The sequence below is a fragment of the Cinclus cinclus genome, chromosome 6 (genome assembly GCF_963662255.1).
Source record: "Cinclus cinclus chromosome 6, bCinCin1.1, whole genome shotgun sequence".
Taxonomy (NCBI): Eukaryota; Metazoa; Chordata; class Aves; order Passeriformes; family Cinclidae; genus Cinclus; species Cinclus cinclus.
The window spans coordinates 49,028,925-49,101,013 of NC_085051.1; the positions used below are offsets into that span (position 1 = coordinate 49,028,925).

The window sequence follows — 72,089 nt, forward strand, 5'->3', positions numbered from 1 at the left end:
TCTCTCTTTCCTCAGCTGGAAAAATCTTAGTTACTAAAGTAGTGGAGATCTTTGCAAGAGTCCTGTTTTCTTTTTCTTACTCCTGCCTCTGCTTGTCCTTTGCTTTACAATCTGTGCTGATTGGAAAAGGTTTTCCAGTTGGCCATGTCTTTTCTCCAGTAACTCCAGTTTTGTTCACTTTGCCCTCTTCTGTCTGGACTCTCTGCCCCCTTTGTGCTTTATCTATTTCCCAACAACTTTTGTGCCCAGAACACCAGGTGCAATTCTTTTCTCCTTGCCACCAGACCAAACCCCTCAGCTGCCCACTCCTACCTGCTGTCATCTCTGTCACTCATCTGTTAAATCCCCAGGCTTCTTTTATTCCTAGGCAAATGTCCCTTCTGGTTCTTTCTTGGAACATCTCCTATGGGTTTTCTGAATATTTCTGTGTGTATATTTGTCATGACAGTTCTCATATTTTTGGTGTTATTTTCTCTATTAGTATACAGTAGGGCACAAGACTATTTTAATGTTCTATTTTGTTTATTAGTACCCTGAAAGGTTTTGCATCTCATTATTGATGTGAAATATAAATACAAAATGCATCAAAAGTGAATAAAACACTATTAGATCACACCTTTAATGATTTAATGTTCAATCCAGGATCATATTACCCTGGTAAAAATGACCATGTAAGGGCAGGTAGGCTGATTTGCTGATTACGCTATGCTGTTAATTTGAAAAAAGCCCTTCATCTAAAAATGGTGTTTTACAAGGAACTTTTCAGCTGCTTTATAATAATCTGCATTCCTTACCTTATGCTTAGCTTTCCATTGGGGGAAAAATAAACCAACAACCTTGAGGCTGAGTTAAATTTGTCATTCTATGAAGAAAATTATCCATATGTCCTTTCAGTCTCTTATGCTTTCCATCTTTTGAGTGTTTAGTAACTAAAGATTATTATACATAATAAATTAGAATCTTAATCAGTAATAAAACTTCAAATACTTCTACTCAGTATATTATATCTTTAATGTGAATTAATTGCTAACAACTGGCTTGTTCTCAACACCAGCGAAAGTTTTCAGGATATCCCTACGAAGATACATACCTACACATGCATATCTCTTCCTTCCATTCACCTTTGTGGTTCTAGGATGATATAATGGTTTTATTATTTCCACCAGATGCTCTGGCAAATCAGAGATGTGACAAACAACATTTGCAGAAAAAGGTTATGTATCCTACCTGACCAATTGCATACAGAAATGACAAATTTCCATGTACATGATTTCCCCATTCAATTTTCTTATACGAGAAAATTTTTCTTGCATCTCATTCTAAACATCCCCAAATACAGCCTTTCTCTCTTTCACATGACACAAAAATTGATCATTAAACAATTAAATTTTGAGCTTAATCTAAACAACAGAACAAAGATATCAGTGCTGAAGTGGCAGCAAGTGTATCTTTAGCTAGTCATATAGGACTATATTGTTTCTGGTTATATAGGTTATATATTTTTTTTTATTATTTTTCTAAATTTCTGGAACAGTTGTGTTTGTTTTTTGATGCCTGAGGTGTGAGTGCTGAGTGCCATATCATGGGGTCTGGATTAAGAGTGAGAGGCAATGCAGCATCTATGTTGAATAGGTACTCCATGAGAGCTGACTACAGGAAGGGAGCTTTTCATCCCCAAACAAGTGCTTGAATAACATGCTACACGAGCAGGAGAGAGACAGCATGTGCACATTGTGATAATTCAGCTCTGCATGTAGGGTCGAGCAAACAGCACCAATAATTTCATGCCTGAACCAGGGCAGAACTGTCCCTCTGCTTAGAAGGATGTCTCATGCACAAACAATATAAAACCAAATAAACAGCAAGCGCTCAGGAAACATTCTCAACTTTAAATAAATAACTTAATAAAAAGGGTAAAACACCTCATCAGGCAATCTACTCCTTTTAAAAGTAGTTGTGCCCTCTCAAGTTGTTACAACTTAAAATGCAGGCGAAGCAGGCTCTATTTTGGGGCTCTGCAGATAAATTATGTATTAAAAATATGCTCCTACTTTAATGATCATTCTCAAAAGGCTCTTTGAAAATGAAGGAAAAGCAAAGTTTACTTTGGTCAAGGAGACGGGACACAATTCTAAGAAATATTCAAGAATAAGTTATATAAAATTCATGAAGCTGGAATATTTACTCTTTTACCCATCAATTTTGACACAGCTAAGTTACTTTCATCAGGAGAGATGGAATGCTTTATACTTATAGCCTTTCTAGGAGTCAATATAGTATTGACTGTATTGCAGCCAATGTAGCCAGTGTGGTGATGAGATACTCTAGTTTTCACAAACTTTCATTAGGTTTGCTGTGAAATGCCATGCTCTCATATTAGTCATCCTCTCTGCTTTATATCTCAGAAGATGCACTTCAAACTGTTTTTAAAGTACATTATTATTCAGCTGTTCACCAAAATAGACCAATATACATTATAATATATTTACGAGGTGGCAGTCTTACAATTCAACAATTTAAAACTTACATTCCCTCTGACATGGCTACAAAATTGTTTCAAATGGCTGTGCTTACTTTTTGGAGCAAGTAGTACTAAATGAAAAGGTCGATGGCTTCAATTTGATTATTAGCAAGTAAAAGAACACTGATAGAAATATTGCAGTTGGTATTTTGATATTCCAGGGAGAATGAAAAATGTTTAGTGGACAGTTTAGAATACTGTCAGTATACAGTGTCATAAAAACTGCTGAACTTGCTTCTTTATTTATATCATTGATGTAGGTTTAATACCATTTAAATATCTTCAAAGCCACGTCATTACTGAAAAAATTAGCTGTTTCAACAATAGATGGTAAACATTTTCTCCCTAGTATGCTGCAACCAAATATGAACTATTGGCACCTGAAGAGGGACAAAGCTTAGCATCTCCTGTCAAAAAGCAGCCAGTCTACAGGGAATGTGGAACTCCTCACCTTCACTATGAGATATGCTAGATCATCTTTTGTATGTGTGGAAGGGGTCAGGTTCAAGTGTGTGATGGGAAAGGAGGTGGAGGAATGGAAGGAAAAGGCAGAAATTTAACCTATTGTCCCAATAACAAATCATAAAACAGAGAGCCCATCAAATTCTACACAATTCTTCTCTGCCCTGGTAATTTCACTGTTGCAAAGGACGAAACTGATTATCATGTTTTCCTAGTTGTTACTACTATATTAATTAATTCAATGCTTTCAGCAGATGTCTGCATGAAAATACTGCAGCTCAACTTGAAGAAACAGATCTTAAAAACAGAGGTCTTAGGAGGTGAGATAATACTCAAGTAAAACAGTAGTTCTCTGAATAACAGGGCCAGTGCCTGCAATACGGAAAATAAGCAAATGAGACCCTGAGGACAGAAAGAAGATGGAGAGAAGGAGCAGAGTTACAGTGTCTCCTGAAGTTGAGGATGGAAAAGTGCTGAGATTGTGTGTGAAGCTACACGTGTGTTTCTGCAGCTTCTTAAAAGCTTTGCATAACTCCTCAGCAAAAAATGTGTTTGTAATTTCCCCCACCTACCATTGGAAAGAAAGCAATTATTAATTTATTATAAGACAAGAGGTTGTCCTAGGTTATCCAAGCACATTTGCATTAAGTTCTTCCACTGGAATACCTGTCTACAAATATCCGAACAAGTGGCCTTTAAAGCAAAGAGCACTGATCTCACAGAAGACAGCACTGTCGGTGGGATTGCAAACATCCACCAGCCTCACCTGCCTCCGTGTAGCCAAAGGATACTCTCCTTCCTCCCTTCCATTCATCCCGAGCCTGTGCTGCTGCCAGTATGTGTGACAACCATTGCCAATTGTGACAGTTGTATTTGTGAAGGGGGACATCTGTCTACATGAAATCAGGCTGGGGTCTGCAAACTCATTCACAGAGGACATGAAATAGTCATCAGATGGTGAAAATTACCTTTTTGGTTAAAATACGAACTGCTGTCCCAAAAGTGAGAGAAACACTATCTGACTAATGCTCACCTGAGCCAGGCTGAAGTTTACAACATATGTGTTTGGGGGAACCCTTGTAATTGCTGACAGATGGATCTCCATCTGAAGAGCCTTCCACCTCTACTTGCATCTCTCATGTTTTCAAGTGTTAACAATAAAAATTACTTTCTCCACCATACAGCAAAAAACATGAACATGAAACATGAACATCTTGGAAAAGATACCAATATATACTATAGATGTCTTACCAATGAGCTGTTTACAAATGCCAATGAAACAGCCCATTGGCTTTGTGACTTTTCATAGATGCGGCTGTCTCAGAAGAATATCAACATCAGCCCAAGTCCCTCCTTGGCATCCTCTTTCTTCTCTGATTGTTTCTCTAAATCTTTGCTGTAAGCCTAAAAGCAAAAAAGTTCTCCACACAGTTGGTTCCAATTAAGAAAATTAAAGTAATATATTTTTAAGCAAAAATAAAAATGACACAGACGACATTTAAACATTTAAAGCACAAGAACAGTGAATGGGCAGGCACTTATGTTAACTCCTGACAATCTACCTTATGCAACACATTTCCAGGGTAAATGCATTAGCAGTTCAGTGTTTCTTTAATTTTTGCACAGAAGCACAATTTTTTTTTGTCAGACCACATTTTGTAACACAATATCAATCTTGCCATACCCATGTCCTAGACGGGCTGTAGGGATTCTGCTGTAATTATGTAAAAAATTGAAATATTTCAAAATCTGATTGACAGCTTGATTACAATAATGCATGTGATTAAATTCAGGGTGTGCTGGAGTAATGAAGGAGGGACTGTCACTGGTAATTAACTGTATTTTTGTTAAATTTTGTCGAGCATGTCTTGCTCTTAGGTTGTAGTACATTGAAACCAATGAGACACCTAGTGGTAGCATTTTTTTAGAGTTTCTTAGTGCCATTAGAGATTGGGGAAAACCAGTTCTTACATAAATCATATATTTTGTTCCATGTCATGTAAATTTTATGTAGATTAGCATGGTCATGAACACCAACACTATGCAATACAGTGGCATGACAGGAAAGATTCCATGCTATACTCAAGCACAGAATAGCAGTTCTGTAAGGACTTTTTCTTCTCCAGACAGCTACTTCTGTATAATAAAGCTGGCCAGAAGACAGACAAGTATGAATTATAATAAATTGCAGTGGTTTATTTTAAATTTTCATTGTATTACATCTCCTTCCAAGGAAACAGTCAATGATTTCTGCCCTTTTTACTTCCTCAAAGAAAGTTTGCACGAGACAATTAATTCACCAAAAAACCTATTTATATGAATATGGATTAACTTTTGATATTATAAAAGGATGAAATGTGCTAATTTTCATTAGTTTTCTGCTGTTTTTTTTTTCCTGTCTGAAAAACATGGTCCTCAGACAAAAACTGCTGTTTCCAGTCTTTTATAAGATCTTAGATGTTTTAGCATGTGGTTTAGAAGTAAAAATATTACCTAAATGATAAATTTTTAGTGCTCTCTTTCTCATGAAACTGATGGATAAATGCAGAGATCAGAAATTATTATTTCCTAGATTTAAATAATTTAAGGTGCCACACAGTATAATAGACTCAAAACTGTGCTCCTTCATAGGTCTCGTGATATCTCCTAACCTTGATATTTTGCCTGCACATCTTTTCCCCAAGTTTCACTGTCCTTTCAAATGTGTCCCTTACAACTGCAAAATCCATTCCAACCCAATATTCTTCCCTTGACCCAGATTTTTTTCCCTTTTAACAGTCTGCAACCACTGACTTGTCAGAAACCAGGTTACCTGTATTTGTTCTATTTTGGGGAGCGAGGAGACAGGGTAGAACAACTAACAAGGCTTTTGAATTTCTTTGGAATTTACTGACTGCACTGTCTTTGAACAAATGCTATGTTTTCCTCTGTATCTGGGTAAAATTCAATAAAGTTTGGTCTTGGAAAGGTATAGATGATAAAAATATACAAATAAGAAGCAATCTAATATAATGAAGTAAAAGATAAAAAATATATAAAGCTGGCATACTAATTTATTTTCTGTGAAAATAATTGAAGAGATTGCTAGAAGAAGTTAACAAGTACATGGTGATTCTTTATTTTTCCCAATACACAAATACTTTGTCAAAAAGTGTGCAGAAAGATGCTATTTTTTCTGTTTTCAAGCAAAAGAGTTAATACTGCATTGTTAAAAATTCTACTGTAGAAAACATATGACAGCTTGGTGACCTTGGAAGTGATAGTGATGTCTTTAAGCAGTGGAAAATATGGAACTGTAGATAGGAAGTACAAGGTAGAGAGCTCTCCCTGTTTGCTTCAATAGAGGGTTTTAAAAAACATAACCTCATTCTTTTATGCCTTTTACTAGAGCCTAATTACCTTAAGAAATCACTGTTTGATCAGTTAGTCCACAGCTAAGTATAAGCTCACTTCATTCAAGAGATCTATATCCTCTGAGCTGCAAAGAAAAGCAAATTATAAGTTTATAGAATTCTGGTTTCTTATTTAAATAGCGTATAGTGACAACACTACTATTTAGCAGAGAAGTGTTTGGAGGTATGCTAATGACCACAAGAAAATTTCAAACCTCCATAATGTGCTTTAATCACCAGCTAGAGATCAAAAGCCACCATGTGATTTTATACAGCATGGGCAGCTTCCAGAACTGCCTTACATGGAAAGAGATCAATGGTAAAATTGGTAGATCCAGCAAAGCTTTGCAATAAAAGCGTTTTATGTATCTTGTTCAAAGTATTTAAGTGCCTTTTAGATCACAGATTGAACCATAGACATTACAAAGTGGAACCTTTTAATACCAAAATAAATTTGCAGAGTAAAATTCCATTACAGGAAAAAGCATTGCACTGCAACAGGACAGATAATAATTCTTTCACATGTAATGGGATATATGAAATGCTTGATGATAAACAGAAGTTCTTTGCATCGTTACAGTTGGATCCTATGCATTGCTGTTTGTGTGCATGTGAGGGAATCTACAGTGTAGGATATACAGTGCCCCCAGACAAAATGCATTTGTACCTATAAATATCACTCTAACTGGGATGTGGAGAGACACTTCACAGTCAAGACAATTCAGTCATTTAAGTAGAGAAAAACTGCCCATGCATATGAGTTTGGACCTTGACCAAAGAAAACATAGAAATGCTTTAGAAACTCATGAAAGTCCTTTAATTTGGATTAATTTAATGCACTTCAAACAAGCTCTAGTCTTAGAAGCTTCAACTTACTTAAAATTATTTCCTTTAACAGCTTCAAATCATGCGTCTGTTAGTATCACAAAACTGCCAGAAAAAAAGTGAAACTTCCAATACATCTCACTGTGTAGCTTCTCTTCCACAGCGTTTTCATAATTTCTTCTAATACTGCATCCCCTTTCCTTTGAATTATTGGGCACTCTGTAGAGACTGGATCTCTTCTACCCCATATTCCATTCCTCTCTTTAACAAATTAACTACTCGGGGAATGAATACAGATGATATTTTTAAAAAGCTGCAAGATTTAAAAAGATTTTTCCTGCCTTGGCATTTTAATTTTTAATTTTTTAAAATGTTTTGAAAAGTACAATTAATAATGTCTTTTTAATTCATAATCTAGAATGAAGAGTCAAGTAGAACAGGTTTTACTCTGAGATCTGTTACAAATTGCCTTTATCACTTCAAGCTAAACAAACTTTACTCATCATCTCTGTGTCTGATTCTTCATTTGTAATAAGAGGTAAATATTTATTTGCTGAAGTGACTCTTTATTAAGGTCTTTAGGAAGCTGACCCTAACAAAAACCAATATTGTACCTTCCTTTGGTGAGGAAAACTTAGATGATGGCCTTATCTCACGGGGAGCTCTTTAGATGGATGTATAGTAACTAAACTGAGTAAATAAAGAGTCTCATCAAATGATGAAGTATTAAAAACAACAGTTTCTTATTCATTGAATTCTGAAGGAATCAATAAACAAAAATTTAAGTTCCTTCCTAAAAATGCAAAAATTAGTCTAACATGGCTAGTCCATAAATTAGCTTAATTTGGCTACTTAGTCTAATCTTTCCAGACACCTGGAAAGATTGGCAAAACCAGTTTTCTTCCTATCTACCTTTTAACAGCACTCAGACACAATGAGATGTTGTACTGGTCTCCGAAAATACACACAAGCTCTGAGGTTACTGGGTAGATCACTTTAAATTCTCTTGAAATGTATATTAATGGAAAAATGAGACAACTCTGGAGTGCCATACTGATATTCTCAGAGAACAGTGATTACTCTTTTAAAGTTTAATAAATGCACATTAGATGAAAAAAGTCACCGCCTTAATTTAACTTATATAGCGTGTTTCCTCTGAGGAAAATAGTGTGAAATGTGAATGGGAGGACAAAAAGTAAGTTTACAGTGAACACGTTTTTTCCCTTAGTGTCAGTATATTCCCACTGCAGGACAACAAGTGGATATGATGGGAAATATAATTCCTTGTACACCAGAGTAGGTGCACGGGTGCATGGCAACAAAAGGTACTAAATCAAAAGCTTTCTCCTTGGAGAGTGATCATTCACTTTCAGACAGTTTATGGACTCTGACCACGAGGTTTCTAGCAAACCCTTTCATGGTTTAACCATTCATGAGGTCTGCAATTTGAACAAAATACCGTGATGATTTTTTTTGTACAGTAGCCTTAATCTCTACTCCCATCTGTGGTCCTCAACCCCCAGTTAGGACAGCTGAATGCATGTGTACTCTTTCATCAAGTATCTGTGGTAGCACATTCTCCCCATTCATTTTGGACTTGTCTGCTAATTTTTTAAAATTAATTTTTTCTGGTTTTAACGCATTGTGTGTAGTATGACATGGTTTTTGAGCAGTGCATATGCATTTTTCTTATCATTTTGCAAAGCAGAAAAATAAAGAAGATTGCAGAAAGCAAACATACTGGAATCATAAGACATTTAATTCTAGAATTTTTGGAAGAACAGAAATGTAAAGAACATAAGTTACTTTAGAACTTGAGTACTCTATTCTATTCTATTCTATTCTATTCAAAATTAAAATGTGATTAATATATAGAAGTGGAATATTTATTAAATTTCTCAATTAATTTTCTCGATCAGCACCTTAAAACAGTTTCATTATCCCAGTAGTTCAACACTAAAGAGGATGGTATTGCAAGTGAAATGCTATCATGCCTGATAAATTTCTTCACTTAGTTCAAACAAACTTTTAGTCTTTCCTATGAACTGTAATACCCTGTAATTCAGAATGGTTCAGATTCTTGAACATCTCTAGTAGTACCTAGTATTTTAAATATATGTTTCTATTATTCCCAATGTAGCACAGGTCATCAAGAAAAATCTATATAAGTATGGTCATGATGAACATATTACAGAATGACAGTTCTTTGTCTGAAGCTATTTAGTACCTCTAAAACTGCAGCATGTGAAGACAGTGGCCATGAAATCATAATGCCTTTTTAAAGGTTTGAAACACCCAGTAAATTAACAAAACAAAATCAATGACCTTTTATTTTTCTGCCTCATCCCTTAAATTCCCTCTCTCACTGCACAGCTTGGCAGAATCAGGTGCAGCTGTGTGGACATTTGTACCTGACAATGAAAAGAAGAGGAATCACTGCTCCTTGAGGTGTTTGGGAAAGGCGGGACGCGGCACTTAGGGCTCTGGTCTAGTTCACCTGGTGGTGCTCGGTCACAGGCTGGATTCTATTGAATCCTAACAGATTCTGTGGGATCAGTTTGACAAAGGCCTTCCCAAATTTACTATAGCGTAAGAAACCAAAGTTTTTTGTAACTCTCAAAATGTCTTCACTGAAAAGAGCTGTGAAGCACTAGAGCAGACTGCTCAGGGCAGTGGTGAAGCCACCACCCCTGGAAACGTTCCAGAATGTCTGGATGCGGCACTTAGGCACGGTTTTGCGTTAAACACGGGCCCTAAATATCTGCTCCAACCCAACCGACTCCGGCACTCTAAAAGACTTCAGCTCTTGGCTCTGCCAGGGCCGCGGGACCTGTTGGGAAGTGTAGTCCGCATCGGCTCCTCCTGCGGCCACTTGCTGCTGCCGCGAACTAAACCTCCCAGCAGGCACCGCGACAAGGGCGGGACGGAGGCGGAGGGCCGCGCTCGGGGGACCAATGAGCGCGGGCGATGCTGGGAGGTGGCGCCGGGGCGGGCGGGCCGCCTGGGGCCGCGGGCAGTGCGGGAATTTCGGACCGGGAGGAAGGAGCGGCGCTGGGCCCGCTCGCGTAGGAGGTACTTGGAGCCAGCGGCTGCCTCTGGGGTGCAGTTGTTTGGGATTTTATTTTTAGGAGGAGAGTTTCGGGGCACTGTTTCTCATCTGCTTCGCTGCGTCCCCGGGCCTTCTGGCGCATTGCGGGTGGTTTTCCCCGCTTCCCTCGCGGAGGTGGCCGGTGGTAGCGCCGGGGCCTGCCCGAGCCTTGTTTCTCCCCAGGGGCAGGGAAGGCGCCTTCCCTTCCCTCTCCCGGCCCAACCCGTGACGCCGGAGGCATTTCCCTGGGCCGGCAGGGAGGACGAGGGCAGGTGGGACAGAGCTCCCCTCCGTTTCACCTTTGAGGTCTGGGGCCCTCCTTCCCTGCCTTCCCAGGCTGTGAACTCTAAAGCTGCCGTCGGTGGCAGCGGCCTAAGTTTTCCTTCCTGTTTTTTTAAGCACTAAGGCTAGGTGGAGGACGCTGAGTAAAAGCTATGCTCTGTGCAACTTCTGAGGTTTGTCGCTTTCAGGATTTCGGTGTGGCATCGCCTTGGTTAGGAGACGTTTCTGAGTTTTGCTTCAAAGTAAACTTTTTTTTTTTAATATGTAGGCCTGCAAAGCATAAAAATCTGCGATTTTAGGATCAGGAAAGGCCTGGTGTGTAAGAATTTGGCTAATATCGTTTCTGTCATCCGTTGTGGTTTTTCGTCCTGTTTCTTGCTAGTTGACATCCTTGTTTAAGACAGGATGAGCTCTGTTGTACTCTTTGGTTTTCAATTTGTGCTTAAGCACTCTAAGAACTATAGACTTTTATTAATTTATAGGGAATCCATGGGCTCTTTTATGGCTAAAAAAATACAGAAGCTGTTGCAAAGCTTTCTGTAACTATTACTGTGTCAAAGAGCTTGTCCCTTCATCGGTAGGAATAAGCTGCCCACTAAATTCTTGGGGATAATCCCCAAGTGAGGCAGGATTCCTGGTGAACTTCAGAGCTGATGATTTTTATACAGTGTACTAAATTATTGAAAAGCCTTGAAGTGTCTCACTTACATGTATTGGGTGTTTGCAGTTGGTATAGAGGTGAGGTGATTTGGAGTGACATGATTTGGTACCTTACAATGCTCACTGTTTTGTATTGCAATAATTGAGTGATAGTTAATATATTCAGGAGAACCTTAAAAGAAACTTAAAAGAAGGTAACATATTATTGAAAAAGCTATTAAAAATTAGTAACACAGTAATTCCTCTTGTAAATGGATGTTTCCTACTTCTGAACAAGCTGCATTCTGAAATATTAAGTCATCTGGGTTTGTTTAGCCAAAAGAGGCAAAAAGGCATTTCCTTGGTCCACTATAGTGCTGTTGTGATTACATATTTCTCAGTAATTATGGTCCACCAATGGCATTTATTAATTTTGTCTGAAAAGAATTTTTTTTTTTTTAATTTTATTTCTTGGGAGAGAACCTTAGTGCCTGTTTTTCCATAAGTGCCATTAACTGTCCAGTATCTTAATCAGGAGCTTAGATTGGAGATGCTTTCATGGACAATGATCAACCAGTCACAGAATGTCTGGTTTATGAAAGAAAGTCTTTGTTGACTGTCTACCTTACTTGGTGTGACAAGTCACTGACAAATCAGTTATTTTTTGTGTGTTCCCTCCCATGAAACAGCTCTACAGTTTACAGGAATCTTTTAGTGTTGTGTTCTTTCTTCTCCACTCCTTGAGCAAAAATATAGTTTTGTTTTCTCCTTGTTTTTTTTTTTTTTTTTTTCAGGCAGACAAGGATTTCTTGCTTTGACTAATGAACAGTTTTAATGATACATAGATTTCAGGTCTTGCTGGAACTACCTACTCGTGTAGGAGCACAGGTCACCAGCTTGCCTTCTCTGGGTTGACAATGAAAATATGTACTACTAAGATAAACAACTGTAAAAATTACAATTTCCAGAGAATAAAAGAGGAAGATCAGGAGGCAACCAGTTTGACTTGACACGCAGCAGAAATTCCTTCAAAATAAATTTGTTTTGTATTCATTTCAGAATTTTGTTGATAATGAATGGCAACAAGAATTGAGAAGTGGCTATTCATATTTATTCTAAGAGTTCAAGTATCGCTTAAGTAGCAACCATAGCAGACAACATTTGTAAACATAACACCACTGATATGCAGACAATTTTGCATCAACAGTGCTATCTCAAGTACAGTGTATTCTGTTTCTTCCAAGATGTTTTATTAGGTAGAAGCCTTTGTAGTACTAAGAGGCTTCTGGAGAGTTTAGACAAATAGACTTCTGTTATTCATACTTCTTACTCGGAAAATCTTTGTCTTGAGCATATTGTAGTGACATAAAATGCTGCTGTTTACAATCATGCGCCTTGAAAATTGTTCTTGTCAGGCACCTTAGCTAAGTAGGGTCAGGTCTGACACTTAAATGATAGTACAGTACTTGACATCCATGGCAGTGTTTCCAAGGACTTTAGCATGATTGCAGGTACTAACGAATTAAACTTCACAATACCTGTGGTTAGAAAATATTTCCTGTTGTTGATGGGAGGGAGTATTGAGAGGAAAGTTTAAGATTTTTTTTTTTTTCTTTTTGGAGGGGTGGTGGTGAATTTTTAAAGGTAATTTTAGGGAGAAGTAGATGGCTTTATTCCAGTCGTGCAATGTACAGTAGACAGCTCTATATCATGTTTGTTGGTGCATAAGTTTCCTGACAAATCCCTTGTGTTTACTGTATTATGAGTTGAAAAGCATACAGAATGATAGAATTTGCACTAAATTTTAACTGTTTTCTTTCATTTTTAATAATGTTTTTTTTTCCTAGTTCTATTTTTTCATGTAGAAAATTTCTGCTGTGTCCAGGTGTCTTTGGTTTCAATCAAAAGAAGATATTTGAATGGATTTATCCATGTAAATGTGAAAGCATGTGCAGCCATTGCTTAAGTATTTCCTTGGGTAACAGCTTTTTTGCAAGAGAGTGAGTGCTTAGTGAGTGCATGCTGCCCATTGCAAGCGATCAGTGTTTGGCACCTATGGCCTACTGATAGTTTGACCAACTTGTAAGTAGGCACAGTGCCATGTTAACAGATGGGTATGAATACAGACAGCCAAGAAACCATGTATGTGTATCTAGTGTATTTGGTAAGGGCAGGGTTCCCAGCTGGGGACGTTCAAACTTATGTCCATTTTGAATTTTTGCTTTTATGGATAACGGGAAGTTGTCATTAACAAATTTTTTTTTTTTTAATAAATACCTTCAGGCATACAATTACTGACCATGTTACACAAAATAAGTGGGGGGTGTGGAAGAAGAGGGAAGCACCAGCTCTTCCTTTGATACTCTTGAGGAGCTATTTTAAGTAAATTTAATTCCTTTTTAAGCAAGGCTGCTATCAAGACTCTTCACTGTGAATGTCAAAGATGTGGAGTGTATCAATAGGTTTATTTCACAGGCTCGCTGGCCTTATTGTAAGAGAGGCTACAAATTTTTCTTTTATGGGCAACACTCTGTCCAGCACTCAAGCACCTAAGTGTATCTGTCCTAGTCTTGCCCGAATATTTGTAATAACTCAGAGATCCAGGGGGTGCAGTCCTTCAAGCCCTCTGCATGGTTCTTATATTGACAATAAGTTGTTTCTTAGCTTGAGCACAAGTATGCTCATTTTGGATGCATTTTAGTGTCCTTTAGATGACAGTGTGTATGATCTTGTCCCACATCTGAATCACTGGGAAATGCTGCTGATTTTTGCACATTCTTGCCTTATGAGTCAGCTTTGGGGTTCCAAACTTCTGGTTTATTTCATTAGCACTTCTAATAATTTCAGTCTGCCCTTTGTTTTAATCCATGTCCTGATTTAGGTGTCCTGTGAAGCTGCTTAAAGGTCTGCAGTGATCTTTCTGGCCTTCTCTTGTAAGTGATAGCAACGTGTAGCCTTTTCTACCGCTCTGTTCCTTCTGACACTTTGACACCATTGCTTTCTCATTGGTATGGTCTTATCTGAGCTGGTTGGAATTCTCTTTGGTGCTTGGAAGTCTCATTTTTCTCCTGTAGAAAATCTGGAGGAAGGATCTTCCTCCAAGACAGTTAAACTATGTATCACCTTGAAGAAAAAAACAAAAACAACAAAAAAAAAGGGATGCAGGAAGGAGTTTCTTGAAGCTGCTGTGGATAATGATGTGGGCAAAGCTAGTTTTAAAATTTATGTGTAAGATATGTCTTGATAGTAGGGAAGTATGTTACTATATAGAAGTGGAAATACGGAAAAGTAATGCAGAACTAAAACATCCTGTCTTGTGATAATGAGGAAGCTTGTACAGTGCAGTTATTAGTTAGATAAATACCAATATCTTCCTGTGATGTGAGTATTTCATAAAAGTGTTTTGTTGAAGTTACTCGTTTAGATATAAGTAATAAATTCAGTATGTATTCAGATGTGGTCCTATGACACAAATATACTTCTCAAATTAATAAGGACCCTAAGAATGAAGAGCATTGCCTGGAATGATGCACCTTCTTTTCTGTATTTCTGCATGTATTGAGTGACTGTGGTGTCTGGAGACTGTTTGCTGCCAGAGTCCATTACTCTTTGAGTAGGTTCTTTTAGATGCTCCGTGTCTAAGGGATGTAGTATTTAATACCAAATTTATTTCTTTGAAGATAGTTGATGCTATGTGAGATTTCTGATTTAGGAGAGTGATATAAAATATACTGAAAACAACACAATTGTAAGTTACACTTGGCAAAATACAGCAATTGCAATGCACAGTTTGGTCATGGTGCTGATTGATTCTTATTACTGGTCTCTGCATTATGTTCACTGTCACAATGCTGGTGTCCCCAGCCACTGGGAAGGAATATCTGGATTGCAACCACCCCAAGCCCGTTGTTCTCTTCAAAGTTATTTTGCTAGTTATTTAGTTTTTGCATGCTTGTGTTGTACTTAGCCTCCTATTCACTGCTTCCAAGCTGGCCTGGCTAAACTGGGGAGACATTTACACCTCTGTTTGATCCAGTTAGCAATTCTGAGCTCCACTCAGCTGTCATTTAGCTGTTTTCCTAAAACAAAGGCCACCCACTGGCACCCTTTTTTTGAGCTTCTTGTGAGTTCCTTTGCATTATTGCCAGAGCTCCTTGGGCACATCACCATTCTCCATCTCCACAGAGCTTTTTATCCACTGTTGCCTTTATGGGACCACATTCCACTTCGAGGGGTTTGGTCAATTGCAGCTATATGCTTGAGCATTAGTGGACAGAACATTTTCAGGTAACTTGAAAATTGCCTTGAGTAAGTAGAGAAGTGGTTTCTCTCTTCAGATGCTAGTTGGCTGACATGCATCATTTGGGGAAGAAAATTTACTGCAGATAGCCAGTCAGAAAAATTTTGTAGGATGGGGAGTGCTTTTGGAACAATTGTCACAGTTATGCAGTTTTCTATTTGAGAAATTAAATCCTAGAGGAACATTAGAAATTAAAGAGGAAAACTGATGTTAAATAACTGAGTTTGGAGTAGCTAGACAAATAGGAAAAAGTTATTTTGCTATCCAGAAACTTCCAAAATTGTGTATTAATATTGCTTCCTGCTTCCAGCAAAATAATAGAATCCCACCAGTGAGAATGGTAGATTTTAGGAAATAAATGTGACTTGTTTGTATGACATTTATATTCATAAGGTAGAGGGAAAGAAAGCCTTTCATGTAAAGAGACCTGGTGCACTCTTCACTGTGTCATGGCTGCATATTCAGTAATTTCTTCTAGAGCAGCAAAATCTGACTCTACTGAAACCTCAAAAGATATACTTGCTCAAAACAAGGCCTTTTGCCAAGAAGGACTTGGAGGTGATGGTGGATGAGAAGCTGTTGATGAGCCATCAAGCAGCTCAGAAAACCTGTTGTGTCCTGGGATGCATCCAAAGGCAGCGTTGGACAGCAGGGCCAGGGAGGGGATTGTGCCTGTCCATTCTGCTCTGGTGAGACCCACCTGGAGCACTGCATCCAGTTCTGGGGTCCCAGCACAGTAAGGACAGGGACCTGCTGGAGCAAGTCCACAGGAAGAACACTAAGATGGTTTGAAGGATTGAACACTTCTGTTATGAGAGTCTGAGGGAGCTGGCATTATTCACCCAGAGAAGAGAAGTCTCCAGGAAGATATTTTTGCAGCCTTTCAGGACTTGAAGGGGGCCTGTAAGAAAGATGGGGACAAACATTTTAGCAGGGCTTGTTGTGATGGGGCAAGGGATAATTGTTCTCAGCTGAAAAGGGTAGGTTTAGAACAGACAGAAGTTAGAAGTTTTTACAATGAGACTGGTGTAACAGTAGAACAGATTGCCCAGGGAGGTGGTGGATGCCCCATAGCTGGAAACATTCAAATTCATATTGGTTGGGGCTCTAAGCAACTTGATCTGATTGAAGATGCCCCTGCTCATTGCAGAAGGACTAGCTGACATTGAAAAGGTCCTTTGCTGTTTACGCTCTGCAGAAAGAGACATATTCCAGTGGGCTGTTACGTTATTTCTGGAAATACTGCATAGCTGAAGCCTGGGGTTGTGAGAAGGCAACAGTAATAGTTTCACACTTGGGATTTCATGGTAGGTAGTTGTGTACTAGTTTTTGTCATGACCTACTCAATGCTACCCTGTAAACAATAACAAGACTTTGATGTTTTTTGGTTGCAGTTATATAGGAGAAAAAAAAATTAACTGTTTGACTTTTTTTTTTTTTTTACACAGCTAAGAGGAATTCCTCATATTCCTACTTGTAGCTTGAAGACTTGCAGTTTTTCAATATGGAAGTTTAACTCTTGGAAGACTGATGAGCTTTAGTTCATCAATTTACTTTTTTCTAAATTTAGACCTGTGATTGGTTGTGATTGATTGAACGTGATAGATTCTGAGATTTTCTTAGCAGGTATTATACAAAGTCTTGTAATAGGTTTCTCATGTGAAGATTTTTGCTGTCAAATATTTTTGTCATGCCTGGAAAAATTAGCTCTTCCTCACTTTTAATTCATGCCAGTGAAACTCCTTACTGCATTTCTTTCAAAGTGTCTTTGTAGCAACAAATTATGACTTAAACAATGCATTCTTTTTTTGTGTTTCTAACAGCATTCTGTGTAAAATAAGTTGGATCAACAGGTAACCTTTTTTTTATTTATTTTTTCCTCCGCTTTCTCTAGGGAAAATGCCAAATAAGAAAACGGCTGGAAAAAGAGCTCCTGCAAAAAGGAAACTTGCTGAAGTCTTTGGTCTGGGGGAGGTTCTAGCAGATACATCAAGAAAAGAATGGAAATTAGGTGTCCCTATAGGGCAGGGAGGCTTTGGACGCCTATACCTTGGTAAGTGTAGCTATCTTTGATAATTCTTTAAAATGGAGAGTGGATGTTTATCCCTATTCAGAACAATGAAAAGTTGACCCTAAGTTAGAAATACTAAGTGTCTTCACATGTGATCTTTTCTACTAGAATCTTAGCTTGGGTCATGGTGTTGGCAAAAAATGATGAAATAGACAAAAGGTCATCTTAAGCACTAATTTTATGGGTTTCCAGTGGTAGTTCATTATTTTTAAAAATAAAAATCTTTATTACTTTTTAGCCATTGAAAGGATAGTTTAGTGTTTATTTAAATTTGAATTTTGGTCTGGCTAAAAGACTGGATTTTTGCATGAGTGTTTTTATAATGATGAATTTGGAATTGAAACTCAGTGCATAGTATCTGGAGGCTGCTGGTCAGCAAGTATTTGGACTGGTTTTGACTTTGGTATTGTTTTTATTTTTTTCATTGCCTTGTGAACTTTTAGCATGCCATATACTTTTTTTTCTAATGTAACCAATGATAAAAACAAATCAGTGTATTGAACTCTACAGTTTAAAGTCTCAGTTGAGGTCTTGGTTTGCAATTCTGCTACAAGGAAAACTTCTTAAAGTGAATTAGTGTTCTATACTTAGTGTCTCTTTCACTTGGACAGATGGACAGATAAAAGAAGTGTTGAGACTTTTCTGCTTCGTTGCCCCTAGTCATTTTTCAAACAATTCTGAAGGGGTGAAAGTTAATGTGATCATTATAATATAGTCTTCCTCATCTTGGGGAAAAGGTTGTGCTGGATTCATACTGAGTTGGAAAACAGGAAAAAAAAATCTGTCCTGCTTTTGGAATGAACAGACTGCAGCATAAGTGGGTTAAGGAGAAAAACAGGACCAGTGGGTGGCTTTTTGCCAAAGAAGCTTTCGACTTCTTACTCAGCCTCACTCAGTGAGCTACTAAATTTACTGGAGTTCCAACTCACTCAAATTCCTGCTTTGTTCAAGCCAAAGCTTGCCCTCTGCTTCCCCATCATTTGCACAAAGCTGTGACCCTGACTGTTCCTGTACTTTGTACTTGCCTAACTTGATGTTCTTCATATCTGTGTCTTCTGTCACAAATACCAGCAACTTAGTAGTAACAGAAGGTCACTTTTGGATACGTGACATGGCAACATGGAATTTATTTTTTTTTCTTTGTGTCCACAAATGTGTATTTTTATAATAGTCCTAGAAAGCAAAAGAAACACTTTTGAATAGGAAAGAGTTACTGGATAAAAAAAGAGAAGGCCTTCATTTAGTAAACGGCCTGTACTCCTCAAACAGAAGGGAGTATGCAAGAATGCAATATCAATATACAGTAGCCTTCACATATAGCATGATTCTCTTACCAATGGCTAAGATACTGGTCGGTGTTCATGTCAGCACCTGGTTCTTTTGTTGTATGTTTGTCCATCCTGCATAACAAGTGAGTGTATGCTATGTGACAGTTTCCTCTCCTACTACTAATAAAAGCTTCCTTTTTAACAGCTGATGTTAATTCTTCAAAGTCGGTTGGCAGTGATGCCCCTTATGTTGCAAAAGTGGTAAGAGAGCATTTGAATCTTTACTTCACAACTTGAAAATATTTGTTCTAGAATAGAATGTGTAATTTAAAACATCTTTTGAAAAGAATGCAATTGCAAAGTGCTGTTTAAAATAAAAGTGTGGGGATACAGAGAAATGCTGCTGAGAATTGGGACTTCTGTGTATGAGGAGCATCATAATGGAATATCAGTGGAGTTGGAAAAGATCCATGAAATGGATCAGATTCTCTTTCATTTGCTTCCTATAAACAGCACAGATATCACCAAATGAATGAAATCTGTCTAGCTTTTGGAGAATTTCTGTGATTCAGCAGTAAGTCTCTGTGAACTGTTGCTTACCACTGGATGTTGATAAACTGACAGATGGCTCGTGACTAGAAACAGCAAAACTTTAAGTCCTGAGATCTTCACAAAGTTCTTTAAATGTTTTTTTTTTTTTTTTTTGTAAACCACATACATGTTCTGATTTCTATTGAACTAACATAACGTTGACATAATTTTTTAATCCTAGTGATCGGAGAGAACAAGCATTGTTGATAGCTCATTTTTAGCCCATTGTAGCAAATCAGAAAATTCTTATTACTTGAAATTTTTTATGGTTTTAGTCTAAAAAAATAGCTATTTACTTGGATTTGGCTATTTCTCTTCCTAAGGTATCAAGTATTTTTCCTTAAATTTTGCCAGAGTATTTAGTATAGATCTGGTAAGATCTTACAAAGTCTTAGTAAAAAAAACCAGAAAATATGGGAGTAGTCACTGTAGATCCAGACTCTTAATTTTCTTGGTTGCCCTTCTGTTCCTGCAATAAAAGTAAATACCAGAAAACTGTACAAGAACTTCACAGTGTGAAAGATTAGTTTTTCAGTGCCGTTTAGAACTGCACTGTTTTTACATTTTTTTTATTAAACTATATGTTGATACTGAAATTCCTTGCTGCAGTAGCCAATCACTTTGTGTATATGTTAGCGCTTTTAACATTTGTTCCTGAAACTATAAGGTTAGGTTAAATTAGAGTAAAATACGTTTTGGTTAGTATGTGCCTTTAATCTTGGTATTTGCATCTGCTGGCTAAAGGGAAATTCTAGAATACTGGTTTTGTTACTGTTCAGATACCCTAAGGTACAGTTTGTGGTGACCCTCCCTCTGAAATGTTGTCCCTTGCTGAAAAAAGCAGTGTTGACAAATGTCAGACTGCCACACTTTCAACATCAACATGCTGCTGCTGCCTTAGGTTTGTGGACAGGAATTCCAGACAGACCAGGAGCCCCAGCCTGCAGTTGTGTGGTGGCAACCTGTGTTATTGTGTTCAGCCTGTCCTCTTGAGGGTGGGGGTGTCCATTGTGCATCTGTTTCAGAGGCAGATAACAGCAGTGGCTTGTCTGGGAGAGGCAGTGGCTTCTAATTACTGGTCCCTGCTGAGTTCAGACTGATCAGGGAACAGAGCACCGTTTAACTTCCATGGAAGAATCTGGTTTGACTTGCTGGGAAAGCCATCAGATATGCATTACTTTCTGCTGTGTGTAATTGCTATCACCCTCTTTAGCTGAGCCTGAAACCTGTTCATCTTCTTCTCTCCACTTTGGGCTCCTAACATAAGAGCAGCCCAAATTTTTACATTGCTCCTATGCTAGATTCACTTTGCTCAGCATTTTGTAAATACCTCCATTGCTAATATCCCAGATGACTACTCACTTTTAATTTGACATTCATAATTTTGTCTTTATGGCAATAAAGAGTAGCCCCAGTCTTTGTGTTAGCCTCACAAATGACCCATAACGTATTATTTCTCCACAGTCTGGTATAACACAACTAAGGATAAGAGCCCATTTTCTGATGCCTGGGTGGATTCTAGTTTTTTCCATCAGCTGAAGCAAAGTGGTTAACAGCTTTGAACAATTATTAGTGTTTAACAAAATATGTGCTTCTATAGTAGTGTTCTTCAAATTAAGCTATTAAAGCAGGATGGAAATTGGCTTAGTCTTTGACATATCCTCATAGTATTGATGTCTGAGCAGTATGAAATGAATCACAGTTTTTATGAAGAAAAGAAATGCTTTTTAACATGTGGACCTTTCAGATGTCATTGTTCAGGAGTGGATGCAGGGTTTAATTACACTTCATTACATTGCTGACTGAAAAAGATCATTAAAATACTACTTGAAGTTTGTTGGGTTTTGACATGTACTCAATAATCTTTCATTATGTTATCTTTTTAAATAAGACTTTAATTTCAGTTTTATAAGTCATGTGTTTAGAATGACCCTGGGCATAAAACTGTAGAAATTTGTTTGCTCTCCTTCTCCGCTATTATGGCAAATATTGGACACTGTGTAAGCTTTTTTAGCATCATATATGCATTTATTAGTCTGTAGGTAGAATTAATGGTGTTGTGGGAAAACACCTTCATAGTCAACATAAGGATCTGGTTTATGGTTAAATCATTAATCCATTCTCCAAGATGAAAATATAGCAGAATTTTTCTTTCTGATCAGAGAAAGATACTCATTTTCAGCACCAAGACAAATGTTTGTGGGATAATTTATTTATGGATAAATACTGTAAGAATTTTTAGCACCTACTTTATTTTTGCTGTATTTTAGTAGGAAAACAACATTGTTCAAATCTATGTAAACTAAGTGAAAATTATGGCAATTTATATTCTAATAAGTGAGGGCATTAATAGATAATGCTGCACAGGATCAAGTGAATAGGTCAAGTAATGTGTGTTTGAGGTAACTGCAATAGAAGAATTAAGCTATTTAACCCTTCTCCTTTGCATATATAACCTCTGTATTGCTAATTTGTTGTCCCTTGTGGCTGAATAAACTAACTGTGAAAGTAAATGTGCAGGTACCCAAGTCTGTGTGCGTTGATCAGTTGGTCTGTCTTCGGTTTTGGTTTTTTTCTGGTTCCTCCTCACAGGGAGAGGCCAGAAAGCTGAATCGGCTCCATTGTTTATCCGAGCAGCGCTGCTGGAGAAAGTGAGGTGGAGACAGGCAGTAGCTTTGTAATCAAGTGCCCAGGCCTAGGAGTGGTACCCAGGCTGGGGGTATCTGCTCCCAGAGTGTCCCTTCCGGCCGAGCCTCCGAGCCCACGTGTCAGAGCACAGCAAAGCCCGCGCTCAGGGGCGCTTTGGGCTCTGCACTGCTCCAGTGGCATTGGACAGCAGTGAGCCTCTCTTAGCTCAGTGCTGCACTCTGGCCTGTAGCAGTTTGCTGGATCCCTACATCTGCATTTTAAAGTTAAAATTCAACCCATTTCAGATTGATGTATATCTAATGTCAGTGTGGTTGTGTTATTCTTGAGGTTCTTTGCCAGTAATTGCATACGTTTTCTTATTTTTTAAGTGTAGGATATTGTGAAACAGGTACTTTCACAGAGATAGAATGAATTTAGGTATATATGAGTAACTACCCAAAAATATACTGCTTAAGCTCATCTCAAAATCAGTTACTTAAAAATTACAAGAATTGAGATAGTTGTTTTTTTTTTTCTTTTTTCTTTACCTAGTTCTGGAAATGTATAATCAAGATACTTGCCCATCTGCAAGTAGTTGCAGTACTGCAAGTTCTTGCAGTATATCAAATCTTTGGTGTTTTCATAGGAAGTTCTCCCTTGAACTTTACTTGTAATGCATCATTCCCATAGATTTGTCCCTTGAAAATGGAACTGAAATGTATTAAATACAAGGTAGACTCTGAAATCAAAATAGGTATAGCTCTTATAATTTAGAGAAATTTTTAAATCCTCTGTTATTTTTATCTTGGTCAACTAATGTATGAAGGGAACAAAATGCCTTATATTAATAAGAATTTAACTTTTGTTAAGATTTTTTTCATTGAATCATTTCAGGTGTTATTTTAAAATCACTAAATACTACTACAACTGATGCAATCCAGCTGTAATCTGGAGAATCTGAGATAACATTGTTTAATTTTCTCTGCTTGACTTCTGCCAATAATTATTAATATTTCTATACATTTATTATCGGTTAATTTCTTATTTGTTAGTCTTTTGCTGTGGGACAGTATTTTTTTATACCCTTAATGTTAAGCCATTTATAATAAAAATAGCTTTTAGAGATAAATTTCTTTTATAATAAGAAGATATCCTATTGAGTTTATCTACATCAGGTAGAGCATTTGAGGGAGAATATGTTTTTATAAGGGTGAATGTTTCAGCTGTTAATAGTTATTAGGTATTAACACAGTATTTTTTAACAAATTTTAAATTGTCTTAAAGGAACCCAGCCAGAACGGACCTCTTTTTACTGAGTTAAAGTTCTACATGCGAGCTGCTAAGCCAGATGAAAGTAAGCAGTCTATTAAAATGGTTTTAATGAACTACAAGCATTTATGGAAATACAGCCTGTAGAAGTAAAGTAAGATTGAACTTTGAGAACCTCTTTAGGTAATTTTCAAAATGATTCTTAAATTTTGGAAATTGAAGTCAGATATATAGTAAATTAGAGGGTTTTGCTAAGAAGTTCTTTATAGTTCTGTTGGTAGTATTGTCTACATTTAAACTTGAGTTTCATCTCTGCTCCTACAGTGGATATGTGATTAAGTTTCCTGTATACTTTGCATATACATTTCCATGAAATAAGCAGCTCACAGGTACATAGAAACTGTAAGCAATGTGACTGCTCCCTTTTTATGTAAGTCTCTACTCGTGCAAATTCATGAACTTAACTTTATTTGTATTTTCAGTTCAGAAGTGGACTAAGTCCCATAAACTGAAATATTTAGGTGTACCAAGATATTGGGGTTCTGGCTTGCATGAAAGAAATGGAAACAGGTGAATATATCTTTTGTTGACATATATTGGAATTTATTTCATCCGCAATAATTATCTCTTTTAGCCTAAGTTAGTTTATAAGGTGTATTTTCTGCTTATCTTCACGTTGTTCCGTTCTGCTACAAATTTTCATGTGCAAGGCAAGGGTGTGTTTAGGGACTGTATGAAGAGATACATTTTGTCTGTGTTCTGTTTATTACTCCTGTTTGTTTTTGTTAGAGTCTTTATAATTGAGATTTCACTTGTTGTGAACATTGCTGTAAAACAGTGATGCTATTTATGTATATGTCGTTTAGAAGCTTTTTATATTTTAATTAAAACTAAGTCAATTTCTCGTGTACAAGTCCTGGAATAATATGACGAAAGTATTTCTTATGTGCACTTAAAGAATATTTTCTCACACAAATATTAAGGACTTAGTGCTCTCTCAAATCTGTTCCATTTTCCCTAGGGATGGTGTTTTTTCTGGCTTTATCTGTGAGCTCAAATAATTGTTAAATGTTAAATTTGTTTTAAGTCTAGAGTTAATTTTTAGTATTCTTCCATGCCAGGAAAAGTTTTTGTTACTTGGTCTTTAATGTTAATGCTTGCTTATGTAATATTCTTTGTTTCGAAACAGCTGTGCTGCAAAGGAGTTTTGGTAGTTCTTTGGCAGCTTACAGTAGGTCAGGCTTCTTTTGCATAGGGCAGTCGGTGTTGGATGCCTTAGGGTGTCAGAAATATCAGTGTTTCTGAAACTCAGCTGTAAAATTGACTTAATGTAAAACAAAATTCATTTTGAGAGCAAAAGTTAATGTAGCATTTTTCTATACTGCAAATAAAAGTGACTTTGCATTCATTGTTAAGTGCAATAATTTACTTAATATGGCCACTGTGAACTCTTATCATTCTAGAACCAGTTTGTCTATAGCAATGAATATCAGAACACCTCTCGTAAGTGAGATATTTTTGTTGTTAACAATAGGTCAAAAAAAATTGCAATAGATTTCAGTAAAGGAACATTCTAAGTGAACATATTAAATCACTTAGCCATTCATAAAAGCTAAGAAATGTATTTTTGTAAGTAGATGGTGCTTGGTTTTGCCTTTAGTGAGTTGCAATAGGGATGTTTTCCACTGTGAGTGCTTGTTATTTTGTTACATCGCTACAATAAAGAGCAGTTCTTTTGATGGATGAACATTTGAGTAACTGATGTAAAAAAGGTAAGAATTTATGTACAGCATTACAAAAGGCTGTATTTTAGGTATTTCCCACAGTTTCTTTTGAGAGAGGTGTATTCAGTCACTAGTTAGTACAGTTAACATGCAGATAAAATACTTTCCTTAAGTACGATTCAGCAACTTTGCTGGTTTTTTTGCTTTTTTTTTCCCTTGCACTTAGCTATCGATTTATGATAATGGACAGATTTGGCAGAGATCTTCAGAAGATGTATGAAGAGAATGCAAAGCAATTTTCCCATAAAACTGTACTACAATTAGGCCTGAGAATAGTAAGTTTAAAAAACACATTTTGTTTTCTACATCCGTCTTCCCTCTGTAAATGTCTCAGTCCCACTTTTGTGCTGAGTCCAGGTCCTCTAGTGGGCAGACCTGGGTACTGCATTTACTCGACTTTTGTTTTGTTAGCTTGATATTCTGGAGTATGTCCATGAGCATGAGTATGTGCATGGAGACATCAAGGCCGCAAATCTCCTTCTGAGTTACAAGAACCCTAATCAGGTATTTATAATGCATTTTACTCCTCACATTTTAAACCTTCTATTTGACAACAATGGAAGTGCTTTGAACCTGTGAAATCTAGCAGAAGCTCATTTTTAAGAATGTATATGGTAACATTATTTCTGCTTGACATTTGTATCTAGTTAACATTCTACGATTTTTTAATGCATTTTGCTGGACAGTTATCAATTGACTATTTGGCCTAAATAGTATTCTAGAGAAAATCTTGAGATTAAAAAAAAATTGACTCACAAATAGGTATTTTCAGGTGGAAGCCTAAAATTATATAGCACACTGGTAAATTATGTTTGCCTGTCTGCATTGTTACCTCTTTGCTTTGTTCAAGAAATCCATCAGATAAGTGTTCTGTTACTTGGAAAAATTGGTCTTTAGAGTGTTGATTGTTCCACTTGATTTATGGAAGTCTTTCATTTTCCTGCATTTTTAACCCTCTTTACTGTTCAAACAATGCATATTAGAGTTTCAAATTATGTATTTGTTCTTGCCCAAACATTTTAGCTTGTGAAAGATGTACAATATTAAGTAATTTCAGTTCTCTTAAAGTAACTGAGCTTTTTGTGAGAAGCAATAGTATGTAGTATTGTTCAAGTGGGTCAACTGACTTTAAAGAAGGTAGCACAGTGTGTGTATTTATAACTCTATGGATATTACTTCTTTTTTGTTTGTTACTTTTTTTTTTAATCTAATTTTACTGGTTATAAATACTGTACTGCACTTGCCTTCTGTAGCAGCAAGAAATAACTTTCAGATCAGACTACTTTATGGAAAACAATAAAACCTAACTGGCATATTGCTTTCAAATCATGTGTTAAGATTAAAAAAGTACTGGGAATCATTCAGAGTTGAACAATTCACTATTCTTAATACTTTCAAAGAAGTTACGAGGATGGTTGGGAATTGCATTTATTAGTTGTTTGGTTTTTGTATTTATAGTTCTTTAATCCTAGAATGCTTTTTGGAAATTGCTAGGTGTACTTGGTGGATTATGGACTTGCCTATCGATACTGTCCTGAAGGAGTTCACAAAGCATATAAAGAAGATCCTAAAAGGTGCCATGATGGAACTATTGAATATACCAGTATTGATGCACACAAGGGTGTGGGTAAGGATGTAAAACTCAGCAATAGGTGTTTGCATATCCTTTTTTATAAATAAAAGACTTAACAAAACTCAGTGCAGCAAACAGTTCTCAGGTTTCTGATTCTAAATTATGTTTTTCTTTTTTTTCTTTCTCTTTTTTTTTAATTGATGTGCTATGCTGGCATTTTTCTTTTTTTCTATTTACTAACTTTTACTAATTGGACCTGAAATGTAACTTTCTTAAGATCTCCTTAATTTACTGAGATAAGAAGTTCAACGTATTGCTTTTTATTAACCAAGTAGAAATGGAATAGTGCTTGTGAGATAGTGATAGAAAAATAAGTCCTGGTTTTAGGAGAAAAATAGTTGCTGTTATCAATGTGAAAATATTTTTTAACTCAACAAACTTAATTTAATTAATTATGCCTATTGTTGCTGAACATCAAAAAGCAAGAAGCGAGAAAAGGTTGAATATGTAAAGGACAAGTTTATGTCTGATTAATCATTGAGGATTTATAGTGAATATCAACTTAATTTTCTTAAATTTTGCTTTGTTACCATAAGAGTGTTTTCTGCAAAACTAACAGCTGTTGAAAATGTTTATTTACTTGAGGATACTTGAAGTTGAACATAACCAAAGACAACTTGATCTGCAAAATTATACTAGTGTAGTCTATAGTCACTGTACATGTGAATTGTGTTGGTGTTTTCTTTGTGGTTGCTTATTTCTAGGTGGGGTTTTTTTTTGTGAAGGCTTAGGGATCTGATCTCATACTGTCCTTTGTTCAGCTTTCAGGCCGCATAAAATAATTCATCATTGCAGAATATTTTTGGGGGAGGTGGGTTTCAGCACTTTTACCTTTTTGTAGACAAAGGGAAGTAAAAACTATTTTGAACAGAAAGTCAATCACTTCACTAACTTGTTCTATTTTTTCCACAACCTGAGTACTTAAAAAGCTTCCCAAATTGGGATAACTGCAGCATGTCATGTCTTTGAATAGGAGAGATTGATAAAGGACGTGAAAATGAAGCGATCCTTCCAGATGTAGGAACAATATTTTTTCCTTCCTATCTTTCATGCTAAAATAAAGACATAAGTAACAGATAGAGTAGTGTTACAATGTTAGCATTGTCTTAACATATTTATAAATTTTTACATGTGCTTTACTAGCTGATGTAATGGTTGTTTTTATTGTGTGCATATATTTATTTAGCACCATCGAGACGTGGTGATCTGGAGATCTTGGGTTACTGTATGGTTCATTGGCTTAGTGGCCATCTACCATGGGAAGATAATCTGAAAGATCCAAATTTCGTCAGAGACTCAAAAATCAGGTGGGAAACTATTTGTTTTCATTCTCTTTTGAAGATGAAAATGTCTTTCTGTAGAAATGCTTTGAACTTTCAGTATGTTCTGTTTTGGTGAGTAGCTGTTGTTTTATATACTCCCCCATTTTCCTTTTGTGAATCACGTATCCTTGACTTGTAATTAAACTTCACTTATACTGTTCTGCTGTCTTCTTTTGCATATGTGAGATGTTTGTTTTTCCACTGTAGTATTGTCACTTTAAAATTGCCATGGTGAAGCCAAAAGCATTCTCATCAGAATGCAGGTTACCATCAGTCATGCTTTACAGGAAGAGAAGTGTGGAGTGCGAGTCTCTTTAACACCATGCTCTGATGCATGTGGAAGAAATGAAGGCTAAAGGGGAATCTTAAATATCTTTCTGTATCATTCCAGCTGGAGCACTACTGTAACAGGATTTTAAAATTATTTTTCATTTTGTCCCTCAGCCTCAATGTCAACAAGCCTTTGTCTTCCCCTCAGCCCAGAACAACCTTCTCTTGTCACGTATTTAATCTGAAGAGAGCTGTCCCAGTGCAGCTCTCTTCTAATTCTAAAAAAGCAGCAGTTTCTGTCTCATTAACAAGTATTTGTTATTTGGCTTCCTTAGCACTGGTATGTGAGGGTTGAAAATGGACCAGTTCTTTTTCTTCAGTCTTCTACTTGCTTTTAAGAATCAAAAACTGTTTTAGATGGAGTGTCTGGCCATTAGATTCTCAAATGTGCTGCGCAGCTACTAATGGCTACACTAAGTCATACCAGAGGTTTATGCAATAGTGTTTCTTGTGTCTGAAAGTGGCCCAAACTGGGTATTTAGTTTATCAGAATAGCACAAGATTGAAAGTTTGAAAGAAACAGTAATTTTGACTAATTTTGTTTTTCAGATGTAGAGATAATATTTCCATTTTGATGGACAAATGCTTTCCTGGGAAAAATAAACCAGGTAAGAGGAGTTATTTGAAAATACTTGTTTATTGAAATTTTTAACTATTTTACTTCTTCCTTTCAATCAGGAAGAGCAAAGTGTCATAAATTAGATTGTTGCTTAAGAAAAGTCTAGACTCTTAGTTTTGGCTGCTGTGTAAGTTAATTTTTCACAACTGAATTTTAGGTATGTAAATTTAAGAAGTAATGCAGACTTGAAGTATAGGTTGTTCCTATTTGGCAGAGGTGATTTGCTGAGTACATTTTTTTTTAAAACTGACTCTATTAAGAATACACTTTCTTGGGATCTTAATATTTAGTTACTTCTAGCTATTGCTGGTGTTGGGAAGAGTTTTCTCATTCAAGTGTGACTTGTTTGTTTTTTCAGTGGTCTGATGTTTCATGTATTATTTAGTATATGTTTCAGTCTTGAGCTGACGAAGTTCTGAGACAGCACTGAATTTCCTTTTCCACATTTTTTAGATATAGACATAAGAAATACCATGTAAATAAGCATTCATTGGTGAAGATTGGCCTATTAGGTGTTTTTACGACTGACTGTTTTCTTCATTGCAATAAACATGTAACAAACAGTGATGCTGTCATCACTGGGTAATGAACCTTGGTATAATTTTTTTCTAAAATGTGTACTAGTAAAGACATAATTATTATGAATTTATAAACAACCATTTCAAAAATAGCATAAGTACTGCATGCATAATTTCTGTCTCCTTTGTAGTAAAAGTGAATGATTAAAATGTTTTCAATAGAAATTAATTGGAGGTGCCATTTCTTTAGATGAAATAACCAAATATATGGAAAAGGTGAAGCTACTCAGCTACGAAGAGAAACCTGTTTATCAGCATTTCCGAGAAATACTTCTGCAAGGTCTCAAGGCCATTGGACAAAAAGATGATGGTGTGCTTGACTTTGGCTTGGCAGAGAATGGAGACTTTCAAAGAAATCCTGTGCAAAAGGTTTTACTCCAAAAATTCATGTCATTTTTTATTGCATTTCGTTGAGCAAAGTAAGAATGGTGTTGGAAGTAGATGTCATAGCTTAATCCACTAGCAAATAATTAAATAGTGAAATGTTTAAGTCCTAGTTGCACACATTATTTCTCTAATGCAACTTAACTAATTGTTAGTAAAATTTAATACAGAATGATGTTTATAGAGGTACTTTCATAGTGGACATACCTTGGATAACAAAATTTGTGTTCCTACATGTAATGATATTTGAGCAGATGAACATTTTGTTAATATACTTATTTCTTGAAATGGGTAAAACTCCAGGTGGATCAAAGTACATGTAAAATTAGTTTAGTTTTTGTTTTGTATTAGTTAGTTTGCTTTCTATGACTAGTTCATAGCTTAGTTTTAAGTGTACACCTTTATGCCAAGGATTTGATTCTGGAATTCACATATCAATTTCACTGTGATTGAATGTGTTATTTTTGAGTCTTAACTGGTAGGCTAGGGTTGTTTTCTTCTTTGTATTTAAGAAGCCTTGAACTCTGGACTTGAATTCCAGTTTGAATATGGCATTAAGGACTTCTTAAGCTTTAGGGGAAGTGTATGTTAAAACAGCTTATACCCATGAAAAAAGGTCATATAATGGGACAGTAATGATCATCTACTTCCAACTGCATTTATTACTTCTTTATTTACATTTTTTAGTAGCAGGTGCACAGTTTATTGTTTCCTTTACCATGAACTGGAACTGAGTATTATAATACAGGATAATAGTATAAGTGCATTGCCTGCTTAGTGACATGATCAGCGGTGTGTTAAAAATGGGGAAAAAGCAGGAAAAAAGAAACAACTGTACGATTCTAAAGCCTTCTGAAGATACATGCTCACCTTTTCTTAGATCTTTTTGCCCAGTAAATAGTATTTTGGCTAAAATCATACAGCTGTGGTCTCTATACTAATATTTTCTGCTGAACTGAGTGTTAAGGTCCCTGCAAAAGGAGAGTTTGATAGCATAAGTTCTGTTCCCCCTGTGGTTTGATAGGGCTTGTGACCTGTATTTTGGGGAAAAAATAATCTGTCTTTAATGGTTGGCTGGTTTCTTTGCTGAGTAAGTTGGCCTGCTGCAGAGCCAACATCTGTGACCTTTAATGTCCTTGTCCAGCAGTGGTGCCTGGTACACATTTTCAATGGAATTAAAACATCAAAAATCTTGGTTTTTTTAGCCTGTATCAGTCGAAACCATTCCCAAAGGGTGAGATAATCCTTTTCCATAGGTTCTTACCTCTTGACATTAAATGGAAGTAGCCTTTTCATTGGGTTTCTTTTATAAATATACTTTGAGAACCTTATGCATGGTCAGCTTACTCAGTTGTCACAAATCTGAAGCACTTAGATGAAACAGGGAGTGCTACTGGCCCACTGGAGTAAGTGTTTTCAGCTGTCTGCTTCATATTTCAGTGGACTTGATGCTGCATCATGCCAGCTACTGCTAGAGTGTCTGGACAGAATAAGATCAATGAACATCATAACCTTGCTTTTGACCAAACACCAGGACAGATGACTCTTCCTTCTATGTTGGCTTTTGTAGGCCTTGTAGCAGCTTCAATATAGGGTAGGGTAGAAGATGACTTATTGTTTTAAAGATGAGCTTCAAATTCCAAACTTCATTAAAAATTACTCTCCATAATGATAATTTGCCATTGATCAGTAGCATTTTGCCTCCGAAAGCCAGGATCTTCTGTCACGTGTTGAATTTTGTTTGTCATGCTTAATGCCTAATTTGAAAAAGAAAAATGTAGTCTGGCATCCACTCTTGAGAAGATTGTGACCTCTGACATGAAATATCTTTGACATTTTATCTCTACTGATCTTTTAATCACGGCAGGTCTTAATGTACCTATTCTTAATTTCTTTTGGTGCAACCTACTATTACATTTTTTTAAAACAGTATTATTTGATCTTTTGAGGTTATGCTGTTTCATAGCTAGGAGATAATATTTCTAGCTTCTGTGTAAATACATTCATAGAATGTAGGATTCTCCTGTGCTATCAGCTAATTGAGCTGTGGTGGGCATTATGTGTTACATATAAGCATGGTTGTTCTGGAGTCTGTCATTTTCCAGTATTGGTATCTGGGTAAGAGTCACAGATGTCTGCTGTATTAAAAGCTTGCATTTTATTTTCTATATCGTGGCTCAGATTTCCCCAGATGTATAAGTAAATGCAACATAATCCTTAGCTGTGCTTGAGATTTTTCCTTCTTTTTTTTTTTTTTTTTTTCCTGTAGAGTAAATACGTTAGTTTGTGAGTGTGGTGTTCTGTAGTAGCTCTAGACAAACACTAAGCTAACAGTACCATGTATTGAAGGAAGTATTTCAAGCTCTGGACTAATTTATTTAGAGCAATGACCACATTTTACTGTTGTTTAGTACTGAAGAGTGGCTGGGAACTATTTGGAGTAAAGTAGCCTGGAAAAATACAGATCTTAGTGATTTGTGGTTCGTTCTAACGTTCAGGTTCAGATGTGCAGGTGTTGCTTTTGTCAGATGAATGCTGCCTGATTTCTACTGCTATGTAATTTACCTGCATCAAGATTAAGAAACCACTTTTTAGTAAATAAGCTTGGAAACAAGATAAATGTATTTTGCTTTTGTGTAATATGTATTGAATATCTGTTTTTCTGATGAGCATTTAAAATGTTTCCTAGTACAATTGGGAGGAATGCATTATCTCTCATATAAAAGCAGTACAGCGCTGAAATAGTCCTCCTTAATTTTGGTCAGAATGAACAAAAGTGTCTGTGTTTATTCCTGCCTAATGCATCACAAATCTGCTGACATGCTAACCTTGGAGTCTTGGCTGGCGGTAATCAGGCCTGTGCACCGGCAGGAAAGATGTACCTAATGCACTCCATCAGTGCAGTTTGCATATGGAAGTTCTCACAGGGGAGCTGCCCTGTGCCAGCTGAGGGTTACCTGCCCACTGCAGTTATTGTATGTAATTATCGAACCAATCTGTTCAGCCCAGCAGGGTTTAGATGGTAATCATGAAGCAACACTTTGGGAAGGAAAGATGTAATGCACTCTCCCCTTCTCCCATGAGCTGTGTGAAGTTGTAGCCACTTTTAAAGCTGTATTAGTACAGCTCTAGTCTCACACAATTAATAAATAAATAAATATAGAAAAAGGAAAGACAAAACTCCTCCTGTGTTCAGTGCTTTTCATGTATGCCTGATGCAGGTCAGTTCATCTTTTGCAAAAATCACAACTCCAAAATGCTAATTTTCCATAACTACTTCAGGAATACTTTGCAATAGTAAGATTAAATGTATTGCACAGATGATAAGAGTTCTATCCATTTAGAAGTTTTAAGATAATGTACCTTGAATAGAGTTCAGATTTTCCAAATACCTCTCTTTGGAACAGAACCCATGGTTACTATTTTAAAAAAAGTACTATCAGTGAGTCTTAGCTGCTTTTAAGCTGTGCAAAGAAAGCCTTAAGAAGCAAGGATGCAGATAAACTGAATTCTATGTGGTGTAATTTTTTTAGAAAAACCCAATTAATATGAACTTGGGATAAAATATTTTTGTGTGTTCTTTAAGTTTTTCAGATTGCTCCTTTTGTAACATTTATTCAGTGTAAGTTAAAAAACCAGCAGGTTATGATCACAACACCTCATGTATTTCTACATCAAAATTTCAACAACTAAAGTGATCTGCAGATTAGCAAACTGTTGTTTTAAGTTGTGATACCAGTATTCTTGTGTTAATACAGGAATAAATTTTCTCTGTTACTGGAGACATTTTATAGTATATAATATAAAATAAGAGAATATCTTGTGAGGTTATTTTCTTCTATACATGATCTTTCCTGCTCTTGAGTTCAACTGCTATTTTTTGTTAATTTTTTTTTATTTTTTCCAGAAGAAAAGAAAGGCAGCAGCTGCAGCCAGTGAGAGCGCTGAGGTGGAAATGGAAGATACAGGAAGTCCAAAAAAAAAGAAAGCTGCTACTTCTAGTAAGTCAAAAGATTGTTCTGACAGTCACATGTAAAGATGTGGCAGGATACCTTGGCTCAAGTCCAGACCCCCACACAGCCACTCATTCCCCTCCTCAGTTGGACAAGAGGAGAAAACAGGATGAGAAAATCCATGAATTAAAACAAAGATGAGGAAATCTATTACTGTTTACTGTTTTGGGCAAGCCAGACTCAACCTGGGGAAAACAGATGTAATATATTGAACATTTAAAATAGATTTGGATAGAGACAGCATTAAAACAACACCTTTCCTTCCCCTTCCTCCAAGCTCAACCTGACTACTTCACCCTAAATTCTACCACTCTTCCTGTTCAGTGCAGAGGTCCTGAAGGGGAAGTGTGCTGTGGTCTCTGCTGCTCCTTCATCCTTACATTTTCCCCCTGCTTCAGTGTGGCTTCTCTCTTTTGGGTTGCAGTCTTTCAAGGAAAAAAAAAAAAAAAAAAAAAGTGGCCCATTTTTTTTCAGGAAATACCCATTTTCTCCAGGTTGGGCTCTCACATGAGTTCCAGGGGATATCTCCTCCACTCTGGGTCCTTCCTGAGCTGCAGGGAATATATGCTCTGGTGCAGTGGAGTACCATTTCCACCTCTGACTTTGGTGTTCTGTCTACTGTTTCCCACTCTTCTCCCTGCACTGCTACTCCCTTTCTACCTGTCCAGTGATTTTTTTTGTCCATACTTAAATCTTTCCACAGAGGTGCCATGAACAAATTTGGCTCAGCTTTGGCCTACAATGGGTTTATTTAGAAGCTTTGGCCTGCAGTGGCTTTGTACTGGAGCCAGCTGGAAAGGGCTGTGTCAGGCACAGGAGAGCAGCTGGCCTCTCCCCACAGAGGCTAGCCCTGAAGCTGACCTCAGCTTGCCAAAACCCAGCCACATGGCCATAAAATAACCAACAGAACCTTTAGCAGTTTAAGTGCTTTTGGTATTTTGCAGGGTTTTTCTTTTTTCAGATTAACTTTATTATATAAAATTAAAATATTTCAACTTTCTTTGTAAGACAGGATTATGCTCCAATTAAGTAGTGCCCAAAGCTGGTGGAATTGCTAGGTGGAAAAAATTGGTGGCTGAACCCTGTTCATTTGCCATTGTTCATTCTCTGCTCATTCTCATTTTTGTCCTCCTGTCTTGTCCAGTCACTGTTAGAACATGCTGACTCCTCAGGATTCTTCTTTCCCAGAATGTTAAAGCCAAGGGCTAACAGCAGCAGCTTCAAGGAAAGGATTAGCTATAAGGCTAGAAAATGCTGAAGCTATTATTTCAATATAATTTGGCGTAGTTTCAGTGCAGTATGGAAAAAGTCATGGACAGATAAAGTAGGATTATTGAAATTCCAAAGTGAGAAATCTTCAGTAGATCTGTATAGGGTAAGCTGATGGTAAGTGTCCAGCCAAACTGCTTTATGGATCCCATCTTGTAATGCCTTTATGTAAATGTGAACTGAACTCAAGTAATAGCAAAGATATTTTTCCTAAAGATTTATTTATTTATTTTTTTATTTATTTATCTATTTATTCCTAAAAGAATTTTTAATTTTAAGTAAAACACCAGATATTGTCTGTGGTCAAATAGTCTAAAAATAATGAAGCTATAAAACTGGTCTACACCAAAAGAAGTCTTGTTTAAAAATGATTTGATGAAGGAGTATTGCAGGATGGGAAACTGTAACCTTTCTAAGACAATAATAATACTGGTGAGTTCTTGATTTACTTAAACTGTATGGCATTGAAATGCAAGGAGCAAAGCTAATGTTACTTCAGGAGGAGACCCTGTGTTGGTCATTTTCAGCTGTTTATATTAAAGAATTTTAATCACTAAGACCACTGCTTGTTTCTCTTTTTTGAATGCCTATTTACTTACTGACTTCAATTTATTATAAATTGTCTAGTCTGTCAGTGGCAAAAAAGTGTTAATTGGATTATGATTTCTTTCAAAACAATAGAATTAATTTATATGATTCTGTTACAGTTTTAGTATTTTAGATATAAGACTTTTTAACAAAAGACTTAATGCAGTTGACTTTTCTGGTTGTGATTTGATACACATGTCCAGAACATACTTTCTTTTCTTATAATATATTATACTACCTTTTTCCTGGGATTGTAAGTTGAAATTCTTGTAGAAGGAGATGGAAAAGAACTTGAAGAATTGCAGTCTGGGTGGTAACATCAGCTTTTTGCAAACAAGTTTTTTTCAGACTCAGTAAAGGTATTTGGGAGGCTGTACAGAGTTTCATAATAAGCTTAGAAGAGAAAAACTTCCTCTTGCTAGTTCAGTAGAGTTACAGATGAAATGGCTCTAATTTCTCCTTTTTACACTACTCAATTTAATGAATACCAAGTAGAGGGAGTATATAAAATGCTTTCAGGTGAAATGTGATACTTGTACGTACTCATTTTGTTCTCTCCAAATTTGGAGTTAAAAACTTTACCAAACTATTACATGATTCATAAATCTGTGTTGAAGGAAAGGGCAACTGTTTCATAATCTTTTCTGATTCTGATGCTTTTATAGTTTGAAAAGGGCTGGTTATTATAGAAATACTTAAAACTGTGTTTCCAAATCTGACTGCTTTTGTGTTACTATGGACTTGTTTCTCCATTAAATGATTTTTCCTGTAACAAAAAAAAATAAAAAAAAATCCTGAAGTAAAATACATATTTTCTTGATACCTCATAGTTGTACAATTTGAAGTTGAGTCATACAGGAATGTTTAAAAATTGTTGAAATTCTATTTTATTGGTTTCTAAGGGGCATAAATATATTGGAATGGTGGTTGCTCTTCAGGTATTCAAACATCTCATAAGTGTTTGAACAGAAAGCAATGGCAAGAAGAGCTGTGCAGTCTTTTGCTGTTCAGCTTATCAGCATTAACCACATCTGACTATGCAGTTTGTCTTGTCCAGTCCAAAAGATTAGTTGTCCCCAGAAGATCCTGATCAGCTGTGTGGCATTTTGAGTACCCTAAGGTGCTCAGTGGCTGTAGGAAGTCTGTCAGTATTGAAATCTGCTGGGGCTATGGGGCCCCAAAGGACAGTCATCTGGAAATTCTTGCTTCTGCTGTCAGCTGCCCTTGGTTGTTCTCAGTGCAAGAGTGGCCACATCAGATGAGGTCTTTAAAGGCCTTCTCTTCCAATCCTGTCAGCCATCAGTATTTCTAGAGCAGTCAAGTGACTATTTGGAAACAATTTCAGAAAGCCCTTGAGAAACAAACTGTGTTGGAGTTTCAAAATAAGTTGCATGAAATTTGGTGAAATTCTTAAATTGTTTTTTATTTATATTAGCATGTTATAATCCTTTTTTTCCTGACATAACAAACTCATAGGCTTTCCTGAAAAGGGGAATTTTGCAAGGTATCCTTTATAAAGTAGTATGGATGACGTTGAAGTATTATATTAGCCAATCTATCTCCACCAGGAAAAATGCTGTCAGAAGAGATGATTTCTATTTAAATGAGAAGCTTTTTCCCCCTCTGTTGCAACTGCATTTTCAGTGTTAGCTGCCTTCAAGTACAGTAGTAAAATGTAGAGGCTTATAAATGATGATACTGTTAAAGCAGAATACCAAACTTTGGCATACACTGTACATACCCGCCAACGCTTGTGCAGGGGTGTAATGTATAATATAATAGGACTAATATGCTTATTTTTGATCAGTTTGGTGGAGTAGGCAGATAGTACACGCATCCTCAGTGAAAATCTCATAAATGCTGGAAAAACAAGAGTTTCATGAGAATTTGTGCATAATCCTAGGTTCAAAACTACAGTAGAAATAAAACAACTACCCCAGCAGGTATTTTTTAATCTTGGGACTGATGAAGATTGGATTAGAGCAATACAGAGTTTTTTTAGAATAGCGTTTTTTCTCTTCTGAATTTTTAAATGTGATTTTGGGGCTTATTAATTAGACATATAAACAAAAACACTAAAATAGATACAGCAATGGAAGTACTGTATTTTTAAATATACTTTTAAAATAGTCAATGCTACTATGGGTAGGAATTCTGCAGGTCTGTATTGCTGGATAGCATCTACCATGCTGAGGTCTTAACAGGAGTCTTTGGTTATTCTTGCAATGTAAATAGGGAACTATGTGAACAGCTCCAATATGAAAACAGTCTTACTGATGGATTGGTTAGAAGAACATTCCAAAATGGTGGGTTTATATTATTTCTCAATTAATAGGTACTTAGCTTTGTGTTTATTTACCTTGCATGGCTGTGCTTAAATCAGTATCTGGGCTATTGTCTGAAATAATTTTTTCTTTATTCAAGTAAGGTTTTTTTACTTAATGACCACTTAAGTGCATTTTTGCATTTAGAGAATTACTGGCTTTGTCACCAAGCTTTAGGGCAAAGCAAATCATACTTTTGAGCTTCTTTATGGTGCAGCTTCTCTGTACCAAGGCCAATGTTACAGGTAGATTTTTGTTTAACATCTCTTAATCTTGTACCCTAAAAATCTTATTTTCTGTGAACTTGTGCTGCACAATGTCTCTTCCTTCTTGTGGAGGATTTGGTATTGACTACTATCTGTAGCAGACTCCAGGAGGAAGTAGTTACAAGTTTTAAAACTGTGTATCCATATCTGTGCTTAGTGACTGAAAGATCTGTCCCTTTCTGTGGGCTTCTTAGCCTTCCCTTACTTGTCTCAGGAATGTTGCAATTTAAATGTTCTAGTACTGGAGTTAATATTTTTAGAAGTTAAAAGCATGTGCTCCAATGTTGTGTCTCGAAATTGCCAGAAAGATCTGGGGTTTAAGCAGAAAAATCCTGTTTTCAGTTCCCTGAAATATTGACAAACTCACTTGTATATTTTACGTTAAGTATATTCAAACCCAATAAGAAGTGATCTGTCTCTTTATGGCCTGTCCTGAGATTTTTTGAGCATCTTCAAAAGCTATTTAAATTAGAAAAGGTGTGGCAGGAGGTGATTTTAATTTTAAACATTTTTAAATATTGTGGCTAGGAAGGTTAAAATAGATTTGCTATACATTTAATTTATCTTTGTAGTTCTTCACTGACAGTAGGGTTTTTCTGACAATTTGCAAGTGAGAAATACAGTGAGAATTACTTTAAACATGTACCACTAATCATAGTTAAGATAAAAAATTAGTGTCCAACATGTGAATTATGGGAGTGTTACTGTGTACTTCTGTGTGTGCTTGGAACTCAATTCTGTATTTAATCTTCCTTTACATTTTAACCTTATTTCTGTACAATATCTTCATATCATTTCTAACACTTCAACACATTTAAAATGTCAGTAATTTAGGTTCCCTTTTTTGACTTCATGGGACTTTCTTATGTTTGCTGCTAATAAAAAGTATTAAATTAAAACAAAACACCTTGCAATGAAAATTTTCCATGTGTGAGGTTTTGTATAGTGACTTTATGTAGAATTTAAGAAAAAAAAAGCTATGTCTGCTTTTTGGTTGTTTTTGTGTGACCTGAAGATGAATTGCAGTATGTTGAACAAGTATTGCAATTCAAACTCAGATATAAAATTTGCAAGTGAAATTTTTCCACGGGAAAGAAAAATTGTACTGCAGTGGCTCAGATTTTTACAGGGAACTAACCTTTTGCAAGATTGTAAGTAATTTGAATTAAACTGCCTTCTTCCTGCAAATTGCTGTATGGCAAAGAGGAAGGTTAATTTCAGACACATGCTGCATGGGACGAGTGATTTCTGTTTATGTACAATTGTGTTTTGAAATATCTTCAGTGAAGCAATTTTGCAAATAGAAGTAAACCAGTTTCAGTTTTATCTGGAACAATTTTATATTAAAATTTTTAGAAGAACACTCATACATTTGATGTTATCTGTAAGAAATACACAGGCATAAAGTCATAAAAAATAGATTCTTGTGTTCCAATGTTTTCCCTTATGAGAATATGAAAAGTATTTGCTTTATTTGTTGCAGAAAAGGGAGTACTTGGCAGAACAGAGTAGCTAAACCTAAGCCCCATCTCACAACTTCACTGACTTTTCTCTCTCATCCCCACTCCACAGTCATATATTTACTGGCATTCAAGTCCAAGTTGCATTCTTCTGGTATCTCCTTTTTTTTCTGAGTCATATTTCTGAATTCTTGTATAAAAAGCTGCTGTGAAAAGAGAAAAAGCCAACTAATCACAACTACCATTTGTCGCTCTTGCAATTTCTGCAGCAGCTTTAGAGTACTGAAAAATGCTTTTCTGAGAAGTGTTATTCACCAGTTTTTTTCAGTTATGCAGGGGTTCCCTGGGTGAACTGGGAAAGAGCTTGTCAGAGGACTCTTCCTTAAAAGAAGGAAGAGTGTTCTTAAAAGAAGACTTCATCTTTTTACAGTCTTCCTTAAAAGAAGATTTCATCTTTTATCTTCGTTAAAAGTATCACTTCATTGGCACCATATTCAAACTGCCCTAAGTGATTGGAGAATATTGGTGTTTAACTCATTAAATGCTGCAGCCTGCCTTAAATGGCCATTTGATGTTTGCAGTTGGTTGCTGAATGTAGTCTTCAGCTTCCAACACTATTTTCTTATTCCTTCCATATGTAAATAGCAAATATATGGATTCCATTTTCTTGTTTCCTTTTTCAATCTGATGATTGTAGAACCCTTTTAAGGTGCAGTTGAAGGAAAAAGGTCTCCTAGAGAGCCATCTAGCAAAATGACTTGGTTGTTTGATAGCAACAAAGACAGCTGCAATATACCTGAAGCACATTTTACAAGAGAAAAGGGATACTGTGATGAGGCAGAATTTTAAAGAACTGGTAGTTCTAAGTTTAGCTGCTTTGGAAGCCTCAAGTAAGTATTTCTTACTTAAATTAGTAACAAAATTATACTTGGGAATAATTTATTGCACTGAGACCTGATGTAGTGGTGTATGTAAGATTGTAGATTGGGGACAGTCTCATTCCTACCTTATAACTTCTCAGGTTAACTGTGGCAATTTCACGTATTTATGTGTGGAATAATTTAATACAGGCATGTAGTTGCCTCTGTTAAAGCAACCAGTCCTAGCAGTGTTCTGCTGTGGCACACGGAGTGTCTACACAGAAATGATGATTAAGCTTTGTGTAGATACCAGTTGAGAACATCTCTTTCATAGAACTCCACCACATCATCCACCACTCCAGATTTACTGGCCTTTGTTTCTCAAAGAGAGAAATGTAGAGCAAAAGGTGTGTGTAAGCTTGTGCACACGCCTGCGTGGACTTCAGGTTTGGGGTTCTTTTTGAGAGAGGAAACCTTGTAGTGTCTGATCAATGTACTCTACCACTACTTTGATGTTAGATGTTTTATTCAATGATGGTGACTGCAAATTTGGTTTAATAGCTGCAGTTGCTGGAACTCTTCAGCCCATTAGCTGGAGACTGGCATGTAGTTAGCCTTTTTCAGGTGTAGATTCAGCATATGGAAGTGATACTGTTGGCTCACTTCTAGCATGTCTGCTGTTAGATATTTTTCACTTACCTGATGTTTGCTGACAGTCTTAAATCTCTGTGTGGCTGTCTTTACAGATATTCTAACCTATGATGTAACTTAGAAGTCACCTAAATCCTACTTGATTTTATCTGCTCAGTTGCTGTGTTTTCATGTTTCCAAATCTCTCTTTGGAAAAATCTCTCCTCCTTTTTATCAAAGAAGACAATTTAAACAGGAGAGTTCTGACTCTGAGTTTATCAAAGGAACTTCTGTAATTTTATAGAAACATTTTTAACTTGAGCACAGTTTTATTTCTTAGTCATAAGACTTGTGTGTTTCTAAAACGGAGTGTGTAGAATTGGAAGATGAGAAGGGACATCTGTGAGATCTGCCCTATACACCAGTCTAATTAATTTATGTTGGTGTTAATCTTGATACATGCTAATATTTTATCTTAAAACCTGTATGATTATTCTAAAACTTCCCTGGTCAACACCACTTGTAGTACTTAACTATCCTTAATATTACAAAAGATTTAATAAAGGGGAGTATTTTAATATTTTTGTTACCTAATATGAATTTCCCTTAAGCTTAGTATTTGTGCTAGCTGCTGTGGACATGAAAATGACACTTATTTTATACAGCAATCTTTTGCACATCATATGTCTCCCCTTTTTCTTTATTTTTTTTTACTTTCTTCAGATAAGTGAATTAAATTCCATGTTTTCTTGTTGTTTTTGTTAGAGAGCTGGAAACCATTTTTTCTCCCCACTTTTCTCAGACTCATTTTGTATGATAGAGCCCAGAACTAAACACAGTACTGCTAGGTTTCTTTTGTAAAGCTTTGTTTTGCATTGTTCTCTGCCTCCTTGATTCACCCAAGTTTACTCATTGAGCTTGAACGATCAGTGGCTCCCACTTCTCAAAGGCTGTTGTCTTAAGCAAGCAGCTTCTTTCTTAAGGACTTCCATGAAATCCAATTTTACTTTTCTTTACCTGTACACTTGACATGGATTGTGGAATTATATATAGTTTTACAGGCAAGAACTGAAGCAGTTAGGCATACTATTCAAGCAGGAATTTAGGATTAAGAAGAAAAAAAACATGACTGGGAGATGAAAAATATTTTGTTTTTACTGTATATGCAAAATTGTAGAAATTTTTATTATACGTAATATTTTTTTGTCAAAGTGACTGCAGTTGAATGCGGTTCACGGAAATGAGCAGTGGCATTTTGTTTTCTTCCTTTTCCCTGGTAGCAGGCAGGCAAGAATCAAAGTTCAGGGAGGTTTTTATTATTGCTTTTAGGTATGGTCTCTTTGAACAATCTGCCTTCCAGGTTTACTAGGAATCTTATTTAGATGGGATTATTCCTTACCTTTGTTAATAAAATATTGTCAAGTGATGGCTTGAATCTGTAGGCACAGGAGCACTGTTAGCTGAGCTGATTTAACAGCTGAAACTGCCAAACAGAAATCTTCCTTTCTTTTTCACCTGTGTGCATTCCACCTCCCCTTGTATAAACTGCATTCAGAACACGCTAAGATGCCACAGTTCACTGTGGCACAGTGAATGTGAAATTTAATGTGAAATTCTCACATTAAACTGTGAGAATACCAGACCAAAATTTCGTTGCTAAGTGTCCTAGTTTCAGATGGCATGGAGTTAATTTTCTTCCTAGTAGCTGGTGCTGTGCTGTATTTTGGATTCAGTATGAGAATAATGTAGATAACACAGATGTTTTGGCTGTTTCCAAGCAGTGCTTACCCTAAGTCAAGGACTTTCCAGTTTCCTGTGCTCTGCCCATGAGGAGCTTCACAAGAAGCCAGGAGGGAGCATGGCCAGGACAACTGATCCAAAGTGGCCAAAGGGATGTTCCATACCATGGAATGTCATACCCAGTATATGAAATGGGGGAGTGGGCTGTGCATCAGTCAGCGAGTGATGAGCTCTTGTATTGTGCATCACGTGTGGGCTGGGGTTTTTTCACATGTGTGGTAATTAATTTCTTTACTTTTGTTACTATTCTTTTACTTTATTGTAATTAATAAACTGGTCCTATTTCAACCTATGAGGATTTTTTTTACTTTTTTCAATTCTTCTATATTTCCCAGTGGGAGGGGAGGGGGAGTGCATGAATGAACTCTGCATGGTAGGTAGCTACTGTCTGGGGTTACTGTGATCCCAGAGCTGGATGAGCTTAGCACAAGGTCCAAAAGGATGGCTTAATACTGGAAAACATTATAAAACTGAAAGCTGGCAAGTGGGGAGGATTTTGTTGAGAATCTAATTATTTTGGTGAGGATGAGCTAAAAAAATGGCTCAACTCCATGTGATGATACTCTTGGAGAAGTTGAGCTGCACAACGTTTTTTAGGAGGTCAGTGCCCAGAAGTCCTTGTAGATTCTCCTCTGTCCATGGTATATTCCCCCTCCCCACTTAAAGCTCAGTGAATGATTTGAGTTGAGCTATCCTTTTAAAAACCAAAGGTATTTTCTTGTGATCTGTTTTTGTTATTTTATTTAACACAGTCTGTCTTTTTGTTTTGTTTGAATTGCAGATGCAATTGCTACCAGAACCCAGAAGGTGACCTCACCAAAACCCAAGAAAAGCACAGCAACCAGAAAGAGAGTCCAGAAGTAAATAATATATGGAGCAACAAATTAAGTTGCTCTGTGGCTCATTTCTGTGTTGTTGTTTTGGGTGGTTTGTTTTGTTTTGTTTTATTTTTTTTCTTTTATGTTTTTTTGTAGCACTGGAATATTTTTCTTTCCTTTTTAAATGATGAATCCTGTAAAAATATGGACTGCTATTTGTACCTGTTTTTGAAGAATAAATGTTTTATTAAAATATTTGCATAATTTATGTATACTTAAATACTAATGCAAAATTTTGCCAACTTTTGAAGTGGGGATGCATTTTTATTCGTTATATACATGAATTTGTCTTAAAGGCAAACTAAAAGAGAGTGCTTTTTTCCTTCTTTGTAATGTAGAGATAAAGCCTTATTTAGTTGTTTCATTATGGATACTGTGTAAGAAACAGCAGTGTTGCATCTAATTTCTCACAGTTTTGAGTGAAGTCATATTTGTGGTCACTTAAATGTGCACTGAGATGAAGTCTGAAAAATCAGAAAAACTTTTAAATAGGTTTCAAGTGTTTGAATTAAAAACAGAACATCGGGCAAAAATCATGTCCTTCCATTCTAGTTTAGATAAAATGCATTTAAGCAATTCTTTGGAAGACAGGTACTGAGTTTTAGCCATTTTTTTGCGTAGTATTTGTGTTTGTATCACTTTTCCAATTATTCACAGTTTCTTTGGAAAGAAAGAGATCAGAATTTCAGACAAAGGGCCCAGGGCAAGGAAAAGAACCAACCAAAAACCAATGCCTATTCTCAACCACCCCCTCAGATTTTCTTTTTATATTAGTGAAAAGACTAGAATATAATTTTTAGAAATTTTGTGCAGGATCTAGTTCCAGTGAATAATTGTCTCGTATCTGCTTCTCCTAGCAATAATGGTTTACCTTTTTAATACTTGAGGAGCATGTAATCTTCCAAATCCTTTTGTAAAAGTGCTTCCTTGGTTAGCTTTGAATCCTCTCTTCAGAGTTCTAGTTCAGAAAATAGTGTTGAATTCCAGTGTGAAACACTGCTACATTTCATATATCTACTGCAACTTACACATAATAAGGCATGGACATCATTCTTATCAGGGCAACCGAAAATTAGGCAAACCAAAAGGAATCCATATGAGCCAGTGAGATGTCGATGAGCCAGTATTCGTGTCGATGTCCAGCTTGCTTGATTGTATAATGTCTGAATAGCAACTCATGAGATTAAATAAATGTAGCATGAAATGTTGAATGAATGAATGATGTTATGTTTTGTAACAAGGGAATCTGCTGTTTTCAAATAAAACTGGAATACCGTATTTAAGAGGTGCTTTCTCATTTCTGGTGACTGTTAGGCTTATTTTCCTGGGTATTAGCAAAGTGTGGCTAACAACTTCAATTGTAGCATTCTCTTAATTTCAGATGTAAAAGTACGATTGCTAAAACCTCTCTCATGTTTAAAACTCTTCATATCAAACTATCATTTTAATGACTTCATTTAATAATTTTGTTCAGAGAATATATTACACTGTTCTGAATAGCTATTGTCAGGAAGGCATACTGTATTCTCTTCCTTGTCACATACTCAAAGTCATTCTTTTGTACTTCAGTTGTTTGACACTTTATTTTTTTTAGTAACTTATTTACCGGTAAACTTCCTTTGATTACTTTTCAAGTTTTCAAGCACTGTGTTTTCTTTTGACACCACCAAAGCCAAACGGAGCAAGCAGCTATTTCCATATATTTAAAAAGAATGTTTAGGGGTGCAAATTTCATAAGCCACCCCAAAAATGTCCTGGAAAAAGATGTCCTGGCAAGTGTTCTGTCAAGGAAAAGGGTGCTTTTTATTTAAGATGCATGTTGTTCCAGGGCTTGTCTCTGCTCACAAAGCCCTGCAAAACGCCAGGCTCCAGCTCTCTGCTGGTGGGGTTTAAAGCATGGGATGGCCAGGAAGAGCGGAGGGGAAGGCTGTGATCGTACCCGCAGCGCTGCCGTATGGGTCACATACGGTGTGTGCTTGCACACACGTGCTCTCTGCTTTGCAAAGCACTGATGGGGAAATACAGCACTTCAGGAGAGGCGGAGGGTGCAGTCGGATTTTGTTGACATCCCCGCTTGAAAGTAAAGTCCCTAACACAAAAGAAGCAAGCTGCCTTTAGACTGCATTTACTGCTCTTGATGACTCCAGTTGTGTGTAAATATTAGAAAACAGCAGGGTCCTGCATTCCAAGAATCACTTGAGCAGTGCCATGAAGACAAGTGTCCTTACTAGTATTGTAGTCATACTCCCAAGCTCTCCTGCTGTTTCTAATCTGTGCGTGCAGCCGTGAAAAAACTGGACTGACATTTACAGGCACAGCAGGGAGACACTCGAGTAGGGAATGTTAAAGACTCCGCTACCTATGTTTCAAAGTGGCCACCATACATGATAAATCTTCACAGGAGAACTAGTCAGCACTTCAGCTGATGGTGTAATGAGGATATTGATAATGAAGCACAGAATGCTTTTAGTGCTTGGACATTTTGCAGACAGATTGTTTATATTTTCCCCTAAACTAAAATATCTGGAGAGACAGTCAAATTTGGGATGGATATTACATATTTTTTAGATGGTGCTGGTTTGATAATTTTTACAGGATTATTTTCCAATAAGTTAATATAAAATTATAATTCCCAATATTTGCTGCAGCTAGCATTAAGAAGGGGGTCAGTTGCTTTCCTGAGTAGTTTGACAGACTTCTCTCACTGTTTTGTCCCAGTGAGCTGCCAGATTTTGGATGCCATAATACCAGTAATGCAATTAGGTTTCCTGCACGTTGTCTGGTTGACTTCTCAGTTAAGAGTTTCTTTCCCTTTGGGAAAAAGACTAGACAGACTGTCATTTGCTATTACTAATTCTGCTTAGCATTATCACTGGAGCTTTTTTGTAATTAGCTATCTTAGTTGGCTCTTAAATTTTAATAGCCAATTGAAGCTACATTTTAGCCAAGTTCCATATCTAAATTGCATTCAGTCCATTAACAAAGTTGGTTAAAAGGCTATTAAAGCAAAAGCCAATATATGGTGGTTAGCACTTACATCTTTGCAGCAGTAGTAGTACCAGCCTCCAATGAATATTCTCAAGAACTGGCACTTCCTTCTAGAAAGGAAGTGTACAAAGAATGACCAAAGTTTGTTTTGGAAACAAAGGCTGAATATGCAGAATACTTGTAGAAAAAGTAAATAAATTGAAGTGTGTCTTTTCTAGAAGAAGGTGGGGGAAGATGTAGAAGGGGGCAATTAATGGTTCTGCTCAGATTTGTCAGGTTCTGGAAAAGCCAAATAAATGAAGTGATGTTTTTCTCCACTTCAGCTGATCAAAATTATTAGCAAAACCATCTGAAGCACCTTCTGGTGGAATTGTCATCTTGCTGAGTTTAGTTTGTAAAACATCCTGCCAGACATTAAAAAAACTGTAACCATGCCAGCACATAGGCTCAGAGCGCCACTTCTCTAATTGATAGGCCCTATAATTTTCTTTTTTACTGAAGACCATGGCTGGATACCTTAGCCTCCCGTGTAATTTAATATAGCATCAGTCTGAATCTTTTATCCCTAGCAGCATTTTTTTTTAATTAGCTTTTTCTCCCCTTTGTTTTTCTTAAGGTGTAGACAGGAGATTAACTGCCTTTGGTTCATCCTGTGACTAATAATGCCTTTCTCAGATTTTCCACTTAAAGTAAAAAAATCTTTACTTTTGGGAAGACATCAGATATTAATGCTGTTATGGCTTTAATAGTCTACCAGTTGCTGATGAGCTATTTCAAGGATAGTTTGCAGTGCCCGGTATAGGTGATGATAGGTGAGTATCAGTAGCTTCATTGTAGGAGGTGTGAGGCAGACTCCAGATTGTATCTTAATAACCAGTATATGTCTGCTTTTACCAGCAAATGCAGTGGGACATCTAAATGAGAATTTCCAGAGCGTACCAGTTCCGTTTGAAAACGGAACACATTGCTGGTGCTCTTTGAACAAGAGTCAGATCCCATTGCCTATAGTGGTACTGCAACATCAAACTGACTGGAAAAGCTCTGTGGGAATAAATACCAATTCCTTTACCTCCCACGTTGTTTTGGGGGTGCTGGGCTCTTTGCAATGCTGAGGTACTCAATGGGAGAAGGAATCTGTTCTTTGTGATAAGTGATTTTCATTATGTCCTTTCGCAAAGGCAGAGAGAAAGCAGATGTGGTGGGATCAACTTTTTTGAAAAGTCCTAGAGTCCTAGTTGGGATGTCAGATAGCTTCATGCAACAGCGTGCTAACTCATAGGCATTTAACTGACCTTATTCAGCAGCTGAAGATTTAGAAGGTTGATTCCGTGAATTTGATGCTTCATTTAAGTTCTTTATCTCTGTGAATGCTACCTCTATAGCACCCATTTGGGGTTTAGAAAAATGCAACAGCTCTAATTGGCTGCTAAATTAGACTACTTTTCATACATAGGCACATGGATGTGCCATGTTTTTAAATATGAAATCACAAACAGTATTGCACTTGTACTTCTTTCTGAAGTCTCTGTTTCATCTTATCCTACTCAAACCTTTCATCTTCCAGACTGGTGCATATTCTGGCCGTGTAGTCTTCTGTGCCAGATTTTAATGCCCTTGCATTTAGTTCTGCATACAAATACCTGAAATTGTCAAATGGCCCTCAGGTTTCACAGCTTGCTAAGCTGCTATAAGTGAAGCTTTTTCTTCCCCATGGAGAATGCTGCAACAAGTCAAAATTGAGGTTTTGCATTTTCTCAGGAGTACACTAAAAAGAGTTGTGGGGGGACTGTCGTTTGACAGGAGAAAGATTGGCTCCCATATTTCTACCCCTTGGCTTGCAAGGTCAGCTTTCCAACCCTGCAGACCTTCACTGCTGTGATGGGCTTTCATAAGTATACTCAAAATAAAACTGATGAGAACACAGTGAGACAGCTGTGAAGTATAGTAGAAGTGAAAAGAAAATATACATTTTTATGAACTTTCCTGAACTTATTCCTTTTGCCAGACCACTCCAGACAGGAAGAAGCTGGCACAGTGAGAATCTGCATCTGCAGCTTCTGAGAGAAGAAAAATGCTTCCTTGGCAAATGGAGCTATAAACCCAGAAAATTAAGGATTAATATGTTCATTTTTACAGAAGCAGTGAGAATACAATAACATGAAATACAATCAAGGAGGATGCATTTAAAAGACAAAAGAGCCCTGGAAGGGACGGTACTTAGCTTTGTTCAGAATGCAAACTCTAACATGTAGTTCTGGGAACTGGTGAATTGCACAGCTTAATGTTAAAAGAAATTGCTTCATACCACAAGAAATACACGATCTGTGCCTTGAAAACCTGAAGGTACTTTCCTTTCTCTTTCTGCCAGGAGAGGAGTAGAACACTGGATCTACTTGAAAGTAAGTAACCTGCCAGCTAATTTTGTCTCTCTGCTGCTAAACCTGAACAAAAATAGTGTAAGTAATAAATTGAATTCCTTTCTGAGAAGAGATATATCTATAAAAAAATAATAATACCTTTGTTCTTCCATTCTCACTCATCTCTCATTGTGGAGCTGTTTTCTTTGGATTGGTGGAACTGCAGTAGCAAATGTGAAGTCCCTGACTCCCTTCTAACAATACTTGGTGATAGCCACAGCAAAAAATATACAGCAAAGAATCCCACATATAAAAGACAATGTAGTGCTGAAAATATCTGGGTGTGGTGTAACAACTAGTTTGCTCTGTCACTGATAGAGCTGATCATCAATAGTAATTTGTAGGCTTTGGGCTGTTTTAATTGGTGTGGTCAAATCAGGAGGGAGGTGAAATTTGAAATTAATTTCTTATCCAGACCAGGTATCACTTGATAAATCTCTTTGGAGACTGACAACAGTTTTTGCCTTTATTATTCTCATATGTGAGATCATTTATGTGTGGCAGTGAGTTGTGTTGCTGATTGCTTGTTTCCCTTCCTCATGGTAAAGCCATCTTAAAACCAGTTTTGAAATTTGTCATCCATTTCTGGTGAAAGCACTGCCCAAGATTTTCTCTAAAACTGACCACAATATTTTCCTTTCAGTGCATGGAAACTATTCTGTTTGGGGGGGTGAATTCCAGTTTATATTGAAATTCTGACCTTTCAGAGGTAGTAGCACCCAAAATGCTATTTGAAGCCAGTAAGGGCTGCAGGTAACCACTATCTCTGAAAATCAAGGTTATGTTCCTTTAAAAGCGTATCCTTTGCCTGCTAGGAGTATAATGATATTTTTGGCTGTCAAGCACACTGCTGAATTATCTTTAAAAATTAGGGGTAGGAGCAAAATTGCAAGAGAGACCCTTACAAGGAATGAGTAATTCAGAAGTGAAATTGCATGCTGCAAACCAGTAACTTGAGCTAAACTGCACAACTTGTGCTTGAACTTGACATTCCTTGATTAACTAAGGGTACTGTGTCCAAGGTAATGAGGAAGTGGGTGAGTGAGGAAAAGTGTTTTTAAATGTGTATGTGTTTTTGCTGCATTCTTCACAGTTTTTCATGATATCTGTTGTATCTGGTGTCTTTCAAGACATGAAAGAGCTTACCCCTCTGAAAATACCTGCTGTACTAGAATATGAGAAGTTGAGTGCCTGTGATGTGTTTCCTTTTATTAGTTATTTTGTTTATTTCATGGCAATATGCTTCTTCCTTCTGCCTTTCAAGGGGGTATTTTGATTATTCAACAAGTATTTTAGCTTTATTAGACTAATTATTTAGCCTCATTAGATTAATTATTAACCTTAAGGAAATTCATGTTGCCCTGAAGAGCACAGAAAATGAGGGGAGATATGGGATACCTGGGGCACTGGCAGGCATTGGAGTAGGCCAGGGCACAACATTGTGCTTATAGCTGAGGAAATGGATTGCCTGTTGTGGGCAGGCTGTCTTGCCCAGGCCGATGACTCAAGGTGTGGGCCTTTCGTACAAGCGTGGCTGCCTTGCTGCTTCCTCTTCATCACATCTGCCTGGTAAAAGCAAGACAGAACCATCTGCCTTGGATCTTTCCTTCGTCTGTCTCTTTCAATCCTATGCATCTGATTTCTTCCCCATTTCAGCACAGACAATGCCATTTGCTGTACTGCTCTAATCAATCACTCTTGCAATGTTCAGAGCCCTGGGACCAGAAGTCTGAGTCCTGCACAGGTACTGGGGGACCCACTAGATCACTGTGGCTCACCTGAGTTTTGCAGCTTGGCAGAGGCTTTATTACATGGAGCTTTTAAGGAGACACAAATAGTGAATGAGAATGAATCTCTGTTCTCCCCTAAACTCTCTCGTTTTATTTCTTTTTTTCCACTGTAGCATTTCCTCAGATCATTATAGGCTCTACAGATGTTGTTCTCTCCCTTCCATCCGTTTTCACTCTAGTTCTCTCCTACAGATATATCTGACGACTCATCAGAGAAGCCTATACTCACAGTGTTTCCACATTATCATTTTGCCTTTGAAAATCCTATTAGTTTTTCTGAAAGACCATCAAACTGGGAATGAAATGTACCAAGGAAGCAATTTCTTCTAGAAAAGAGTTTTATCCAATTGTGTGATGTTCAGTCACCAGAGTATTCCTTTACTTCATAAGCATGATAGTTTTCTGTGTGTATGTCTCATCTAGGTATGGCTTCTCAGGAGTGCTTGAGTTTCTTAATATATTAATAGTCCCCAAGATAGAGCCCTTACTTGTCTCTTGAAGTCTCAAGTATCTAGATTGAAAGTTGGACAAAGAATTTTGTTAAGTCATATCACATTCCACAGGGAGTTTTTTTCCCTGAGGAAACCTGCCTGAATGTATGGATAGTCCATATAGGTCAGCAGCAAGCAATGAAGTGTCCAAATAAAAATTTCAAGTTATATTTCTAACAGCAAGACTTCTTCAGACAAGTGCCTGGGGATATTATGCACCCAACAGCTGATCATTCTAGTTGAACACCAAACAGGGATCCAAACCTCTGGTGGCAAAGGAAACGGCATAATTTTCTGTCTTAGGAATGGCTGCCTCCTCAAAAAGTGGAGTTTTAACAGGAACAGCATTCATTAAATAAATGTCCATAATTAAAAAAATTAATGTCTACCAAGAGATCTCCATTATATTGTTTCCTTTGTTGCAACCTGAAGATGATATCTTTGTCTGAACTGGTAAATTTCAAACCCTGCCCCAGTAGGTGCATTCCAGTAATGGGCAAGAACATACCTGCTTTTGTATCACAAGCAGTGACACGCTTCTAATGTATGATCTGCTGGCATATTATTTAAGCCATCAGCCCACAAAAGACTGTCAGACTTGCATAACTACACACCTTGTAACAGAATTTGTGAGCACTGCCAGTTTACTATGTTTGTACAAGATATGGTGCAGATGTGGTCTGTTTTCCCCTCCTTCAGGTGACATCCCAATGTCTGAAGGCAACATTTGTCAAGAGAAAGGGTAGGGAACATCTGATGGGTGGATGGGAAAGAGGAAATTTAGGAAAGCTGGTCCAGAGACACTTGTGTCCAGGAAGTCCTAAGTCCCAGTTCCACATACACTTGATAATCATCACTTCTGCCTTTGACACCATAGTGTACTACCCAATTTGCTGTCATTTGTTGTCACAAGATGCTCTAGAAAGTTTTTCCATTCTGTCATAAGTTCTTCCAGGTCTTATTCCAGGATCTGGATTTCTTGCTTTGTGTTTCTTTGAAGGAATCAAACATACATGATGACTGCTGATTTTCTGCATTAAATTTTAGTAGCAGAGTAATCCTGATAATTAATGAAGCACTATCAAAAGTAGTAGGAGTCTTCTGCAAGTCAAATTATAAGCTTGGAAAAGTTAGAAAAGACGGTTGGAGAGAATTGATGTCTCTGAATGGAGCACTTCCTTCCTTTTTGAAAGCCTGGGGTATTTTTTTGTCTTTATTATAGAGTATCACCACAATCTAAACACTGAAACAAGGTGGGTGAATAAAACTTCAACAGATCTTTGACAATTCAGACTCTGCAGAAATTCAGGGCAAGTCATTGCTGCCTAGTTCTGTTTTCAGAACAAAGGGTTTTAGAGCAGTCAAGTTCAGCAATTACTATTTTTGAAATTTTAACGGATCACTAAGATACATTAATCTTTTTTTGCTTCCTCCTCATCAAAGTATTTGATTACTATTTGATGGTTGAAGGACATCACAGTCAGAAACCCTTTGGCTCTCACTGCTGCATCCTTTGCAAAGCAGCAGCTGAGTTCAAGACCTGCCCCAGAATTCATGCCTGGTTTCTACCTCCTCTTGAGAGGTTGAGTGGTGTTAAGAGTTGTACATAGCTTACAGAGGGCATACACATAAGTGATATCAAATGGAATTGAACTCTTTCTGAAATGCTGAGGAGTACCTCTGATGCAGAGCACGGTTCTTTTAAGAATTAGGGCATGCTATTGCTCTGCAGTTCTTTGCTGTGCCAAAAGAGGACTAGTCAGTGGATTATTTATATAAAACCTGTATTAAGTTTTTCTTCATACTAATGATGAGGATAGCATGTGTAGAAATTTATTCTTCACTTTCAGGATTTCTTACAGTTGGTCTATTTTACCAAGGTTAATGTATATTCTCTATTAGACTTTCTGTCCTTATCAATGATCCTGACTTATTGATAAGATAAAAATATGAAAGGCAAGAATGTACAAGCTCAAACTCAGAAAAAGAGCTTTCCCCCCAGCCTGCTTCCTACCCTGCAGAACATAAGCAAGCACTAGAAGAGAAAAAATAGTCAACAGCAAACCAAATTATATAAAGAGAGACTTTTTTAACCTATGCTTTTTAGAAGGGTAATTGAAAGAGAAGTCAACTAAATTTAGTACACTAAAACAATGTACAGTATAATGGATCAAATATAGTTCTTTAAATCCTTCCCATTGCAAATCCAAGATGAGAGAATTAAAAAAGGCTTTATTTTCAGAGTTGTTAGTCAATTAACTGTAAAATAATTTCCAAAGCTAAAAAGATGTCCTTAATGCTTTATACTGTGTGGATACAGGTTGGAATATTTTTGTTCTGCCAAGTTTCCATCACCAGAATCTCTTTCCTTCCTTGTTCAGTCATTTAAAATCCACATTCAGACCTATCAAGTTTTAGAGAATGAGACTTATTTGGCTCATTCCTGTCTTACATGTTTCTATAGATGTGCTTGATATCGATCAGAGAATACACTTACATTTCAAATAAGCCAATTCACTGGGCACCTGGGGTCAGTAGCACAGTCCCATTTCCTTTTGCTACTCCCTGGTTAAGTGTTCCTGCCTCCTTTGCAGTGCTAATATTGTTGCTCATTGCAGTGAACTACCTAAAACTGCTGGGTGTACAACCCTTTGTTAAAATAGGGCTTGGGACTTTTCTTCATTTGTTCTCTGAAGTAAAGTATAAAGCCCCTTTTACACTAAGAAATAATCCTATTTCCCTGGCTCATAATACTTAAACATCATCCATTACTGGGCTGAATGTAAATCATTAAGGTACTGGCCAAAAGTAGTTGTTGAACAGCTCTAAATACCTGTATTGTCCCAAGAGTCTCACATGCCTTTCTGAGAAATTCCCTTCTACCTTTGAACAGTGGAAAATCAGCCAAGTAACCAATCAAGCTGCATCATTATGCCTCATCACTGATATTTTCTTATTTAGAATAAGATATATATTCTTATTGAATATATGTATATATCATGCATTAATTCGCATTAAGTCACATGTGCAAGTCAATAATGAAAGAGAAACTTTTGGAGGCCAAAAGAAGAAATTAAGAACCTACAATTACCTCTATTTTCCAACATTGTTTCTAGTAATGGAGCCTTAGGCATCACCAGCCATTGTCACGCAGCCTGGTGCCTATGTCACATTTTGCTCTCCCTTTGTCACCAATCTAGCAGATCACAGGGTTAATTCTAGAATGTCCATTTCAAACTATTAACTTTGTAACCGGAATAAGTGTTGGTTTGGAATGTGATTAAGTGGTTTAGGGTAATGTCTAGGGCTGTCGAGATGCACATGCTAGCCCTATGACTGCAAGAGACATGCAGTAGGAGCTAAATGATTGGCAGGGACAAGTTGGAGCCAGTTGCTGCTAGGATATCCTGTGTGAGTTGTTGCATTATCATAAAGCCATGAATATACAATAGGTGGATTTGATTTTTCACGAAATGGATTACCAGTAAGTCTATGAGGTGGTCATGACATTATATTTCACTGTAACATCAAGTGGAAACAAAACACGCATCCTTTCTCGCAAAAGCAGCGGCCCCCAGTAAGTCTCTTTGTGTTAGAAGGATAATGAGATCCTTCAAAATTTTAGGCACTCACCGGAAATGTGCATGTCTGAAGCTCTGTGTGGTGTAATTATAAAGGGAATGCATTCTTCCCAGTAGTATATTACCTGTTGGAGAGAAAGAGAAATTACAAAGAATGTGGAGTGTAATATGAGTCTTGATATTTTAAATAGTATTGACTAGGGCCTCTAAAGAATTCAGTGGACTGCTTGATAAAGCAGAAAGAGACAACAGAGAATTTTCTACATGCTGGCTTTGCAAAAACGTGTTCTATATTTGATTGTTTCACTGAGTGCAGCAACAGAGTATGCAAAACCTTTGGGATCAATAATATTTTTGTCCATCTTTTTTTTCCAAAGATGCTGTGTTACTCTACAAGAACTGAGCATCAGTAGGAGAAGCTCATATCTAGGACCTAGGTACCCTCTTCCCTTTAAAGGGAAACAAGGGAACCAGAAACACAGTTCAGCCTGCTCAGCATCACACACTAAGTCAGGTACTAAATTGCATATAAAGTTCCCAGACAGCACAATTAATTTCATCTTCTGGTCCTTCATACAAACCCTGAAAAGTGTTTATTCTTGATTAATTGTCAAGCAAAATTATTTAGGTCCCATGTTAACGTCCTGTGGAGGCCTTGTGAAGTAAACCAGCATCAGTCTCTTCAGTCAAATTCAGGGAGCACTCTATCTGCAGTGAAAACTATATAGGTTCTTCTCTAAACTCCTTCATAAGTCACAAATAAGGGGTAGTGTGTGTTCTGGATTATTTCTCTATTCAATTTGCTTTTAAATATGAAGGGTAGCCCTGAACTAATCATTTGATCAGTCCTGGGCTGAGAATTACATTAATCACCTTAAGATGGCAAATGTATGTGCTGCACCAACCAAGCATTCACGTGGCTGCCAATTTTCCAAAGCCCTTTAGCAGTTAAAATATAATTACCTGTGTGGACATGAGATGGTTGACTGAATAGGTTATATCATCAACATAATTATAATGCTAGTACTCTGTAGGTGTTATGGAGGGCAGAAGTTAGGACATTTCTGCCTTTTTATCAGAGGGAAACTTCCTAATGCTTCCATCAGGGAAGTCAACATGATGTTGGGTTCAGTGCCTTTCTCTGTTACTGAGACTGGATTAGTTTCCAAGCCTTTGTCACCTCTCTTTAAGAAATTGTAGAACTCATAGCCTGCTTCTGAGAAATTCTTTGCATTTTGTAAAAAAATAATCCTATGCAAATGACAATTCTGATTGCTTAATTATTTGCAGCATCTTGAGTGAACTCCCCACTACTTTCTTGAAACTTTCCACTTCATTCAAGTGGGCACACGAAACAGGCATAACTTTCTTTGCATTTTGAGGATCTGATCTTTTCAAAATGGTAGCTTCCTATTTTTATAGGAAGCTTCTAGTACACCATTAGTAAAAGAATAGGTATATTTACCATTTGAAATAATTATTTACAAATTCTCATTTTTCTAGTAATTCCATGATTGCAATCAGGTCATCAGTTTGTTGGAAGAATTCTAAATATATATTCATAGAGGGCATTTTCTCAGAAAGGGAAATAACAATGCACAACCTAGTGTATTAGAGCAGTAAAAGTCTTCCACTGTTTTTACAAGTTTGGATTAAATGTAAGGTGTTTTATGATGCTAGTAAAAGTAGATGTACTTCACTTTCTAAGGATAATGAGGGGAGACAAAAGTGGTGCCTCCATCTTCTGAAGTTTTGAGGGGGAATTAGTTTGTCAGGACATGATTTGAAAGAGATGCTTAGATAATGTGAGGAATGCACATGACAGAGCCCAGCATTCCTAGATCCATTGTTGTTGAACACAGTCTCTCCAAGACAACATTCCATCCTTCTTTGTATTGAGTGTAATTAGGTCATTACAGAAATGTGTTTTGTCTTCCTCTTCTCAATACTCACTACAGCAGCCCAGAAGAAAGTTGACACTTCACATTACTTTGTGTTTTAATAGCTTTATATGCAAAATCTCCACTGCTTGTTGCCTGCTGGAAGCCAGCTGTGACCTACCATCAGAAGCTATGTATCAGGTTTCAAGAGCATGTCATAGTGAGGTGGTAAAACCAGTAGAGCCACATATTACTGTGTGTGGTTTCCCATAGAAAGGGGCAGTCATGCAAGGTGAGAGTAATTGTTTGCAGAAATAGACTTCTAAGATCCAGCTGCCAGGTACTTACAGACTGGGGTGTATCCCTGCCTATGATTTTGCTCAAGGACAGAGCAAATCTTGGGAGCAGGAAGACTCACGAGGAGAATGTTTGGGGGTGGGATATGGGATGAAAGACTGAAACTAAGGATAAATTCTGCATCCAAAGGCAGTACTGGACTTTCTGATACTCCATTCTCCAACTCCTCGGTAGGGCTTGCCACAATTCACGTACAGCAATGCCAAGTTAAGTCATGCTAGGGGTCCTCCTGCCTGGCATGGCAATGGCACACAAGACTGGAAGTTGGAGGGTGGGCCAAGCCTGCAGCTCAGGTTTGTCATCATCTGCAAGGCAGTGTGGGCTGCAGGAAGGCCAGAGGGTTGTGAGATCTGGGGTGGTGCTCAGCGATGGCACTCAGGTGGCCTGTGTGTCCAGTCAGACAGCTGTGGGCTCTGCAGGTCTGACTGGAGTCACTTCCTGGGCTCTGGTGATTTGAATGATTACAGTGAAGCTCAGTCAGGAATTTGTGGTTGGAGGGAAACTTTGTTTTTAATATGCAGAAGAAATCCTCTTAATGTGGGATGCAGCTTCTACTTACCTCCACCTGCAAGTGCATAAAGACACTTGAAACTTCCCAGCTCATGCTCCATAAACACACACTAGACCTACACCACAGCTCTGGCTGACAGACTGCCAAAGCTTTTAAAACTTTATAAAGTTATAAACATATATAAACTATATATGTACACTGGAAACAATCCAGATTCAAGAAGCAGCTGAGAAGGCACGTGGTAAACACAAAGTCAGTAGCTTTTATATAACATGGAAGCTACTGGTTTGCTTCAGAACTGCAGAGCTCTGACCACAATGGATTTGGAAAGCTGGCTGTTGTGGTGTAAAGCAGACCTAATTTGTGCTGGAGAAGTGATTTCCCAGGTATTTGAGAAAGAAGTAGTATTCCCCTTTAGCTAAAAGTGTCTCCCTGCCTCTGACTGCCTTACAGAGCCAACTACACTAAATGCACAAAATACACAGTTGTCATCCAGGGTACAACTGGATCTGAGCAGAGTCAATGGATTGTCATTTTCTCCTGCCATGCTAAATCTCTTCAATTTGCAATTTCTTTTTCCTTATACTTTCATGTTCTGCAGCTGCTTGTAAACCTGTGTGCTATACCCAGTCCAAGCTGCCTTCTCCACAAAGAGCAGTCACAAAAACGGGCTTTTGTCCACATAAACACATTTCAGACCTGGGTGCCTCTGTTGTTACAGAACTACTTTCTGGGCTTTGAGCCTTCTGTGCCCCATTTCAGACAAATGGCATGTTTATTTAAAAAAAAATTTCCTGCATATTCGGGTTTTACAGCCAGGACTTGAAGCCACTCACAGCCGTTTTCAGCCACTCTGTGGCAACAAAGACATAAGTAGGTAGAAAAGGAGCTAGAAACTGTTTTCAAAATGTCCTTCAAGGAAGGGAGGTCTCACTGTTCCATCAGAAGAAGGAAGGCTCAGTGCTGGGCTTGCCCATGGCCTGGGGTCAGGCTGCAGTCCCCCTGGATGTCACCACAGGAGCCTCTTGCAGCCCTGTTCTTGTCATTATTTGAAGGTTTGTTTTTAAAAGGTTTGTTTATTTATGCTCTCAGTTATACTTCTCAGCTTCTTGCTTCTCTGCTGCATTACCTCTGAAAGAGTTAACATGAGAATGACCTACAAAGCCAGGAGACTGATGAGAAAAAGGGACCTGAAGTCTGGGAAGGGCTGTGGTCCATTACGAAGGGCTGGGCTGAGTATGGGGGCTGCCATCTGGATCAGTCATTTGGGAATGCAAGTTCAGAGGCCCCGAGCCTGACAGGGTAACCTGTGGCTCATCATCCCTGCCCCTCTTGGGGGCTGTTACCCTTTTGGTGGGGTTGGGGCCTCTGGAGCATTTGAGGGATGTGGGTTCAGCAGTGAGCGGGCTGAGCAAATGCCATGGGAGGGCAGCATTGCTCAGACACACAGCCCGGCACCTTCCAGCCTTGTTCTGCACACATCCATGAAAGGGCTTCTCCTCTGAGAACCCTGCACGCTCCTGCTCTCATGGGACCTGCTGCCCAGCCATCAGCCCGGGACACTGCAGGAGAGCCAGACCATGGGGGAACCACTGAGCCCATGGCCAGCCTTGGCTGCTCACCTGTCCCTCAGCAAGCTCTGCTGCTCTTGAGCTAGTTCGGTGACTTTTTTTCCTTTTGTCTTCGAGTGTCTTCAAAAGATAATTACATGGAGCTGGAGCCATTTGCTCAAGTTACTTTTAATTCCCATGGTGGTTGTAATGAAGTGTGTACTGCACATCCATTTTACTAAAGTAGTGTATAAGGACACACTTGACTTGCTTTTCCTCTGCAACGGAGAAAGGACAGATCATTAAGGAAACAGGACTGTTATGTTATTGGTGCCTTCAAACAGATCCCTCGGCCTGACTCCTTTGGAAGAGACACAGACTGAGTCTGAAACATATGGGGGCTTTGGTAAAGGGCTTTAAAATGCTTCCTCACCCCCAGGCTGGTGCTGCTCCCAGCATCATTGCAGGTTTTATCTCAAAGCAGATAGGCTTGCTAGTGAACGGGAGAAGTGTCCATTAGAGGAAACAAGGGAGAAACACCCTGCACCAGTGAACAAAACCATTCCTGAAGATTTCCACTTTGTAGTAATACTGGCAGGTGCTCTTCCCACGTGGTTTTGTTGGGGGTTGGAGATTTGTGTGTTTAGGTGCTGGCTGGTCTGCCTCATGCTGGGTGCCCAAGGTGCTGTCAGAGGACAGGTATTTTCAAGTTTAAATCTTCCTTTCCAGTTCTTGACTTCACAGAAGTTGCAGCACATACATAGATGCATGTTAATTTATTATTTCCTGAAAAATTGTCTCCTTGGGGCTGCTCTCTATAGAAGCTCTATCCTGTAGTCTCTCACAGAAGAACTGATGACAGGGATTTAAATCAAGCCCTTCCTGTATGTCAAAAGAGTACATAACTCCCCAGCTAGAGTGCATTTTGAAGCTGTGATTACATTGGAGCTTTCAAGCTAGATATATTTTATAAAAAGTAATTGCAAATTCTTGTGTTTAAGATACGCACTCAAGTTTCTGTCTTTGATCTAAGAAATGCTAATTTCCCAAAGTGGAACAGTGTCAATAGGAAATATTCATACTTCTAATATTGCTTCAGGGCTGAGGTGCTGTCCTGGGAGGCCGAAAATAAGGCTGTTCTGTTCCAAGTGATCTCCCTAAATATTGAAATTTGTGAATAAAAGTCAGAGGTGAAAAAGAGAAAATTGACATCAGCAGCTTTGGAATGATTTAATGCATTTTCTCTTAAAAAAATCCCAACATGCTACACAAATATTTTTTTTTCAATCCAAACAAAATACAAGGGTTTATCTTTGCCACAGAAAACACAAAAATATTTTTATACTCGATCAATTTAATTTTTTTCTTTTTATTTAGTGAATAATATTCTTAAATATGCTTGTAGGGTCTATGCGGAAATTCACTGAGCAGGAACCTGTTCATACTTTTACAGTGCTTTGATCACTGAACTTGGCATTGTCTGTTAAAGCTTTGATTAACATGACAAGATTATGATGAATTTTTGTCCATGTTGAATAACCCAACATCCTTTGTTAGAATGAAAGGGGATTATATTGTTTTTTTCATATCTGCAGATGGATACAGGACACCAGGAAAGGATAGAGTTAAATTCCTAATACATGTTAATAATTTCCCTTTGTATTATCCTGCCATCCTTCATTTTTTTCCTCCAAGTTTCCTAATGTCAGGACATAGTGGAATGAAAGTATTAGTTTAGAGGTAACTTGCTTCTAGGATCAGGGCCATCACTTTAACATGGCAGTGTCCCACCACTGATAAGGTTTATTTCACTGTTCTTCAATTCAAGGGAATTTGGTGTCCTCCTATGTAAAGGACCAATGTAAACTCTGAAAAAACACTAAAAATAAACTTATTTGCTATTTATTATTTTGTAGCTGAATGTGGTAGCTGCTTCAGAGTTGTGAAAAGAGAAGACATCCTTAGTTGTTTGTGCAGAGCATTTGCAGACTAAGGAGTCAGTCAGCAAGCACTGATAGGATAACCACGCAGTGCTCTGCTGCATTTTCATAGTAAGGAAAATGTATTCTCCTGTAGGAATTACTGTGTTCAGTCCTTTGCCCTGTGTTAAACATAAAGTATCTCAGATTTTGGGGGTCCTTCATCCCTTAAAGAATTTAGCTAAATCTACCACTTTAAGTTTAAAAAATGCCATTGCTGTATTAAAGCATTGGAGTGTTTCACAAAAATAAAAAACAAAAAACCCCAAACCCCCCTTTTGAACTCTAGATTATAATGAAGAGATCATATAGAAAAGAGAAAATTAGTTAATTCTGCAGCGAAAGTAAAACATATTCTTTGAACTCCCCAAGGCAGGTTTTCCTGTGGTGAGGTCTCAGGAGGAATAGTAAGCAGAAAATGATTCCTGTGATGTTTAGGCTTGTGGTTTGCTGCTTTGAAATGTGACACATAAATTGGACAAAAATGTTTATTTTCTATTAGGTGTTACTAATGAAGCATCCATACTTCGAGAACTTAAAGTGAACTTGAATCCTTCATTGTTATGTTCGGGAGACAGTGCTGATTTCTTCTCCTCACTCCCCTATGGCAGCCTTAAATGCCTTTATTTTTCCGTGATGCAAGATTGGTATCAATCTATTTTCTTTCCTTTCTCACTGTATCTCAACTTGAATTGAGCTTTTGGTGGGCTCACCCCATGCTTCCCTTAGTATCACATTTAAGGCGTCCAGATGGGGTGACAGAATGGAATAAGACACCAGCCCTCCATCTGTTAAAAAAAAAAAAAAAAAGAAGAAAGAAAAAAAAAGAAATTAAAGACAAGGTTTTATTGTTCTTTAAGTAAGAACAGATACAGTCTGTATGTCAAGGCCAAACTATATGCTATTAAAGCTATCCTTTGAAGTCTTCCATTGGGCTGACCAAGGACAGATGGTAAGCTGTTATCAGTTGAAGTGGGATTAGGTCAAGTCGAAGTTCAAGAGGGTAACAGTGAGAGTCTCCGTTCAGTTGTGAAATGTATTAGTTTATTTAACTAATACCACATAGTCAGCATCTTTGCTACTGTTCTGCTAGTATAAAAATTGGGAGATTTATTTACCCGAGGATCTCCACACTTTCAGAAGTTTAATATGGCAAATGTATCTGTTGTAACTTAGTAGATGAATAGCAAGAAAATCCTCATTCTTTTTGGAGGAGAAAAGGATACAGATTTAAGATGTACCAGCCCAAAATATGCTGCAATTCTTTTTAATTTTTTTTTATTTTTACCTGGCTCATATATTTGCATTATTTTCTTTTGTATTTCTATTTTCTTTGCATATTCACCAGCTCCAAAATATTCTCATTGGAGAAACTGGTTACTAGTATCAGATGTAGGGAAGCCTGTAGCAGCATTTCATTTCTTACACTTCATTTTCGCACCCAAATAATGAATGAAGACTATTGACCGTGAAGCTGAAGTGCTGCATACATGTCAGGCTGTCTATTCTTCAAATTTGGCAGAGAAAAGGGACTTGTCTTAAAAACAATCTAACCCAACATGTTTAGAAACAGCTTTTGCAGAACTGGCTGATGTTTGCTGTATGACACGTGCAATGGACATTCTATATAATTGGGAAGCAAGCAAAGCAGTTAAATGTATGCCAGTGAATGAGCTGAGACAAAATGAACTTTCAAGATCTGGTCATAATCTTACACAATAATTCTGCGTCAACCTCATGGTTTAATAATGTGCATGTTTTATGTAAGTTAAGGACTGATGGGATGAGCCTTTGCTAGCAAAGCTAGAGCTAAAAATGCTCAAAATAACTTTCTAAAGAACAGCTCTTCTTTATAGCTCTATTTTTTTCCCTTCCCCATGACTTCTTTAGAAATTCAGTGAAAAGGAAACTCTTCTGTACAAAGTGTGTTCAGGTAGAAAAGAGGAGCAATAGTAATGAACCCTGATAGTGCAAAGTTCTCTACAGTTACAGGAGGAAAGGCTGCTATTGCAGTATTGGAATTATTTCTCAGGTATATAAATCATTAAATTAAAACAATCTAAGGTTTTCCTAATACTGTTCAGTATATTATCAGTACACATGGACTTCTCCATATGACATTTGTTCTTTTATGTACTTATTACATATGTTAATGTGTCATGTGAATAAGTAAACATTGCCAGAAAAACAGAACTTTTGAAGTTGTGACACTTTGTACTTCATCACTTGACATTCAACAGCTCTTCTTAATTTTTACAGTTGGGATGATGTGTAGCTGACTGTAGCGTTATACTGTGTTAATAACACATCCAAACTAAAAAAAGAGACAACCCTAGAGCTGTGTCTGGTTCACTCTCAGCTCAAAGAGGTTTCTGTCTGAAGGCTCAGGACTCAATTCCCATTTAAACAAAATTTTAAGCTTGGCTGAAGATGCTGGGAAAATCACTTCATACTATTTTTCCTGTACCCTGGACTTGTCTGGCTGAAACTACTGTTGTAATAAGGCTGCAGGCTTCTCCTTCCTTCCTGTCACGAGGAATGCTGTAGTTCCCTGAGTACTGCTGAACTTCAGGGCTCAAATGTGGCAGTGTCTGCTCGGCAGAATCCTTTGCCATGCTCCTTTCTGCCCTAGCTGCCTGCTTTTCTGTGCTGAGCTAGCAACCCCTGGGCAGAGTGATGGGCAAGTTCACGTGGCAGCAGGTGGACAAGGCACAGCACAGCCCTACAAGCCTCCTTCTCAGACATCCACAATGTTCTGCACTGTAGTAGTGTATACATTTTGTAGGTTCAAGCTTCAGCTACAGGACTGGTAAATCTGGAAAAATAACCTATGAAGACCAGACTTTTCCTTACCCACTTTCTCAGGTCGCTGTATCCAATTCAGGGAACGGGGTTGGAGTGCAGAAAATAGCTATTAGAAACCTGTTGAGTATTTCTGTGAGCCTTTTCTTACCTCAGTGTAAGCTTTACACAATTACCACAGACTACAAAAGTGGAAAACTATATCACTGTGGAAAGAGCCTAGGATCTACTTTCCAGACATGTTTTAATGTCATTCAGGAGAAGCAAAACATTTTCATTTCTGAATGTTAGTCTTTTCCACTTTCTTTTTGATTAGCCATTTATACTGCTTACCTTAACTAAGACCCATGTCTTTACTCGCTACTTGAACAGGAAAAAGCTTTCATTATACTTGGCAATATAAAGGAATGTAAATAATCAAAACCAAACTCCATTTGCTCAGTATATTTTTTGGTTTCCAAACATGTTCAAAATATGATAATCTATACACTGTTTGAGGTCCTACATGCTGGTTCCTGCTGTAATTTAATTTTCCCTTTTTCCCTCTATTTTCCTCTCTGCTCATTCTTTTGAGAAGGGATTCTCACCTTCCTTGGTTTCAAAATTCCCTGGTTACTGCAGCTTCATTTATTTGAGTCCAGTTAGCTCCTCGATGCTTTGGTTAGTATTCTTGGATTTTTTTGAGGTAAATAGTGAGCAGATTTGACCTGTAGAAGCACTTGGCCTGGTGTTAATCTAGTGCTAATGTTTCTCTTTGAAGATCCACCAGGTCCCACACTCCTGAAGCTGGAAAGTTCTCAGGAGATCCTTCCCTTCACTTCTGAACCCAAGCTGAGCAGCCTCAGGATCTGCATATAAATCTATTCATATATGTTTTGTAATCTACTCTGCCTATGACATTTCTCTTGGACATTCCTGTGTGTTCTTGAGGGCCTGGAGAGAATTCCTAGAGCCTGATGTGTTTCTTGTGATGCAGAGGAAGATATTGTCGCTGTAGGGAGAGAGGTGTGCAGGTCAGAAAGGTGCAACACCGTAATACTTGTGAGTGTCTTTGGGGCATGTCCCTACACTCTGTTGAACTCAACATGGACTGATCATTATGTATTTGCCCCCATGCAGTGTCAATATACTAAAGCAGATTAGGGTTCATGGGTGCAAACTGAAAATTAGGCTCATCGTTGCATAATTTTTCTCCACAAACAGCAGCAGCAGCAATTGTATTATTTTGTAAAAGGCTATGATATAATTGGTACACTCTAAAAAAAAATATAAAAAAAAAATCTGTTCTGCAATATCCAGAGGCCATGGCTGTCAAGGGCCAGCACAGCCATCAAGAAAGTCTAAAATTAAAACAGACAAGTTGCCAATGCATAAAACTGCCATCATCATGTTCACTTCCCAGTTTGTTTCAATGACCATCCCATCTGTGAAACATATTTCTGTGGGACAGTTAAGGGTTGCAAGCATAAACCAGCCCATTTCAGGGAATGCTACAACCCAGGTGTCGCTCTTGCTTGAAAAATGCCTGGGTGGCCCCACTGCCAAGGATATAACCACAGATAATACAATCCAGAAATCCCTTTCCAAAGTAGTGAGTAATTGAAATTTATGTACTTGCATAACTCATTTACTGCCCTGAGAGCAACGAATCCAAGGTTGTCAGCTCCAGCCATAGGGATTGTTCCCTGATCCAAGAGTTCTGTGACTTTATTGTTTGAATGGGAGAGCTGAGGCTGGTGACTGGCACTGCAGTTTAGTATAGCTGGGGACATGCTGGATGAGAGGTGAGGGCACCAACTGCTCTCCTTGGCAGCAAGAAAAATACCTCAGCAGGAATGATTTAAGTGGGTAGGGGGTTGAATCCAAGGCCTGAGGCAGATCTGATAGGCTCTGTTTTCTCGAATGGAAAGTCTCTGATTTGCCTCATTCCTAGCAATGCAGTAGCACCCACAGATTCTTTTCTATTTCAAATCCAAACTTAAAGGCTTTCAAATTCTGGTTTTATGCATTATTGTGACTGAGATTTGGGAAGCAAGTTTGGGATACCCAGAAGAATATAATACTGGAAAAATTCCTTCCATCTGGGAGATCTGTTTTCCCTCTTTCTGTTGTCATGGATTGAGCTGAGGTCATAAGTACCCTAGAACTTCTGAAGAGGCATATCTGGTAGCAAAATGAAAACAGTTTTTTCTGTGAAGGGTCTGTGAACCTCTTAAGTGATCGATGCTATGGAAATACTAAGTATTGCTGTAGCTAATTAAATGATTTGACACAAAGGTTTGTTTTAACAAGCCTGTGCTCTAGTGTGAGGCATCCAAGCAGGGACACAATCTCAGCGCCTGGGCTCTGGAGCTGACTTTGTTTTTCCTCTTCCAAAGCAGTCACCTTTTCTTCCATTTTGCTATCTGTCATGATACTTATTCCTTGCTTTCAGAGAGATGGAGTTCTGTTTAGAATAAGATGCTCCTAATGTTGCATAGATTGGACAAAAGATGCAACATACTATCATCAACTTGCTTACTTCAGTGGTAAAATATAAAAAGAAACACTTCAGTTTTGTAAATATTGAGACATCTGACGCATATCTACAAAGTTTCTGGTGTCTCTTCATTTTCTAGAACAAAATGAGACAACATAGTCTTTTTAGGGGAGAATGGGATGAGACTTTGGTTTTCACATTTAGACGAAATTTAGATTTATTTTTTCTCTTGAGTGAGAGAAAATCACTGACTGCTATTGCTTATGGTGACAAACTTATCGTACATGTAAATTAATACCAAGAGGTTTTGCAATATGAATTGGGGCTATTCTTAGTCCCAAAAGCTCTGTGTGCTCTACAGATGGTGGAGAAATTAAATTTCATGGCAGCCTTTTCTAATCAAGGAAAATGGGGCATGGAAAGGTCAGTAAACCTGTTCTTGACAGTGGGGAGGCCATAAGTACTACACACTTGTTATCTGACTTAATGTTTTTTCCTGCACATACAACTGTCCTCCATCTTGCCCTGAATGCTGGGTCAAACATATCTATAGTGCAAGGATTGCAATAAACGCCATAACAACATTTTCTCATCTTCCTTCTCTGATGGTGAGAGACACTGACCAAGCTGAATATATGACTTCCTATGTCCTTTTCACCACAGGCCTGACCTTCTTCATAAAAGTTTCTATGTTATGATAGTCTTGTCAGGATTTACCGGTTGTGCTTATTATTAATTAAGAGGTACTACGTTTAAAAAGTCATTAGAAATCAAATCACAAAGGATAAGTTAAAAACCTTTCAGTGAACTTTGACATGCCCCTGTATTACATCTAAACCCACACCAACAAAAAGAGACATTAATAAAATCATTATATATTTGAAGAGCAGCACCTAGCCCATGTAAAGTTTATGGCTACAAATGAATACATGCCAGGGAGCACCATCAAGTCCATTAGGACAAAGATTTCACTGTTGCTATTAATTTAGAGGGGATGGAACTTGTATGTTGTCATGATGGACAGTAACATAAAAAATTAAAAGAGGGATAAAAGACCCTTTCTCCTTTTTCAACCCAGCCCTATAAACCACATACACTTCTAGGGAAGCATGAATAAAAATAAAACTTGCTGCCATGATTTACTCATTCATAAATATTTTTTTTTTTCTTTTAATCACTGGAAATCTATTCCAGTGCATGTGAAGTCTTAATGAAACCTAACATTATGAGTGCTGGGAGCAATCGCCCTTCAGCCTCATGCCTCCAAATGCTCTCAAGGCATGCATATATCTCATTATGGCCGAATGCCCTGTCATGTGTTATTCCTTACTTAGTGACAATTTGTCATTGTCACCCTTGACACGTCACTCTGCTGCAGAAGGATTTGACTTCAGCGTAAAATGTGACAATCAGATGAGAGGATTTTTTAATCTAAACTGAAATATGGGGCTTAGAGAGACTAATTTTATTAAAAAACAATTCTAATATAAATGGGAAGAAATATTTGCATTTAAGGATTTTTGTTAAAGTTTCCTTCCTTTGCCTTTTCCCAGCCCCTGTGCCCCCACTTCAGTTATTCCTTAGAATAATGCTTTTATTTTTGAAGGATGGAGCCTTATGTTTTAATACCATACATTTTCAATTAAGTGCACTAAGATCGGTGGATATAACTATTACTTAAAGTAATGGTTACATGTAAAAATTAGGGAAACATATTGTGCTTTAGATAAATTACATTCAGATTACTTCTTATTATAAATGGGGTAGAAAATGGATTTTTTGCTCTGGCTGGCCAAAGAGCCAGCATTTGTATCTACTTCATTTGTTTAAATATATTTCAAGCCAGATTGAAATCCATATTGCCTGACATTAATTGAGTACTGAAGCATCCATGTACTCAAGTTTCATAAACCACTGATGAGTGGGTTTCTACAGGTTTGATTTAAAAATATACTGTTCCTTTTATATGAAAATTATATTCCATTTATAGTGTAATTCTTAAAGCCCGACATTAAATGGTATAAATCTTAATAAGTTGAATGTAAATATGACATTTGTGCTGTTGAGTTGACATCTTGTTTGCTAAGAAAATTATATTCTGTACTCAGTATTTATTAACATCTTCCTCTGTATGATATTGTAGGCAAAATGGTTTTCTTTTGAAAAGCAGAATGGAGATAAGAGAGGGGTGGGTTGTGAGATGGACTGTTCCTGAAGGTCACTTACAGGGTTTTGCTTAGGCACCTCATCCTGGGTAGGATATTCTATTCCTAGGCATCTTTTGACAATCAATTCTATCTGGTTCCCCAGTAATTTATTGGCTTTGTGGCACTTGCAAATAGTCAGTCATCCCAATGGTAGCCCATAGGAAGTAAGGCTTGAGCTCATGTTTCCAGAGGTGAAAGTCTAGGGCAATTTAACCCATTTTTCACACTTGTAATTTTCAGAGAAGCAGACATTATTTGAACAAGATTCTGGATTCTGAATTTCACAAAGAAGGTGCAAGGCTATGATTTTTTCTTCAAGTTTCATCAAATTTTTCTGCATAAGATGAATGAATGAATGAATGAATGAATGAATGAATGAATGAATGAATAAGTTACTAACTAACTAACTGAAGATGCCCTCATCAAGCAGCTTTTACTGGCTGAACCAAGTGTCCTATGGCCTTCATCAAGCTGCACTCTCTCTGAGGTAGGGAATGACTGTTTTTAAGTGAATGTATTATGAATTGCCATCTGCAATGTGCCGTCCTCCTGGATATTTTTATCAGGACTAACATAGCTGTCAGGATGTCATGGAATGAATGTCGGATAATTTGTACGCTTGATTTTTTTGCATTTTTTCTCATAAAGCTTTTCCATACTATTATTATAATGATAAAGGCAGCTTTCTGCTTGAAGTGTATTTGCTGCTTTTTCAATGCTCGTAACTGAAGTTTTTTTTCTTTAAAATAATATTACAAATTTTGTTTAATAATACAAACATTGTGAAGGAACAGAGTATGCATTGAATAATCAAGGCTTCTGTGAGGAGTGTGGTGAGTGTGGATTTTTGATTTAAGTTCTATAATTTATCTCCTTCATTTATTGCCTTCAGAACCAGGAGCAACTTTTCCTTATTTGTTAAAACCAGACAACATGGTAGATCATTAGTTCACATTCCAGGAAGATCTGTATTTTTCATTTGAGTATTCTTTGTTTCTATTCCCCATCTGCAAAACATGGGAAATCTTAGCTACCTCACAGAGAAGTTAATGGGAATGCATTGAGATGGCTGCAGGCATTCATATGAGAGGTGGGTGAGCATGAAAGCACCAGGTGAATCTCTAAGCCACGACCAGCAACTTTTGCTTTTTATGGTCACCTCATTTTTTATGGTGAGCTGTGTACTTTGGTCCTCTCCCATGGACTAACTTGACAATTATTCCTTATTTTGTTGCGCTAAGTCATCTCTTTATGCTAGATAAAACTATTTCCTTCTCATGGCTTGCCCCTTGTTGATTTATCAATTTAGTTGGCTTAGTGGGACCTCCTTCTTTTCATAATGGTGAGGTATAACTTGACCAAAATTTTTGCTGGGATTACCTTGGAGTCATTTCAGTTTTCTGTGTCACATATTTTCTGAACAATCTGAGCCAATGTATTGGATCATCATGGTCAAGGAGTGGAGTTTAACTCTCCTGTACCCTAACTCCTAGTCTGGCTCAGAACTGTGCATATGTTGCTTAGTTTGGGATGGTTTGGCTCAGGTGTTTGGGTGTCTGAGTTAGTCAGTTTAGCTCACTCAAATACAGAAAGTAGGCCAGAAATGAAAACAACAACAACAACAACAATGACAACAGCAACAAAGTAGGTATTTATCTGCTGAGCTGGTGCTCCTCTGGACTCACTCCAACAGTCTACCTCCTTCTTATGTTGGGGCTCCAAAGATGGACACAGTACTGCAGATGGGACCTGAGAAGAGGAGTGGATGGAGAGATGCCTTGACCTGCTGGTCACACTTATGTTGCTGCAGCCCAGGATACAATTGGCTTTCTGGGCTCCAAACATGTAGTGCCGGGTCTTGTCCAGCCTCTCATCCACCAGCACCCTCAAGTCCTCCTCAGGGCTGCTCTCAATTCACTGCTGCCCAGCCTGTATTTCTGCTTGGAACTGACCCAAGTTCAAGGCCTTGCACTCAACCTTGCTGAACCATGAAGTTTGCACAGGCCCAGCTCTCAAGCCTGTCCAGGTCCCTCTGGATGGAATCTCTTCTCTCCATCATATCAATGGCAGCACACAGCTTGGTGTCATTGGTAAACTTGCTAAAGGTGCATTTGATCCCACTGTCCATGTCACCAACAAAGGTGTTAAACAGCACATCCCCTGCCGGACTGATGAATTAAATCAACAAGCTGCGAACATATAGAAACATATTAGGTGACTTGTAGTAGAAGGAGCAGCAAAAGAGAAGAAGAAAGAGGGCAATATTGGTTTTTGGGCTGTTTAATCTGGCTTATTTTGAGCAACGCTCCAACAACAGTTTAGGAACCAGAACAAAAGTGTTAAGAACCAGAACAATGCATTCCTAAGATCTTGGAGATGTTGACAACCTTTACCTGGACTCCCGTTCTCATTAGGAGGCACTTTCCAGACCTTGGTGATGAGTAACATTCCATTCTGTATGGTCAGCCTAGGTCTTTCCTTCTCTACAGCTAACTGTACCTCTCTGTGTTCCTCTGGACCTTATTTATGGAAAAGGACCTCAAATTAGCCTTATCATGTGTTATAGCTTTGGGATGATGAATCAAAACCTGGAAGCTATTGGCTGGAGGGAATTATTTAGTGGAATGAATTTCAGAGTTAATCTATTCATAGAAATGTACCAAATCACAGCCTGGAACTAATGTAATTTCTGCTTCCCCTCACCCTCTCCAATATCTGCTTTCCTTAGCATACTCCTTTAAACTTATAGTTTAGTAACAAGAAACTAAATTTAGATATTTAAGGAAATCAAAGTCTCTGATCCTCATGATCTTCTAGTAGCTGGTGTTTTTGACATTGGGCTCACACAAAAAACCTGTTGCTCTGAACTGGTATTTCCAGAGGCTTAATACAGTGCCAGGGCCACTATGCCTGTCTCTCCCTTGGCAAAGTACTTGATAATTATTTTCCTTTTGCTAAAATTTCTAAAAGCTTTCTCTCTGGA

The 72,089-nt window shown here is 37.5% G+C and overlaps 1 protein-coding gene across 1 annotated transcript; it reads left to right on the top strand.

Annotated features, from left to right (window-relative positions):
• Window positions 1-10,154: 10,154 nt before the first annotated feature.
• Window positions 10,155-45,352, top strand: VRK1 (VRK serine/threonine kinase 1). Its single transcript, XM_062495550.1, has 13 exons — window positions 10,155-10,272; window positions 17,404-17,562; window positions 19,054-19,109; window positions 23,352-23,421; window positions 23,819-23,906; window positions 25,287-25,395; window positions 25,532-25,624; window positions 26,615-26,747; window positions 27,940-28,060; window positions 28,955-29,013; window positions 29,793-29,971; window positions 33,894-33,987; window positions 43,978-45,352. The coding sequence occupies exons 1-13, from the start codon at window positions 10,155-10,157 to the stop codon at window positions 44,058-44,060; spliced, it is 1,362 nt and encodes a 453-aa protein (XP_062351534.1). The 3' UTR covers window positions 44,061-45,352.
• Window positions 45,353-72,089: the final 26,737 nt, after the last annotated feature.

What these genes read in the sequence shown, in the direction of transcription:
- VRK1 (XM_062495550.1), top strand. Translation starts at nt 10,155, where the DNA reads ATGAGCGCGGGCGATGCTGGGAGGTGGCGCCGGGGCGGGCGGGCCGCC. An exon ending in CATGAAAGAAATGGAAACAG is followed by an intron (nt 23,907 to 25,286) that starts GTGAATATATCT and finishes CCTTGCACTTAG; the next exon opens with CTATCGATTTATGATAATGG. An exon ending in TGATGCACACAAGGGTGTGG is followed by an intron (nt 26,748 to 27,939) that starts GTAAGGATGTAA and finishes ATATTTATTTAG; the next exon opens with CACCATCGAGACGTGGTGAT.